This window comes from Sebastes fasciatus, chromosome 1 (assembly GCF_043250625.1).
Source record: "Sebastes fasciatus isolate fSebFas1 chromosome 1, fSebFas1.pri, whole genome shotgun sequence".
Classification (NCBI taxonomy): Eukaryota; Metazoa; Chordata; class Actinopteri; order Perciformes; family Sebastidae; genus Sebastes; species Sebastes fasciatus.
In genome coordinates this window covers 30399717-30450485 of record NC_133795.1, presented here as the reverse complement: position 1 = coordinate 30450485, position 50769 = coordinate 30399717, and the positions used below count along the sequence as shown (strand labels likewise).

At 40.0% G+C, this 50769-nt stretch overlaps 2 protein-coding genes and 2 long non-coding RNA genes across 7 annotated transcripts; 3 read left to right on the top strand and 1 right to left on the bottom strand.

The window, feature by feature from the left end:
• The first annotated feature begins 2380 nt into the window (after positions 1-2380).
• On the top strand, positions 2381-3503 carry LOC141777501 (uncharacterized). The gene is made up of 2 exons (XR_012595909.1): positions 2381-2563; positions 2653-3503. It is a non-coding gene; the product is annotated as an uncharacterized LOC141777501 (long non-coding RNA).
• A 19112-nt stretch (positions 3504-22615) lies between these two features.
• On the top strand, positions 22616-27542 carry LOC141771914 (uncharacterized). The gene is made up of 4 exons (XR_012594797.1): positions 22616-22942; positions 23025-23092; positions 26899-27092; positions 27247-27542. It is a non-coding gene; the product is annotated as an uncharacterized LOC141771914 (long non-coding RNA).
• On the bottom strand, positions 25991-32125 carry LOC141771878 (uncharacterized). Of its 3 annotated transcripts, XM_074642412.1 has the most exons (7): positions 31988-32111; positions 30324-31024; positions 29740-30238; positions 28149-28238; positions 27612-27701; positions 27217-27545; positions 25991-27076 (listed from the first exon to the last, which is right to left on the bottom strand). In XM_074642412.1, exons 3-7 carry the CDS (start codon positions 29746-29748, stop codon positions 26860-26862), a joined length of 735 nt encoding a protein of 244 aa, XP_074498513.1. In that variant the 5' UTR covers positions 29749-30238; positions 30324-31024; positions 31988-32111; the 3' UTR covers positions 25991-26859. The 3 variants fall into 3 exon arrangements, with proteins under 3 accessions (XP_074498513.1, XP_074498511.1, XP_074498512.1); XM_074642410.1 differs by having other exon boundaries at positions 27217-27701; XM_074642411.1 differs by lacking the exons at positions 29740-30238; positions 30324-31024 and having other exon boundaries at positions 27217-27701; positions 31988-32125.
• Positions 27570-41252, top strand: LOC141771852 (SH3 and cysteine-rich domain-containing protein 3-like). 2 transcript variants are annotated; one of them, XM_074642409.1, is made up of 13 exons: positions 27570-27710; positions 33380-33461; positions 34168-34246; positions 36033-36189; positions 36308-36405; positions 36513-36594; positions 36887-36984; positions 37809-37869; positions 38088-38137; positions 39291-39394; positions 39514-39565; positions 39954-40091; positions 41133-41252. In XM_074642409.1, exons 2-13 carry the CDS (start codon positions 33445-33447, stop codon positions 41229-41231), a joined length of 1035 nt encoding a protein of 344 aa, XP_074498510.1. In that variant the 5' UTR covers positions 27570-27710; positions 33380-33444; the 3' UTR covers positions 41232-41252. The 2 variants fall into 2 exon arrangements, with proteins under 2 accessions (XP_074498510.1, XP_074498509.1); XM_074642408.1 differs by lacking the exon at positions 27570-27710 and adding an exon at positions 32843-32987.
• Positions 41253-50769: the final 9517 nt, after the last annotated feature.

Here is a 50769-nt window from a genome sequence, read left to right as displayed (position 1 = left end):
AGTCCCTTGCTGATCCAACTATTATCTTGAAAATAACCTTGCCTTAATCTTGAATCTACACTGCTGAATAGCCACCAAAAACCATTGTGCGCTTATGTCTTAATGTTACTTCAACTGTTGAAGTGACATCCATAGAGGTGTAGAGGTGAAAAGGTTTAAGCTTTCAAGACAGCATTACGCTTCATGAATTAACTGGCAAAAAACATGTGTCCACACATTAACTTTATATGCATGTAGAAATTAAAATTAGCCTTGTCTTTGTGTGTGAAATTGTAGCTAGCTGCTAGCTAGCTGCTGAATCCTTCTATCATGACACACATTCAGTAATGCAAACAAACTACAAACATCACTGACGTGATGAGACTTTGCACCAACTTATGTTTGTTATACAAACTGTAGATACTGGACAGACCCCTCACACTCACTAAGTTTGGACCCACCGTCAGAAAAGACATCGTCGTCTACTATAGAGGCAGAGGGGAGGTTGCACAGTGGCCCCTCAGGGTCCAGCTCCTCCAGAGTGGGCCACTGTCGGCTGCTGTTGATCCAGGCTCGCCGCCTCACTGTGGACGACGGGCTCTCCATCGCCTCAGTTCACAGACAGCCAGGGAACAAGCTGCAGAGGGGCACAACAACAGGACAATATAACTAGTTTTTTCCTTTTGGTTTAAAAGGCTGAGACTGAAAACATTTTATATCCATGATATTCACTGTTTTGTGCCAGTATTCTTTATCAGTGAAGTTGAACTTATCAACAAGATGCTTCCTAATAAAACGTCTTATTTGGCACGTTGAACAAGCCTTTGAAACAGTAGACTATGGTCTGACACTACACTGTTAAGAATTTCCCAGTAAAATAACAGTAAAGAACTGGCAGCAGGGTTGCCTTTATGTAACTATAAAATGAACATTATTATACTGTCGCTGAAATTTACAGTTTTATACTATTAATGAAAAATACTGTTTGAACTGTTTTTTTTTTTATTCATTTCACAGTATTTTACAGTTAATTTACTGTTTAAAGATACATTATAAAGCTGTTTTTCACCTTTCTTTTACATTATCTTACTGATTTGTTTTAATGCACTATTTAGGTTGTATTTTTTACATACATTTTAATAAACATTATTTTTGCCTAGATGAATAGACTTAGTAGGTTACAGACATAGGAATAGTCACACTAAATACATTTAAAGGCACTTGTTAGGAAAAAGGCTTTAATAGACTTGTTGACACTTTTCCCAAAATGTCTGTCTATAGCTGGCTACAAGCACAGAATGCAAACCAGAACAACATGTGAGTGAAGAACAATAAAGCTAATTCACTGATTTTCCAATCATGTACAATGTACAAGCCTCACATGTGCAGATCAGGTCCCAGAATTAAAAAAAATACTGCATGAAACTGTTACTGATGATACTTTAGACAGTTGATCAGCAGTAAAGTGCTGTTTTTTAAGAATGCATTATAGTTCAGTTAAAAAAACGGCCTATGAGCGTAATTTAACAGGTTTTCTTTTGTATTAACAGTAAAGCACTGCTTTTAGCAATAACAGGTTAATACTGTTGAAATCCTGCTGTAAATTAACAGCAATTGTTTACAGTGATAACTGCCTTATTTCACATGGATTAGCAGACACCATTATGGGAGAGGAATTACCTCATTACTGCTTTTAAATGGTAAATGGACTTGCATTTATATAGCACTTCCACTCAAAGTGATTTACATTACATGTCAGCATTCACCCATTCACACACTGATGGCAGAGGCTGCCATGCAAGGTGCCAACTTTGCCCTTCAGGTTCTAATCTAAATACTCATTCATACACCGATGGCTATGCCTTCGGGAGCAGTTTGGGGTCAAGTGTCTTGCTCAAGGACACATCGACATGTGACCGGAGCAGCCGGAGATCGAACCACCGACCTTCCGATTGGTGGACGACCTGCTCTGCCCTCTGAGCCACAGTCACCCCAAATGATTAAATGGTTAAATGATTATTTTTCCATCGAAACACATTACTAAGCAATTAATCAAGTTTGTATTATTTCTTCAGGACAAAAACATAAAAGATCTGTATAGTGTATAGGTGCATGAAAACCCGAATGCTGATGTAAATCAATATCACTCTATGTAATAAAGAGTGACACCGCTGGTAGAATATCTGCGCTCCATTCGCCAGAGTTCGCTAGCTTGCTGGAATACCTGATACTTGAAGTCCAAACAGAGACAAAGAAGAATTCAACACTATGTAAAGGGATGCATTTTCTAAGTGCAGGACACTGGTAAGACACACCACGTGATACAGAATTCAATTCAGTTCAATTCAGTTTATTTTGATATAGCGTCAAATCATAACAGAAGTTATCTTAAGACGCTTTATATATAGAGCAGGTCTTAGACCGTACACAATAGTTTAGAGACCCAGCAAGACCCAGAAAGATCCACCAAGCACGCTGTGGCCAGGAAAAACTCCCTGTTTGGTGGGAAGAAACCCGGAGCAGAACCGGGCTCTGGGTGGGCGGCCGTCTGCCGAGACCGGCTGGGGGGGGGGGGCTGAGGGGGGTGGGGGAGAGAGAGAGAGAGAGAGAGAGAGAGAGAGAGAGAGAGAGAGAGAGAGAGAGAGAGAGAGAGAGAGAGAGAGAGAGAGAGAGAGAAGCAATCACAATAATAGCACAGCAGCTGTAATAACTAATACAAGTAGGATTAATAACAAAAATCAATAGTAGTGGATGTAAAAGAGTGATAATACAACTATCGGAATTGATATCATTGGGTCGTCCTCAGACGGGTTTCCAAGCGGAGCTTCCAGCTATCTCAGTCCACCATACATCTGGCTAACTCGCCAGCACTGTTCATCTCTCCTGAGTTGAGAGTCTCTTTCCATCACACTCCAGCAATACTGGCAGGCTCACACTACACTTGGCATACATAAAATTACACTATTAGAGTTATTGAGTGGGTGCCGGCTACGGCCATAACAAGCTGAAAATGAGACATGCACTTAATGCACACATTCAACAACATTGTTTGTTGAGTTTAGTATTTATACCAGGGGTCGGCATCTACATTTATCCAAGGGTCAGAATTTTTCCAAGCAGATACTTATACATTTATTTAGGCCTAATTAGCCTATCATTGTTTAATATTTTCACTTTCTTACACATTTTATTTTATTTTTAGTAGCTTATAGCAGTTTGAACAGGCTCATAAAAACATGGGAAATCCATAATGATGCACTATACTTTTGTCAGCATCTGACAGCAGAGGAAAACACAACCACAATTTTTTTTTTTTAAGTTTTATTTATTTAATATTTTTTGTTGTTTTATGTTATGATTGGAAATGTGGGAAGAAACCGGATCACCCGGAGTCCAACCCTGACCATCGCTGCGAGGGCACAGTATTCAACACTGAATACTGTGCCCTTGCTTTTATATTATGATTGGAAATGCGGGAAGAAACCGGATCACCCGGATTAACCCCATTAAATATCACATTTAGTCATCATAACATTGAGCCAGGCAGCACTTGAAGGGCCAACTAAAACATTTTTCCACACATGAAAAAAACTTGGCAACTGTGAACCTCTTTGGAGGTTGATTAGCGAGATGGAATTTCAGACTCATCACAAGAGTATCCTCAAACAATGTACCGCCTGATGCTGCTGCAGCCTCCAGTAGCTTGTCTGGAGAACTAAACTCCTTTTCAAGGTCTTTGCTCACGGCCTTGATGAGCTTTGCCAGTTTGTTTGTGGTTTTTCTGACAGCACCTTCAGGGATGTTGATTTCATCTTGCGCCTCTCTTCCAACAGACGTTTGATGACGTCTTTGAAATTTCCCTGCCCCTTGACCCTTCCGTTTTCATGAGGGACTTTTTTCAAGATCCTCAAGAGCAGAGCAGTGATGAGGATGTTGTTCATCGCTGCTTTTGAACGTGACTGACAAGGTGTTGTAGTCCGACTATTCTGTTAAGTGCATTACTGCCTCCTGTGGACGTTTAAGGTAGTGAGTGTTTTTTCTAAGGTTCACTTTCGATTCTCCATGTGGTTTTCAGTTGAACAAAGAGCAGTCCACAGTATGCATGCAAAAGCAGTTATCTCCCTTCATTTGAGCCTTGGAGTATATATGTCCGTAAGTAAAGATGTGAATCAGTGTTAGATTGACTGTTTTGATAAAGAAATAGTCCTGTGGAAGGAAAATGTTATTTGATTGATTGCTATGAATGTACTTTGGTCTACACATGTGGGTATGCTCACTTTTCAGATTGCTAGCTAACCAAAGGAGATTTCAATGGAGGTCTAAGCTAATAACTGTACAACTTGTAAACTAACCTAAGTTACCCTGGTGGATATGTATGTTAAGTTAAAACACTAACCTGCCATGTTATTACCTGAAAAGAGAGAGGGTTAAAATTCATGGTCATTTAAAAAGAAGTTTAATTCATGTTTATTACATTAAGTTAACAAGCATTTCATAAGCAGAACTATTTACATTGTAATTTCATTTCATATGCTTGTATCTGCTGTGTATGCAGAATATTAATGCATGCTTTGTATGTATTTATTTCAGTTTTACAGAAACGACCATCAGTAAAGCCACACCTTTTTCAAGACACGGTTTTATTGGAGTTTTTGTTCACTATCTGTCTAGCTTTGCTCTGACACGTAATTGTGAGGACAGAATACCGACTGTCAATGACTTCAGGGGACTCCTGCTTGATAATGTCTTTTTTTTCTGGGGGTGTGGTCAGCTGTGTCGAGGTTAGCTTTCGGGTGTCTCGGAGTGGGGTCGACTGTGTTGTGGTTAGATTTCGGATGTCTCGGGGTGGGGTCGGCGGTGGTGTGAATAACTTTTGGAGGTCAGTTAGTGCACCAGATACTTTGTCGCTGTCAATTGTTTTTGATGGCTCCTTCTGCAACCAGTATACTACCTGCTGCAAGAACTTTCTCACTGCGTCCTCTATCATGACATATCGAACTTCAGGAGAGAGGTGGGGCTCAGTGGCATCCGCCTCCCTCCTGTACTCAGAGATGACAGAGTTAGAGAGACTTGTTCCTGTTTGGACCATGGGAATCTGATATGTCGGGCCAGCCGTCAGATGGTCGTAAAATTTATCAATCAGTTCCTTTGAGAACTTCCTCATCTCATAAGTGGACATGAGGACATCCGGTGTTTTGCGGCCGTTTGTTGCAGGGTTCTCTTGCAGGTGTAATTGATCAAACAAGCTGTCGACATCAGTTTTGATGGAATCAAAATCAAATCCAGAAGACGACTGCTTTGTCACACTGATCAATGTCGGCTTACTGGTCAAACGTCTAGGTTCAAATCTGGGTGTGGGAGACTCTGGAACACTTCCTGGAAGAAGGACTTCAAAATCAGAGTCCTCTAGGCTACCCTGAGAGGACAATGAGTCCGATGTCAGACTCACAAGGAAGTCAGCCGTCAATGCGCTCTTTGGCTGTGCTTTCAATTTTTCAAATTGTCTTTGGGCAAAGTTCATAAAGCCCTTTTTACGAACTTTTTGGTTGTCGCTGGCTTTGTCTTTTGAAGGTGCGGACTGTGAGGTGAAAAAGTTTCTCAGGATGTTACATATTGACCTCGTGGCAAAATGAGGTCTCTTGCCACTTTGCATTATAGACCTGACAATTTCAGATGCTGCAGAATCTGCATTTTCTCTGGATTCTGGTGTGTCATTGGACCATTTGACCAGGATGTCTCTCACGGAGGTTACGCTCTGAGATGATTCACATTTCTTTGGTTCTGTGAGGATCGGTTCGGTAGTTTCAGAGGTTATTTGTGGGACAAACTTAGTGGTCTTTGGCAGCCCACACAGTTCGGAGCATGCATCCAGACATTTGGCAGCATGAGACACCATGTCTTGAAGAGACGTGTTGGAAATGCAGCTGTCACAAGGAGATACAGTTGTTTTAATCACTTGATCCAATATCGCATGTTTATTTATTATTATGGGTTTTATCATGTATTTCTTATATTGTTTTTATTGATGTGGTGTTGCATGTTTGCCGGTTTTATTATTGCATGTGTTTTATATTTCATATCTGGTTTTACTGTGTTTTTAACTGGATTGGACTTTAGATCAAGGTGATTAACAGATGAGAGACACCTGTGACTAGTTGACTGACACACCCCTGCCAGCCCCGGATTGGCACAGAGACACTGTGCCCCTTTTTAAATTGATTGTGGACAGGTGTGCAGGAGGGAGGAACAAAGGAAGGAACACAGGAAAGAACAAAGGTCGAGGGACCAGCAGGAACGAGGAAGCGGAGCCCCAAAAGCGAGTTTGGGGACCGCGGCAGCTTCACCGGTACGTTTGACCGCAGGAACACGGCCGACTGAGTGAAAGGACAGCCAGGACGCGGTAACAGACGAACCGCTGCAGGACGAGACAGACAGAGGCGGCTTCACCGGTACTGTCTGCTCCAGGAACACGGCCGACAGGGCGGCCAGGACGAGAGACCGGACGAACCGCTGCAGGGCCGGAGCCGAGGAGCCGACGGCCTCGGGACCCCACTGCCCCCCTTGACATCTTAAGCCTTAAATACTCCTCTTTCTTGAACTATTTATTGCCTGCTGTGTACTTGGACTTTGCACCCCCATTTTAAGGTTTCAATTGACACTGTTTTAACTGGTTTTATTTATCTGTTTTAATGGTGACAATTTTAGCAGTTTAAATAAAGCTTTTAAACTGATTATATCTTATCGGCTCTTTCTTAACAGTGGAAACACCTTTTAATTGCTGGTATCCAAAATAAGAACCTCACACTTTTGTGACACAGCCACCGACAAAAACGGCAGGCTCTGATGGCCAAACAGAGCTGTCTCTGTACGAGTCCCAGGTCTGTGCACCTATCATGCTCCACTGTACTGGAGAGATTCTCTGAAAATACTTCGCTGCTACGAGCAGAAGAGTCTCATTACAAGCGACACGGTGAGTGTTGTCCATCTTGGGTTTGGGTTGGTTTGTTTGTGGAGAATTCATCTTTCCAAAGGCTTTCCAAAGGTTCGTCTTACTTGCTTCTCTGGTTCTCTGTGGATCCTGAGTGTGGTCTATAGGTTAACTTATCAAGAGTGGGTCCTATAGGTTAACTTATCAAGTGAAAACTAACTACGTATTAAAGCCATAAAAGGAAAAACAAATATGACTCAACAAAGGAAAGAATAGAAATAGAACGAATCAAACAATGTTGCAAAGACGTTCTTTGTGTGTGCGCTGCGTTCCATCAAACTGGCGCATGCGCAGACACACATTTGGTCAACACTCAATTTGAATCCAAATGTTTTCTCATATACTGATTATATATATTCCACGTTAAATAAAGTGTTCATGTATTTTCTTGTATGATCAATAAATTGTGCTTCTGGGCCTTGCTGGGGATTCAAAGTTGAACTGGCTGTCACGTCAATATCAATTTCGTGAATGAAATGTGCTTTTAAATGCGCCTTAAGCACCGTTGTAGATGAGTGGAAGCCGGTAAAGTCGGACCACCTGTGTGCACCGGCATTATAATAAACTCACAAAGGAGCTCACCCGTTCAGAATTTCGGAATATAGACTATATGTCCAGTTTGATGCTTTATTTCGCCTGACGAAACATGTTCTAAAGGTTAACAGATGCGCCCTCGGTTTATCGTGCTGCCCAAATAACTGTCATTTTCCTTCAGTATTTCAGTGTATTTAGGGGTTGCTAATGAAAGAGCATGCAAAGAAAAAATCTACACATTTACATAAAATGTACTGAGCACAATACCGATCATGTGTATGCCTTAAGCTTGGATTTATCTTAATACATAGTAATTTATTAAAATATTCAAATTTAAATTGTTCTGAATTTAAAAAGAATTGTAAATAGCTCTATATTTTCGGTTGTCCAGGTCGGCCACACTATAGGCTACATTTTGCTTTATTGAGATGGAAAGGAGCATTAATAGCTTTGACAGGTTTGGGTAATTCAATAAAAGAACATGGCCTTCAATTTTACTAAGATAAAGAAGCACTTATTTTAGAGATCAGTCAAATTATATTCTATTATAGACGAGCCACTTGAGAAAAAGCATTAAAATTGCATGCATTTTGTGTATACAAACACACAACCACCGCTGCTGGGAACACTTATATTTATAAATACTTTTTCATCTGTCGGTGTTACTGCAATTTTTAAGATTTCAACAGCGTGTGTGTGGAGCCGCTGATGACAATAATGAATAAATAGCCTAATAGAATAATAGATGAGGCTACTTTCTGAACCGCTATAGATTATTGCTCTGTGTTTTAAACTTCCTCTTAATGAATGGCTGTGAAAGTTTGTTTTTTTATAAGCCCAAAACTGCTATCTGGTTAGAGAAAAAATGCAATTTCGATGAATAGAAAACATCATAAATCACTTATACTGATTATGACTCTAACGAGAATACACCTGTTTTTTTTTTTTTAAATATAGATGTATTACAGTTTGTGATGATTGTATCGGCCTAATGTCATCCAGGAATAAGAGTTTCTCCACACATTCAGTAATGCAAACAAACTACAAACATCACTGACGTGATGAGACTTTGCACCAACTTATGTTTGTTATACAAACTGTAGATACTGGACAGACCCCTCACACACACTAAGTTTGGACCTACCTTCAAAAAAGACATCGTCGTCTACTATAGAGGCAGAGGGGAGGTTGCACAGTGGCATTGATGTAGTATTTCATCGATTTCTAGTTGTGATAGTATTTTCCGGTTACGGATATTTGGAACACTGAGCTTACAACTGTTTCTTTGTTAGTCTGTAGGTCCCACATTCTCTGCATACATCCCCTCTCTCAGATATTTTTCTATGGACATTTTTTTTTTTTTACATCTTTCAGACTTTTTTTCTTCCGACAGCTTCTGCTGTGGGTGTATTATGGCCTTGCCTTTACTGTGCTATCAACATGTCATCAAGAAGACTCATGCCAATGTAATTAACACACACTTACACAAATTTGAAGAAGCAGTATATTACAGCAAAACAAATATTTTTCAGCACTTAAAGGGACTCTTCTACAGTGTGTAGTGTGCGCGCATGCACGTGAGTGGAAGGAAATAGCGAGAACGAGCGCGGTGTGAGTGAAGGCAAGCAGGCAGGCAGAGGAGCAGAGTACAGCAGAGACTCCAGCCCTGGCGACCAAAGCTACGGTCTCCGACCGCGGCCAACACTTTTTAACAGACGGGCTTCACTAGATATAACTTTGCGGTTTTGGTGCTTCCGTGTAGTTTGTGTTGGAGTCTGAACAGTGTAGCCACACGCGAGCGCACATGGGACACAGACCCGCAATGATTTATACGTCTAAGAAGTCACAAACAGTCCCTTGCTGATCCAACTATTATCTTGAAAATAACCTTGCCTTAATCTTGAATCTACACTGCTGAATAGACACCCAAAACCATTGTGCGCTTAAGTCTTAATGTTAGTTCAACTGTTGAAGTGACATCCATAGAGGTGTAGAGGTGAAAAGGTTTAAGCTTTCAAGATAGCATTACGCTTCATGAATTAACTGGCAAAAAAACATGTGTCCACACATTAACTTTATATGCATGTAGAAATTAAAATTAGCCTTGTCTTTGTGTGTGAAATTCTAGCTAGCTGCTAGCTAGCTGCTGAATCCTTCCATCATGACACACATTCAGTAATGCAAACAAACTACAAACATCACTGACGTGATGAGACTTTGCACCAACTTATGTTCGTTATACAAACTGTAGATACTGGACAGACCCCTCACACTCACTAAGTTTGGACCCACCGTCAGAAAAGACATCGTCGTCTACTATAGAGGCAGAGGGGAGGTTGCATGTTATGTTCTGGTTAAACAAAACGTGGCCCCAAAAACAGCACACACAAGACAGGTCTTATAGGTGTAACAATAAAGAATGTATTATTAATAATAAATCCAAAAATGGTGGACTGGACAAGTCTCTCCAAGTCTGTTGTGGATGGAGTCAAGACTGGAAGTCTTAAAGGGGAGCGAGGAGCATGGGGAATGTGGTTCCAGTGTTCCTCCAGATGGTAATCCCGATCCACTGTGATCCAAGAGGAAGCAATGAGGTTGGAGAGTGAGCAGGTAGGAGCAGCAGGAAGCGGAGGCAGCTGGCAGGTAGGTATACCACACTAGGCAAAAATACAAAAACAGGTATGAGCACAACAGGATCAAAAGCGTGCAAGGACAAAGTCAAAAAGGAATCTCACTAGCAATGTAAGTGAGCCTGAAAGCGTACTTCCACTGTGGCGACGAAAACGATCTGGCGATGAGTGGCAGGAAGACCAGGGTTGATATACTGCAGAGTGTGTCTTGATTAGTTGATTGTTGTCAGCTGCTCCAGCAACCACCGCCCAGGAGAGGGAGGAGGAGATGGCCACACCTCCTTCTCAACAGACAGACCAGACTAACAGGGTAAAACACACAGGAGACAAAAGGACAGGGAAACAGAGGAAACAGGGAAACTACTAGACTGCCCAGGACATAATATGACATTGCACAGTGGCCCCTCAGGGTCCAGCTCCTCCAGAGTGGGCCACTGTCGGCTGCTGTTGATCCAGGCTCGCCACCTCACTGTGGACGACGGGCTCTCCATCGCCTCAGTTCACAGACAGTCAGGGAACAAGCTACAGAGGAAAAACAACAGGACAATATATTTGAGTTTTTCCTTTTGGTTTAAAAGGCTGAGACTGAAAACATTTTATATCCATGATATTCACTGTTTTGTGCCAGTATTCTTTATCAGTAAAGTTGAACTTTGGTGTATTATGGCCTTTACTTTACTATGGCCTTTACTGTGCTATCAACATGTCATCAAGAAGACTCATGCCAATGTAATTAACACACACTTACCCAAATTTGAAGAAGCAGTATATTACAGCAAAACAAATATTTTTCAGCACTTAAAGGGATTCTTCTACAGTGTGTAGTGTGCGCACATGCACGTGAGTGGAAGGAAATAGCGAGAACGAGCGCGGTGTGTGAGTGAAGGCAAGCAGGCAGGCAGAGGAGCAGAGTACAGCAGAGACTCCAGCCCTGGCGACCAAAGCTACGGTCTCCGACCGCGGCCTCTGACCGCGGACAACACTTTTTAACAGACGGGCTTCACTAGATATAACTTTGCGGTTTTGGTGCTTCCGTGTAGTTTGTGTTGGAGTCTGAGTCTGAACAGTGTAGCCACACGCGAGCGCGCATGGGACACAGACCGGCAATGATTTATACGTCTAAGAAGTTACAAACAGTCCCTTGCTGATCCAACTATTATCTTGAAATAACCTTGCCTTAATCTTGAATCTACACTGCTGAATAGCCACCAAAAACCATTGTGCGCTTCAGTCTTAATGTTAGTTCAACTGTTGAAGTGACATCCATAGAGGTGTAGAGGTGAAACGGTTTAAGCTTTCAAGATAGCATTACGCTTCATGAATTAACTGGCAAAAAAACATGTGTCCACACATTAACTTTATATGCATGTAGAAATTAAAATTAGCCTTGTCTTTGTGTGTGAAATTCTAGCTAGCTGCTAGCTAGCTGCTGAATCCTTCTATCATGACACACATTCAGTAATGCAAACAAACTACAAACATCACTGACGTGATGAGACTTTGCACCAACTTATGTTTGTTATACAAACTAGATACTGGACAGACCCCTCACACTCACTAAGTTTGGACCTACCGTCAGAAAAGACATCGTCGTCTACTATAGAGGCAGAGGGGAGGTTGCCCAGTGGCCCCTCAGGGTCCAGCTCCTCCAGAGTGGGCCACTGTCGGCTGCTGTTGATCCAGGCTCGCCGCCTCAGTTCACAGACAGCCAGGGAACAAGCTGCAGAGGCACAACAACAGGACAATATATTTAAGTTTTTCCTTTTGGTTTAAAAGGCTGAGACTGAAAACATTTTATATCCATGATATTCACTGTTTTGTGCCAGTATTCTTTATCAGTGAAGTTGAACTTATCAACAAGATGCTTCCTAATAAAACGTCTTATTTGGCACGTTGGACAAGCCTTTGAAACAGTAGACTATGGTCTGACACTACACTGTTAAGAATTTCCCAGTAAAATAACAGTAAAGAACTGGCAGCAGGGTTGCCTTTATGTAACTATAAAATGAACATTATTATACTGTCGCTGAAATTTACAGTTTTATACTATTAATGAAAAATACAGTTTGAACTGTTTTTTTTTTTTATTCATTTCACAGTATTTTACAGTTAATTTACTGTTTAAAGATACATTATAAAGCTGGTTTTCACCTTTCTTTTACATTATCTTACTGATTTGTTTTAATGCACTATTTAGGTTGTATTTTTTACATACATTTTAATAAACATTATTTTTGCCTAGATGAATAGACTTAGCAGGTTACAGACATAGGAATAGTCACACTAAATACATTTAAAGGCACTTGTTAGGAAAAAGGCTTTAATAGACTTGTTGACACTTTTCCCAAAATGTCTGTCTATAGCTGGCTACAAGCACAGAATGCAAACCAGAACAACATGTGAGTGAAGAACAATAAAGCTATTTCACTGATTTTCCAATCATGTACAATGTACAAGCCTCACATGTGCAGATCAGGTCCCAGAATTAAAAAAAATACTGCATGAAACTGTTACTGATGATACTTTAGACAGTTGATCAGCAGTAAAGTGCTGTTTTTTAAGAATGCATTATAGTTCAGTTAAAAAACGGCCTATGAGCGTAATTTAACAGGTTTTCTTTTGTATTAACAGTAAAGCACTGCTTTTAGCAATAACAGGTTAATACTGTTGAAATCCTGCTGTAAATTAACAGCAAAGTTTACAGTGATAACTGCCTTATTTCACATGGATTAGCAGACACCATTATGGGAGAGGAATTACCTCATTACTGCTTTTAAATGGTAGATGGACTTGCATTTATATAGCACTTCCACTCAAAGTGATTTACATTACAAGTCAGCATTCATACATTCACACACTGATGGCAGAGGCTGCCATGCAAGGTGCCAACTTTGCCCTTCAGGTTCTAATCTAAATACTCATTCATACACCGATGGCTATGCCTTCGGGAGCAATTTGGGGTCAAGTGTCTTGCTCAAGGACACATCGACATGTGACCGGAGCAGCCGGAGATCGAACCACCGACCTTCCGATTGGTGGACGACCTGCTCTGCCCTCTGAGCCACAGTCACCCCAAATGATTAAATGGTTAAATGATTATTTTTCCATCGAAACACATTACTAAGCAATTAATCAAGTTTGTATTATTTCTTCAGGACAAAAACATAAAAGATTTGTATAGTGTATAGGTGCATGAAAACCCGAATGCTGATGTAAATCAATATCACTCTATGTAATAAAGAGTGACACCGCTGGTAGAATATCTGCGCTCCATTCGCCAGAGTTCGCTAGCTTGCTGGAATACCTGATACTTGAAGTCCAAACAGAGACAAAGAAGAATTCAACACTATGTAAAGGGATGCATTTTCTAAGTGCAGGACACTGGTAAGACACACCACGTGATACAGAATTCAATTCAGTTCAATTCAGTTTATTTTTATATAGCGTCAAATCATAACAGAAGTTATCTTGAGACACTTTATATATAGAGCAGGTCTTAGACCATACACAATAGTAGAAGAAACCCGGAGCAGAACCGGGCTCTGGGTGGGCGGCCGTCTGGGGGGGGGGGGCTGAGGGGGGGGGGAGAGAGAGAGAGAGAGAGAGAGAGAGAGAGAAAGAGAGAGAGAGAGAGAGAGAGAGAAGCAATCACAATAATAGCACAGCAGCTGTAATAACTAATACAAGTAGGATTAATAACAAAAATCAATAGTAGTGGATGTAAAAGAGTGATAATACAACTATCGGAATTGATATCATTGGGTCATCCTCAGACGGGTTTCCAAGCGGAGTTTCAGCTATCTCAGTCCACCATACATCTGGTTAACTCGCCAGCACTGTCCAGCATCTCTCCTGAGTTGAGAGTCTCTTCCCATCACACTCCAGCAATACTGGCAGGCTCACACTACACTTGGCATACATAAAACAACACTAATAGAGTTATTGAGTGGGTGCCGGCTACGGCCATAACAAGCTGAAAATGAGACATGCACTTAATGCATACATTCAACAACATTGTTTGTTGAGTTTAGTATTTATACCAGGGGTCGGCATCTACATTTATCCAAGGGTCAGAATTTTTCCAAGCAGATACTTATACATTTATTTAGGCCTAATTAGCCTATCATTGTTTAATATTTTCACTTTCTTACACATTTTATTTTATTTTTAGTAGCCTATAGCAGTTTGAACAGGCTCATAAAAACATGGGAAATCCATAATGATGAGCTATATTTTTGTCAGCATCTGACAGCAGAGGAAAACACAACCAACATTTTTTTTTTTTAAGTTTTATTTATTTATTTATTTAATATTTTTTGTTGTTTTATGTTATGATTGGAAATGTGGGAAGAAACCGGAGCACCCGGAGTCCAACCCTGAACATCGCTGCGAGGGCACAGTATTCAACACTGAATACTGTGCCCTTGCTTTTATGTTATGATTAGAAATGTGGGAAGAAACCGGATCACCCGGATTAACCCCATAAAATATCACATTTAGTCATCATAACATACGGCCAGGCAGCACTTGAAGGGCCAACTAAAACATTTTTTCAAACATTTTTCCACCCCTGAAAAAAACTTGGCAACAGTGAACCTCTTTGGAGGTTGATTAGTGAGATGGAATTTCAGACTCATCACAAGAGTATCCTCAAACAATGTACCGCCTGATGCTGCTGCAGCCTCCAGTAGCTTCTCTGGAGAACCAAACTCCTTTTCAAGATCTTTGCTCACGGCCTTGATGAGCTTTGCCAGTTTGTTTGTGGTTTTTCTGACAGCACCTTCAGGGATGTTGATTTCATCTTGCGCCTCCTCCAACAGACGTTTGATGACGTCTTTGAAATTTCCCTGCCCCTTGACCCTTCCGTTTTCCTGAGGGACTTTTTTCAAGATCCTCAAGAGCAGAGCAGTGGTGAGGATGTTGTTCATCGCTGCTGTTGAACGTGACTGAGAAGGTGTTGCAGTCCGACTGTCAGTGACTTCAGGGGACTCTTGCTTGATAATGTCCTTTTTGTCTGGGGTCGGGGTCGGGGTCAGCTGTGTCGAGGTTAGCTTTCGGGTGTCTCGGAGTGGGGACGACTGTGTCATGGTTAGCTTTTGGACATCTGGGAGTGGGGTCAGCTGTGTTGTGGTTAAATTTTGGATGTCTTGGGGTGGGGTTGGCGGTGGTATGAATAACTTTTGGAGGTCAGTTAGTGCACCAGATACTTTGTCGCTGTCAATTGTTTTTGATGGCTCCTTCTGCAACCAGTATACTACCTGCTGCAAGAACTTTCTCACTGCGTCCTCTATCATGACATATCGAACTTCAGGAGAGAGGTGGGGCTCAGTGGCATCCGCCTCCCTCCTGTACTCAGAGATGACAGAGTTAGAGAGAATTGTTCCTGTTTGAACCATGGGAATCTGATATGTCGGGCCAGCCATCAGATGGTCGTAAAATGTATCAATCAGTTCCTTTGAGAACTTCCTCATCTCATTAGTGGACATGAAGACATCCGGTGTTTTGCGGCCGTTTGTTGCAGGGTTCTCTTGCAGGTGTAATTGATCAAACAAGCTGTCGACATCAGTTTTGATGGAATCAAAATCAAATCCAGAAGACGACTGCTTTGTCACACTGATTAATGTCGGCTTCCTGGTCAAACGTCTAGGTTCAAATCTGGGTGTGGGAGACTCTGGAATACTTCCTGGAAGAAGGACTTCAAAATCAGAGTCCTCTAGGCTACCCTGAGAGGACAATGAGTCTGATGTCAGACTCACAAGGAAGTCAGCCGTCAATGCGCACTTCAGCTGTGCTTTCAATTTTTCAAATTGTCTTTGGGCGAAGTTCATAAAGCCCTTTTTACGAACTTTTTGGTTGTCGCTGGCTTTGTCTTTTGAAGGTGCGGACTGTGAGGTGAAAAAGTTTCTCAGGATGTTACATATTGACTTCGTGGCAAAATGAGGTCTCTTGCCACTTTGCATTATAGACCTGACAATTTCAGATGCTGCAGAATCTGCATTTTCTCTGGATTCTGGTGTGTCATTGGACCATTTGACCAGGATGTCTCTCACAGAGATTACGCTCTGAGATGATTCACATTTAGTTGGTTCTGTGAGGATCAGTTCGGTAGTTTCCGATATTATTTGTGAGACAAACTTAGTGCTCTTTGGCAGCCCACACAGTTCGTAGCACACATCCAGACATTTGGCAGCATGAGACACCATGTCTTGAAGAGACGTGTTGGAAATGCAGCCACCGACAAAAACGGCAGGCTCTGATGGCCAAACAGATCTGTTGATGGCCACAGATACAACGGAGTGTACCTTCTTTGCAACTTCCCTCTCGACCACTTCTGCCAGCCTTATAGCACTATCACATTTGTCTTGTGGGATATGAAAAGCCTCAGCAAAGCTACCAATAAGGGAGTCTTTTAGGCGAGTGAACTTGTCCACAGCTGTAGTTATGTCAGCCTTAGATGCCTTCTTGTCCTCAAACATCGGCGCAACGCTTTTGAGGATGTTTGTCGCGAGTCTCTGTACGATTTCAGTGCACATGTCAGCCACATTAGCTTGTGTGTCTGAGTCCCAGGTCTGTGCACCTATCATGCTCCACTGTACTGGAGAGATTCTCTGAAAATACTTCGCTGCTACGAGCAGAAGAGTCTCATTACAAGCGACACGGTGAGTGTTGTCCATCTTGGGTTTGGGTTGGTTTGTTTGTGGAGAATTCATCTTTCCAAAGGCTTTCCAAAGGTTCGTCTTACTTGCTTCTCTGGTTCTCTGTGGATCCTGAGTGTGGTCTATAGGTTAACTTATCAAGAGTGGGTCCTATAGGTTAACTTATCAAGTGAAAACTAACTACGTATTAAAGCCATAAAAGGAAAAACAAATATGACGCAACAAAGGAAAGAATCCAATAAAAATAGAACGAATCAAACAATGTTGCAAAGACATTCTTTGTGTGTGCGCTGCGTTCCATCAAACTGGCGCATGCGCAGACACACATTTGGTCAACTCGATTTGAATCCAAATGTTTTCTCATATACTGATTATATATATTCCACGTTAAATAAAGTGTTCGTGTATTTTCTTGTATGATCAATAAATTGTGCTTCTGGGCCTTGCTGGGGATTCAAAGTTGAACTGGCTGTCACGTCAATATCAATTTCGTGAATGAAATGTGCTTTTAAATGCGCCTTAAGCACCGTTGTAGATGAGTGGAAGCCGGTAAAGTCGGACCACCTGTGTGCACCGGCATTATAATAAACTCACAAAGGAGTTCACCCGTTCAGAATTTCGGAATATAGACTATATGTCCAGTTTGATGGTTTATTTCGCCTGACGAAACATGTTCTAAAGGATAACAGATGCGCCCTCGGTTTATCGTGCTGCCCAAATAACTGTCATTTTCCTTCAGTATTTCAGTGTATTTAGGGGTTGCTAATGAAAGAGCATGCAAAGAAAAAATCTACACATTTACATAAAATGTACTGAGCACAATACCGATCATGTGTATGCCTTAAGCTTGGATTTATCTTAATACATAGTAATTTATTAAAATATTAAAATTAAAATTGTTCTGAATTTAAAAAGAATTGTAAATAGCTCTATATTTTCGGTTGTCCAGGTCTGCCACACTATAGGCTACATTTTGCTTTATTGAGATGGAAAGGAGCATTAATAGCTTTGACAGGTTTGGGTACTTCAATAAAAGAACATAGCCTTCAATTTTACTAAGATAAAGAAGCACTTATTTTAGAGATCGGTCAAATTATATTCTATTATAGACGAGCCACTTGAGAAAAAGCATTAAAATTGCATGCATTTTGTGTATACAAACACACAACCACCGCTGCTGGGAGCACTTATATTTATATTTATAAATACTTTCTTTCATCTGTCGGTGTTACTGCAATTTTTAAGATTTCAACAGCGTGTGTGTGGAGCCGCTGATGACAATAATGAATAAATAGCCTAATAGAATAATAGATGAGAGATGAGCCGCTATAGATTATTGCTCTGTGTTTTAAACTTCCTCTTAATGAATGGCTGTGAAAGTTTGTTTTTTTATAAGCCCAAAACTGCTATCTGGTTAGAAAAAAAAATGCAATTTCGATGAATAGAAAACATCATAAATCACTTATACTGATTATGACTCTAACGAGGATACACCTGTTGTTGTTTTTAAATATAGATGTATTACAGTTTGTGATGATTGTATCGGCCTAATGTCATCCAGGAAATAAGAGTTTCTCCATAACCAACCAGCGATGAAAAGGTGTCCAGTTATTAGCTGAATTAAGTCGTTTTCCAAACTCCTTTACTAGACTATTTCAATCTAAACAGCAGAACAAAGTTGAGAGAAGAAAGAGCAGCTTTACCTTCATGGATGTAGCTTTCAGTTCTGTCAGTTCTGCGCTCTTTTCTCTCGTTTCCCGTTGACGCACGCTGAGTTATATCCGAAACTCATCTGCAATATTTTGGTTACTGCATCCAGTTTTTCAATTAATACTTTCCGATGGTGAGTTTCTGGTCTTCTGATTCGTGTCAGCTGGCGTGCATGTGTGGTTGAATTTGCACGGATCATTACAGGAGATGGAGTTTGAGCTGACAGGCTATCATAGGAAGTGATTTGCATCTCGTCATTTTTTATCAGCGTGGGACGCAGCTGTGCGCGCACATCCTGCAGAAGCACAAGTGCACCAACTCTCCAACTGCTTCTTTAGAATGTCAGAGGTAACGGTTGACTTTCCTACAACATAAGTGATTATAGGCAAGATAGGCACACTATATGAACAACATATAGGCTATTGCAGACCAACTCACACATGATTATTTTTTTGTAAAATGATGAATCCATATCCATTCAGGTCTAATTTGGGGTGGCCTGCATGTGTGAAAAGAACATCAGATCATCAGATCATGAAATGCCACATCAGCTGCCATTACTCCATCACACTAACTTTAACAGGAACTTTTCAGCACCATTTTCTAAGTTATTTAAAAAATAATAACTAATATCTTTATGATGGGTTAAATAAATATGTATGAATGCTTTATAGATTCGTTATAAGCTATTAAAACACCATCACATCCTGTTTGACCTCTTCAGGACCACATATGGACTACAATCTGTCCATTTAGCACCTGCACTTCTGGATACTGCAAGATCTTTCTATCAATGACTTCCTAAATGTTACTGATGGCTTATTAGAAAGTGACAAACTCGTCATCATCTATTAGTTTATCAAATGATTTATAAATATTCATAACTGCCTACTTGAAGGCATATACTAAAATAAACTATGGCCACGATGGCTTGTCAGAAAGTGAGAAACTCATGAAACCTTTACTAATGACTTGACTTTAATAATGACTCAAAAGGCAGACAGCTGTTTTTATTTATTTTTTTGTTAGACGTCAACATGTGAGACCTTTGTGTGTTTCATTTGTTAAGTTGATATAATGTGTTTGACATTACAGTCTATTGGCTTGCTTTCTTTGTTTTCTCTTGCCTCTGAAGGAAAGAAATTGGTATGCAAACAAAAGCCATTTACATTTTTTATTGAAAGCAAATAGAAAAAACATTTTGTTCTATAAAAGAGGTAAAACAAGAATGTATGCAGACTACTGACTTGCCCAAAGGAATTTACAGGAGAAAAGTAAAGGAAGTGCATTTACTCCAGTATTTTAGTACAATTTTGAAGCCTATACTTTTATCTACTTTACTTGATTTATTTCTACTTTATACTACTACTTATTAGACTTTTTACTCCACTAAATGTATTTCATAGTAAGGTTACTCTTTACTTTGAAAGAGATTTCAGTTTCCGGGTCCTGGTGTTGTGCATGCTGCTTCAATGTCACACTGTCATGACTTTCTGGATCACTTAAGGTCTATTATAGCCTTTTTCTGAACAAAAGAGCCTTTAATCGTATGTAGTGAGACTATTCCCGTGTGTATAATCTGTTAAGTCAGTATTAATTAAGGTATATATATGTATGTATGTATCTATATATGTATGTATGTATGTACGTATCTATATATGCTGTATGATGAATAGATACTGTTCATATATTTAATTTGGGATGTAAATAAATCTGGGATAGTTTATATATTATATTATATTATATTATCATTCTATGATATATGAGTTATTAGAGGAGAAGTGAGATAGGGGGTATGGAAATATAAGTTTTTACTTCTACCTACTCCTTTTCGGACACTATTACTCTTGTTTTGTTTGTTATTATTTTGTATCTGTTTTTTATTTATTTTTATGTTAAAAAATAAAGTCTTTCATTCATTCATTCAATTCAATTCAATTGAAATACCCCACACCTCACCTCCATACCATTATTGACACACAGTACACCTGAACTGAATGGCAATATGCTGCCTTCCACTGTGTAATTGTCTGAAATATATTAATTATTTCTTTTTTTAAATATTTTTGAGAGCTAAAAGTTCTTTTAACATGGTCATGGAGCATATACATATATATATATATATATATGTATATATATACATATATGTATATATATACTGTATATTTTTCAGATTTTGTTTTTCAGACTTTTTTTGTCCGACATTTTTTAGACCTTTTTTTCAGACTTTTTTTTCGGACATTTTTTCAGACGTTTTTCAGATCTTTTACCCTAACCCTAACCCCTAAACCTAGGACACTTTTCAGATCTTTCAGACTTTTTTCGTCCGACATTTTTCAGATTTTTTTTTTTAGACTTTTTTTTCGGACATGTTTTCAGACTTTTTTTTAGACATTTTTCAGATCTTTTTTTTCATAATATTTTTTTCAGACATTTTTTAGATCTTTTTTTTCAGACATATTTTTCAGATCTTTTTTCAGACATTTTGTCAGACCTTTTTTTCAGATCTTTTTTTTCAGATCTTTTTTTTCAGATCTTTTTTTTCGGACATTTTTCAGATCTTTTTTTTCGGACATGTTTTCAGACATTTTTCATATTTCTTTTCGGATATTTTTTTAGATCTTTTTTTTCGGACATTTTTTTCAGACTTTTTTGTCAGACATTTTTCTTTCGACAATTTTTTCCAGAATTTTTTCTGACTTTATTTCTTCCGACATTTTTTTGGATATCTTTCAGACTTTTTTGTCAGATATTTTTCAGACTTTTTTTCTATGTACAGTTTTTTCTATGGACTTTTTTTTCAGACTTTTTTCAGACTCTATTTCTTCCGACATTTTTTTTGACATTTTTCAGACTTTTTTTTCTATGGACTTTTTTTTTGACATTTTTCAGACTTTTTTTTCCAAGACATTTTTCAGACAGTTTTGTCAGAAATCTTTTCTTCCGACATTTTTTTTTTTTTTTACATCTTTCAGACTTTTTTCAGACATATTTTTCAGACTTTTTTTTTTTCATCTCTCAGACTTTTTTTGTCAGACATTTTTCAGACTTTTTTTTCAGACTTTTTTTCTATGTACATTTTTTTTTTTACATCTTTTAGACTTTTTTTCTTCCGACATTTTTTCCAACAATTCTATATTTTCTGCCCTCATCATGTATGTCTTGTTCCAGTAGCCCATTTTTCATCAGATTGCCCTAGTTCCCTAGCATCTGACGCGGACATACAGTATATATATACAGTATATATAAGAACAAAAAATATTTAACGCTCTTCTGTCTTACATATTGCACGAATATAAACACTTAGGCTGTATATACTGTACATGCATAAAAAGACGCACAGACAAAAAGGTAGAAGGAGCATAATCACAATCTCACTAGTAGACTTAAATATATTATACTATATGTACATACTGTATAGTATTTTCAATTCCCTAATAAGAAGCAAGCCATTTCATATTCTGGCAAAACTTGTGCTCATATATTGTTTACTTCAAGATTAGGCCTAAACATATATTTAATGTACCTACCCTGGTTCCAGATCTATGATAAATTCAAATGTATGTACATTAAGTAAATTATTACAGGGCCCTATCTTTCTAAATAAGTACCCATCTTATTTGCAAGCTAGCTGTATTCAATTCACCTCTTAAAAAAATTTTGTTTCCATTGTTCCAGAGTAGGTTTAAAGCAGTTAATAGTGATCATCTTATTGGTTTTTGGACTCAACTTACATTCAAGGGACAGAGCTGCTGCATATAAAACACTGAACAGTGTATGAGACGTGAACATAAACATTTTATGAATCAGACAGGTTGATGTAACTTAACATGTTATTCATATTTAGTTGAAAATGTGGTTGTTACAAGTGATTTCAGTTCAACTACTGCATCCAGATAAACTTGTGTCTTGGCGACAATAAGGTACACACAAATGTGACTAGTTACTGAGGAACGAATGAGGAACTAACTACTAGTGAACCATTTAATTTGAGTAACTCCAAATTAAATTTTATGAATTAGATTAGATTATTATTGTTTTTTCGACCAATAGGCTTGCACATTGATGGAGAGCCATCCTCCCACTCTACTGATTAACCCAATACAGGTGTGCAAGCTACTGCTGAATGCTGACAGTGACCCTGATGAAGACCCATGCCGGTTGCAACGCGTTGGTCATTTTAAACAATTATTGCCATGTAAAAATAAAGGCATTTTAATTTTGTTCAAACACTACAGTCTGCCTTGGATTATTTTTGAAGGAGACTTGCATTTTGTACTTTTTTGAGATCATATTCCACTCTTGCAATGAGCCCTTCACAAGACTGAATGAGTCCAATACACCCGAAAGATCCAAAGAGCACCTGTATGTGATTACCACAAAGACCCAGCAGCGCTTCTACTCCATTGTCTTCCTATTTATGCAATGCTTCCTATTTAGGACAAGTAAGTTTTGTGCTTTAATTTTCTTCCTGAACTTCAGGATGCTTCAGCACAGCAGGAAACTAATTGTCCAATGGCTCAGCAGAGACTAAAGCACATGAAGGGACAAGTGCTGGGAGGGAGACAGAGGAGGACACTGACCAAAACGCTGCGGTAAGTCTTGATGTCAAGTGATTAAATGCTGTATGATTTTTGTGTTTCCACAAATGTAATTGTTAGGGACAATAAAAGATGCAGTAGGTATGTTTAAAATGATAAAGCTTTTTGCAAAATATGGAATTGACAGTTCCTCTATTGACATAATGTAGGCATTTTCACCCTCTCTAAACAGTTAGTTAGTTAGTAAATATCAACAGTGCATAGTGTGTCAAGCAACCTGATTGGCTGATCCAACTCCTGTCAGGAGATGAGATCGAAACAGAGAAGCTGAGCTGTATGTTGCTAAACTGAAGTCAGTACAGAGAAAATGTGTATGACCAAGTGTAAAAAAAACAATTGTAAGAGGTATGTTGTCATTCAAGATGAACCTCGACATCTTGAATGTTTAATTCAACAGACACATTGGGTTGCACTGTAAAACTTTAACAGTTATAGAAAAAAAGGTATATTTGTTTGCTCAACTTTCGTAGTGTCAAGTCAGTTTAAGAACCTTTTTTTTCTTCAACTGTTACAGTTTTACAGTGTAAACCAATGTGTCTGTTGAGTTAAACATGCAAGATGTCGAGGTTCATCTTGAACAACAAAACTTTCATAGTATCAAGTCAGTTTAAGAAGTTCTACTGTTTGTTTAATCCAACTTCTATGTAATATTTATCAAACTTTCTAGTTCTGTCAGCTGATGATTATTGTTAAAATAACTTGGAAGTTTAATGTAGAAAAACTGGAAAATTCAGATGAGTCTACAACTCTTTCACACAATGCAACCTTTCTAAACAACTACATTTGAGTTCAGCGTATGATTGGTTGTTCATTTGGTCAACACATGCGTTGTATAAGTTCTGAAATGGTTCCACAACTAAGGAACAGAAGTTAACAAAACATTCTCACTTTTGTCCTGAGTCAAAGCTCAAAGTTTTATATCATGAAGACTGAAGTCTGAGGACTGGCTTGATTTGTTGCTATTTTTAACTTTAAATGCTGATAAGTTTAAACATATCCATCACGGTAGCTTCTTGATCACTTTTAGTGATTCCTCATTGAAACTAATATGAAGAATGATAGTAGATGAGAAAAATGTCTTATGAGAAAAAAAACTGATGTAATTTATTGAGTTTAAGAAGAGCAGCAGTTGGAGGTGAACATGGAGGATGAGGAGGAGGAATAATCATCTCTGATGCACAGCTCTTGTAGAAGGAATTATCTGTACGGCTGTTGATCAGCTCCTGGCAGATCTGGACGTCTGTGAAGTCCACCGGGGCCTGAAGAAATACCACAAAGAAAATGTGTTGTGTGAAAATATCATACAGCTCCAAACGTCCATTAAAACAGCCCATATTTAAACAAAAAAGCTGAAATTCTCTGTAAATGTTAAAGAGGGAATTTGTGCTTTAGTCATTAATAAAGATGCATGTCATGAATTTCTGCTCATCTTGCAAATGTTTAAAATGTGTGTCTTACCTCTGCGTCTTCGTGATGTTTTAAGGAATCTCTGGGTGACAGTCGGAGGCTGCAGGATAGTGGGAGAGGCTGTAGGTGGAGGTTCAAGCTGCAACCTTCTGCTATCTTAAAGTGTTGATGAAGACTGCACGCAAGATCTGGATCAGGTTTTTGGGTGAGTTGAAGGCTGTCGCTCAGAATATGCTGGTAGTGGCGGCGGCTGCAGGTTGCTGGCAGAGTCTGTAGGTGGAGGTTCGGGCTGCAGCCTTTTGTCAGAATCTTCAGGTAGAGGCGGCTGTGCAGGTTGCTGAAAAAGACTAGGTGGAGGTTTGAGTTGCAGCTGCCAGAATCTTCAAGCGGAGGTGGAGGGCAGTGGCCATAGGTGGAGATCCAGGTAGCACCTGTTTGCTTGTATTTGAAGTAGGAGATGTAGGCTGCAGGTCGCTGGCGAAGGCTCCAGACTGGAGCTGGAAGAGGCTGTAAATGGAATAAGTGTCTGGAGCTGTCTACCAGAATCAACAGGTGGAGGCCAGGGCTGTAGATTGCTGGGGAAGGCTGAAGGCAGGGGCAAAAGGAGGCTTCAGTTTGCTGGTAGAGGCTGTAGGTGGTGGTTTGGTCTGCAGCTATATGCCAGAATCTGCAGGTGGAGGCTGCAGGTTACTAGGCAGAGGCTGTAGATGGTGGTTTGGTCTGCAGCCGTCTGCCAGAATCTGCAGGTGGAGGTGGCTGCAGGTTGCTGACAGAATCTGCAGGTGGAGAAGAATCTGCAGGTGGAGGCTGCAGGTTACTGGCAGAGGCTGTAGGTGGAGGTTTGGTCTGCAGCTGTCTACCAGAATCTGCAGGTGGAGGCTGCATGTAGCTGACAGAGGCTGTAGGTGGATGTTTGGTCAGCAGCTATCTGCCATAATCTGCAGGTGGAGGCTGCAGGTTGCTGGCAGAGGCTGTAGGTGGAGGTTTTGCCGCAGCTGTCTGACAGAATCTGCAGGTGGAGAAGAATCTGCAGGTGGAGGCTGCAGGTTACTGGCAGAGGCTGTAGGTGGTGGTTTGGTCAGCAGCTGTCTGCCAGAATCTGCAGGTGGAGGCTGCAGGTTGCTGGCAGAGGCTGTAGGTGGAGGTTTTGCCGCAGCTGTCTGACAGAATCTGCAGGTGGAGAAGAATGGCTGAAACTGGCTGAAACTGGCTATTGGTGGAGGTTGTCAGTGGCTGTACACTTAAGGTGGATGTTTTGTTTGCAGGTTACTGGCAGAGGCTATAGGTGGAGGTTTGGCCTGCAGCTATCTGCCAGAATCTGCAGGTGGAGGCTGCAGGTTGCTGGCAGAGGCTGTAGGTGGTGGTTTGGTCTGCAGCTGTCTGCCAGAATCTGCAGGTGGAGGCGCCTGCAGGTTACTGGCAGAGGCTGTAGGTAGATGTTTGGTCAGCAGCTGTCTGCCAGAATCTGCAGGTGGAGGCGGGGCCTGCAGGTTACTGGCAGAGGCTGTAGGTGGTGGTTTGGTCTGCAGCTGTCTGCCAGAATCTGGTGGTGGAGGCTGCAGGTTACTGGCAGAGGCTGTAGGTGGTGGTTTGGTCTGCAGCTGTCTGCCAGAATCTGCAGGTGGAGGCTGCAGGTTACTAGGCAGAGGCTGTAGGTGGAGGTTTGGCTGCAGCTGTCTGCCAGAATCTGCAGGTGGAGGCTGCAGGTTACTAGGCAGAGCCTGTAGGTGGTGGATTGGTCTGCAGCTGTCTGCCAGAATCTGCAGGTGGAGGCTGCAGGTTACTGGCAGAGGCTGTAGGTGGTGGTTTGGTCTGCAGCTGTCTGCCAGAATCTGCAGGTGGAGGCAGGGCCTGCAGGTTACTGGCAGAGCCTGTAGGTGGTGGTTTGGTCTGCAGCTGTCTGCCAGAATCTGCAGGTGGAGGCAGGGCCTGCAGGTTACTGGCAGAGGCTGTAGGTGGTGGTTGAGAGATTTTGCAGATGAAACAGTTTGTTTTTTTTAGCTGTTTTTAGGCGGAGGAGACGGTGGAATGAGTTCAGAAGAGGTTTTAGTGGGAATATGCATCTGCTGTCCGCAGGTGTAGGCAAGGACAGCAGATAGCTGCTGAGTTTGGGTCTGTAGCTGGCTGAAACTGGCTATTGGTGGAGGTTGTCAGTGGCTGTACACTTAAGGTGGATGTTTTGTTTGCAGGTTACTGTCAGAGGCTGTAGGTGGAGGATGGAACATGGAACTAAAAAAAGAGTATTCTCATAAAGAAAACTTAAAATCACAATACTATTTACACATCACTTAAAATCAAAGTATTATTTACAGATTACGTCTCTCAACGATTATGAGAATTTGTCAAATCTTAGCTCATTTAGTCGGTGGCGTGCTTGGCTGTGGTTCCCCCAGAGTGTCGACATCATACATGGGAGGATAGACTCCAACCCCGTACGACGCCTCCACACGAACCAGCCCGTCCTCACCGACTGATGACGTGAACGTGGGACGATCCAGCCTCTCCCAGAGCTTCTGCTTTATGCGACGTCCAAGATCTAAGCTGTACGGACGGGGACGGCCATTCTTGAACCTGTGAGGTAACAGAGGTAACAGACATTTAATCATAATGATTCATGTGATTAAATGGAAAAAAAATTGTTTAGGTTGCAATTACTGAAGAATATAATAATGATCTGATTGAAAGAGTTGTGATATTTGACTCAAACATACCTCAGCATGTCATCTACCACCTCATGGTAGATCCGCTGGTACTCTTCCACCGTGCGGTTGTGGATCAGCAGAGGGCCGTCGTCGAGCAGTGGAGCAGAGAAGGGCTTGGGGTCGGGGGTCACCTTTGAGACCGCTGGCAGCTCAGAAGGTGGGATGGTGGCACAAGGTCTTGGGGCCAAACCCAACAACCCAGGCATGTCACCAGCTGGGCCGGAGGGCTGAGGAGTCACCACCTTCGGATGGTCAGCAGAGGACTCGGAAGGACGAGCCACGGAGGTCCGCTTCCTCTTCCTGGGAGAACTCGAAGGAGGAGCTGAGTGCTGGTGCACCTGAGGAAGGTAAGCAACACACGTGAGACTGTCACCAGCTGGGGTGGAGGGCTGAGGAGTCACTACCTTCGGATGTTCAGCAGAAGACTTGGAAGGACGAGCCACGGAGGTCCGCTTCCTCTTCCTGGGAAGACTTGAAGCTGAGTGCTGGTACACCTGGAGAAGGTAAGCAACACACGTGAGGATGTCAGTTAACTTTTTACTGAACAACGTCCTTTTATAAGCTCACAAGAGAAATATACATCAGATACACTGCAGAGGACCAATTTGTCAAATTAAGAGAACCATCACAGATTCTGTCTATTTTAGAAAAAAAAACTTTTTGGGGATTTTACACCTGGCTGTAAGAATAATTTAAATTAAAGCACTATAATGAAAAAAAAGAAGAGTAAAGCTGTAAATTGGTAAACTTTAATGAGAACTCAACAGGATAGTTACTGTCATGTAAAAGAGTCCAATAAGCAGTGCAATAGACCTGTACAGTACACCGTGTCCCCAAAACAGTTTACCATTTTTGTCTGATTCTCTAGTTCTCGAGGATTACATTGTGAACAATTAACGACATAAACATGTCATCCAAAATATGAAAATCAAATGTCATACCTGGTCGTCCCTGCAGCATGGCATTGTACACTGTCTGTGCGCCGCAGGCTTCCTGGCTCTCTTAACTCTGCAATGGTCGTGGTCGCCACACTGCAACAATACACACCAATGTTAGAATGACTTGTCACAAGTACAGTGAATACAACAAACAGCACTGCATTGGTGAATTGCATTCCACAGTTTTCTGCAAAAATTCATCTTCCTTCTAGACAATGGCATTACTGTCAGGGCACGGACTACAGGGGAGTTTATTGACTCCTCTTAATAACACATGAGCTCTCCTGAAAACAGGATTTGTGAAATTTCGGGGCGCCCCAAAAAATTAAATATGCTATTTTAACCATGTATTTCTATTTTTCTGTATCTTCATCATCATGGATCATGCGTAAAATGATTATATTATTGATGTATGATTCATGCACGAATGTGATTCATCACTAGTTAGTAAAGATACTGGCATGCATCTTTGCCATCACCATTGAAGCGTGGGGGCGCAATATCAAAAAGTCCACTCACTTTAATTCAAAGATCAGGAAAACAAAACTTTCTTAGTCCATTATTATTATAATTATTAATCCATTATTTATTATTTCCCTGTTTTGTAGCACACAGATATGTCAAATGTTATTTTGTTCCCTAAAATGTTCCCATAAAACGGTCATATTAACCCTCCGGGGGGCCCCATGCAGGACAAACATTTGCTGCTTGGCCACTACTAACCCACGTTCCTCACACACTCACACACAATTTGTCTGTGCTGAAATATTACCTGGCCCCAGATTTGCTGTGGTAACCTGAATAAATATTTTTAATTTAAGAATATGCCAAATGACAGCACAACATTGAAATAATGGTCTTTCTTTGACACATGGCCTTCAGGACTGGTTAGGTAATAAATCAGGAACCCACATTTAATATATTAGATTTTATGTTTTAGTGCTGCATATTCATGCAAACAAATCAATTAAATTACCACAAACCACTAAGTTGCCCTACTGTATGTAAATATAATGTCACATATGTGCTGTAAATTATTAAATTCAACTAGGCCTACTTCAGAGTTGTACTCATAGATACACTTAAAACCATAATAGCACCGTGTATCCCAGATATCAATATGTGATATAAATTATATTATTAAATACATAAAAAGATAACATTTTTATTATCGGTAGGCTAAGGAAGCTATTTTAATTTCATGCGCATTTTTGTCTTTTTTAAATTAATAAATGAATTTATCTAGCACAGGTTTCCCTATAATTTAGTAATAGGCTATTAATATAATAATAATTGATTTCCTTGTTAGTATATTTTGTGTAGGCCTACTTTGTGACCCCCAGGGTGTTGGGTCAGTGTTCATGGTAGAGTCTGATAACAATGTACGATGAGGGCTCTGAAAGCATTATGGGAGAAGTTTGTCTTCAAGGCTTTCTGCCAGAAATCTCCTAAAGTTTATAGGCAACAAACCCAATTAGTTATGTTTAGGAAAACTTCATGGTTTTGGGTTAAAATGAACTCTTTCTCCCAGAAAGCCCTGAAGGTAAACTTCTTTTTACGACGGTAAAATACATAGAAAGTGTTCAAATCTCACATTTTCCATGATGGAAGTCAGTAGAGTCTCTTTGGTCAGTCTCTGTGAGTCTCTGTGAGTCTCTAGTCTTTATCAGGAGGGATGAAATCCTCAGTTGAATCGTTAATGATAGAGAAATCGTGGAGTGCAACTTGTGAAGAAACTTTTCTCGCCGTTAGAGGTTTTTGTTTAAATGTTCGAATGATGCTGATCTATAAATGATGCACCTGGAGAGAAACCATGGCAACCATGATGAAATCCTTCACCTTCACTTAGTGCACACGAGATGTTACAGTCACGTCTCACCTGTGTGATCTAAAGTCTCATCCAGTCAGCTGCTAAAGGCCTGAGATCAAGTCCACATCTAACTACTGTACGAAAATCATAATATTACGAGAAAAAAAGGCGTAATATTATGAGAATAAAGTTATAATATTATATATGTATAGTAGTAGTAATTTTACGTGTTATTTTCTTTTTTTCCTCTTAAAGTTGTGACCTTATTCTCGTAATATTACGACTTTTTTTCTCGTAAAGTTATTACTTTATTCTGATAATATGACTTTTTTTCTCGTAAAGTTATTACTTTATTCTGATAATATGACTTTTTTTCTCGTAGTTATTACTTTATTCTGATAATATGACTTTTTTTCTCGTAAAGTTGTGACTTTATTTTTGAAATCTCAGATTTTTTTCCCTCAATGTGGCTGCAAATGTTTTGTGGCTCCAGACAGATTTTATTTTGTTGTTTTTTTTTTTGCCTAAAATGGCTCTTTTGATAGTAAAGGTTGCCAACCCCTGGTTTAACCTTTATCTCAGAGTGGCCAACATGGAGTTGAGTAATGTCGTTCTATTATAGATTAAAATGCTCGTCAAAATAAAGTTTTGAATGTGATTAAGTCTGTAATGGGTTAAATTAATGAGTTTTCAAGTAAGTGTTATCCTCAAACTAAGTCGTTTGTTCACGCTGACTGTTTGTATTTATTATTTATTCCTTTGGGTTTATTAAATACATGTAGTCATCACACAGCATATAGCTATAGATATAGGTGCGTCTCCACACTGAAAGAGGCGCATTTTACGCACGTTTTTACGCACGTGGCACAGCGACTGAAACTTCATTAATTAGGCCTATTTAAATCTCCTGACAGGACAACAGGATCAGTGAGGATCACACGGTAAATGACCTACAGACATTTCTACATATCTCTCAGTTTTGCTGTTTCACACAGATTCCAGGTTGATTTAGTAAAATCATTGTGAACATAGTAGGATGATCCTCAGGATGAGTCCAGCTCCATCAGAGCTGTAGAGACATTTTTTATCAGCCGATAACTAAACATCCAAACTGTATTTCATCTAGAGGGTCAAAATTATTTGCTTCTGACCAGTTGAGTTCATTATTACATTGAGTTTTGATGTTGTTTCTTAAATGCAGAGTATCACAATATTTGCAGCATTGCGTCATTGTGCGCACCCTCCATATTCAACCTCTTATCATAACGAAGGTCTTTCTTTGACACATGGCCTTCAGGACAGGTCAGGTAATAAAGCAGGAACCCATATTTAATATATTTAGTTTTATGTTTTAGTGCTGCATATTCATCCAAACAAATCAATTAAGTTACCACAAACCACTAAGTTGCCCTACTGTAATATATACTACCCTACTGGAAATATAATGTCACATATGTGCTGGGAATTACTAAATTCAAGTACTTCAGAGTTGTACTCATAGCTACTGTACACTTAAATCCACAATAGCACTGTGTGTCCCAGATATCAATATGGAATATAAATTGCATTATTAGATACATAAAAAGATATAATTTGTATTAGCGATTATCGATAGGCTAAGGAGGCCAGTTTAATTTCATGCGCATTTTTGTCTTTTTTAAATTATTAAATTAATTAATCTGGCACAGGTTTCCCTGTAATTTACTAAAAGGCTATTAATATAATAATAATAATTGATTTCCACGTTAGTATATTTTGTGTGGGCCTACTTTTTGACCCCCAGGGTGAGGTTAGTGTTCATGGTAGAGTCTGATAACAATGTATGATGAGGGCTCTGAAAGCATATTATGGGAGAAGTTTGTCTTCAGGGCTTTCTGACAGAACAACAAACCCACTACATTATGTTTAGGAAAAACGTCATTGTATGGGTTAAAATGAACTCTTTCTGCCAGAAAGCCCTGAAGGTAAACTTCTCTAATGTTCTCTCTGAGAGCCTCGACGGTAAAATACATAAAACGTGTTCAAATCTCACATTTTCCATGATGGAAGTCAGTAGAGTCTCTATGGTCAGTCTCTGTGAGTCTCTAGTCTTTATCAGGAGGGATGAAATCCTCAGTTGAATTGTTAATGTCCAAGAAATCGTCGAGTGCAACTTGTGAAGAAACTTCTCTCGCCGTTAGAGGTTTTGTTTATGTTTGAATAATGCTGCTCTATAAATGATGCACCTGGAGAGAAACCATGGCAACCATGATGAAATCCTTCACCTGCATTTTGTCATCTAGAGGGTCAAACATATTTCCTGAGGCCTGAGATCAAGTCCACATCTACCTACTGTTTATGAATAAATGTGATTGTGTCCTCAGTCATATTGTCTGCTAGAAGTTTGGTTCTATCATGAACAGCTATTGATGAGGATGACTAGAAGGCCTTTTGCAAATATTTGACATGCATATAGACTTAACTGCGACCTCATTAATATAGGATCTCCCAGTCTGTTCTCTAGGAACTCATCATAGTCCTCCATTATAGGAAATATTAGAGAAGTACTCATTAACAATTCATTGATTATCAAGTCGTTGATCTACTCAATCAAATTTGATTGGGAGTTACTCATTAAGTAGTGGTTCACTAGCCGTTAGATCCTCATTCGTTCCACCAGTAACATGCTCACATTTTGGTGTACTTTATTGTTAAGTGTTTCTGAGTGAGGAAACAGAAGCAGAGACGCTTTGTTTATTTGACCACTCAGCTGGGAGAGCTGCTTGCTTTTAAAGAGCTCAGCTGTCCCAAACAGTCACAACACCCACATAGAGACTCAGGGCTGGGCTGGGCTGGGCTGAGCCGGGTTGGCCTGCTGGCATTACTCATCCCAATCTCCCACCTGTTGGAGCCTCATTTGGAAAGTTGGGCATGTAACGGATTAAACAACAGGGCTGGTAGAAAAAGATAGAGAGAGTCCCATGAAGTTTCAAACTGCAGGGACCCATCCTGACTAAGAACTACCTCACTTTGAGAAGAATTCAAGTTTCACGGTCAGTTGCTTGAATGATCTACCCTCCCTTAGTCTTTTTTTTAACTCTTTACTAATACTAATACTTGTTAAGTGTTGGCTGAATGTTTTTTTTTTTTTAATTATTTGAATTGATTTGTTATTCTAACATGTAGAGAAATCTAACTTCAGCTTTTACTGCATCTTGATAATAGCACTTATAGATAATAATGCCAAACGTGGTGAGAATAATTAATATTAATTACATATGAGAAATTGTATCTTGTATCTATCTCTAAGGTTTCTGGTTGATCATTAATAGTAAGCCAAGCAGAAAGAAGTTGCTTTAATATTAGACACTGGCAGGGATTTTAGAGGATTTGGGGAATTCTTTCACAGTAACAGAAGTGATGCTGATGTGTTTTCTGTCTACAGCGACATCTGCTGGTCCAGACTCTGAATATCTGGAGGAACTAAACCTCGACTGACCAAACGACACAATGTCTCATTATGACATGTAAGTTCAGTCTGCAGACGGGGCCAGGAAAGGAATGAATATATTTGAACAAGTTGCTTAATGTAGATAACTGATGCATACATTGCAAATAATTATAAAGTTTAATTCTTTGAAGGCCAGGTTGACTTTGAATGATCATAATAACCCTTACCAAAAATAAGTTTGCTATTAGTATACTTAAAATAAGAGCGTATACTTTCAGTTTACCTTTTATGTACTTATCAGAGATATACTTAACAAAAGTATACTTAAGTTTACTTGGCTCATACTGACAAGTATACAGAAAAGTCGAAGTCTACTTGGCTTATAGGCCTACTTGTATATAATTGTTTGATTAAGATACACTTAAGAAAAGTATGATTAAGTATTCTTGCCTTCTAGGCCTACAGAAAGGTATACTTAACTTGTAGTTGTGCTTACTTTTTGATAGAGTGGCCTATTGAAGTGTGTGCCTTAAGGTAGGAATATGCACAGTCGGAAATAATGAAATACATACATTAGAAGAAATGCTACATAGAAGAAATATCATCATGTAATGTCATACGTTGGAATTACATAAATAATACTTATAGACCTAGAATGTGACGTCTGAGGCTGCAGGCGCTGATACTATGAGACCGACCTGAGAAATCTTAGTCTCACATATTTGTCTTTTGCCTTCCAACATTTGCTTCTCGATGTGACATTTGCTACCCGCTGATGACAGGTTGGATGACAAAGACTCTGTGGATATTCATGACAACCCCCCTCTCCCTGATAATGTGGTGAAAGAGGAGGACAACACGGTGAGACATCCAATATGCACAACACACCATGTGGCACACACACATCAATAGGCTGTTTACTGTTTATCAGTGCCAAGTTACTCTGAACAACAAGTGATACATGACATTAGGAATTATTCATGTCTAATTAACATTGGAGCTTATGTTTTATAGGAATCACTGGTTGAATACAATAAATGTTTTTCTCCTGTACCTCTAACGGTATCTAGTCATGCAGATAGCTAGAATGAAATGAATGAAGATTTTATATATTCAAAATAGGAAATTGGCTGAATGGAAATAAAAAGAAAACTTAACTGGAGCGGGAAAGAAAATCATACTATAAAGATAATTTAGTAACACATTAACAAGAACTCTTGTGAATTATACATATTGCTTCAGCTAACACATATAAAATCATCAATCATAACACTTAAGACCCCTCTGGAGTTCTCTTAAATTAGTTTAGTATTTTTACATCAAAAGCAATTTGATAAAAATAAATAAAAATGGATGGATTATGGATTTTTACTTTCATCTTTCAGTCCAAAATCTCACTTTTTTAGCAGTTTGATGAATGTGAACCCTGGACAACAAAACAACCTGAATAGTCAGATATCACAACGCCTGTTTTTTGCTGCTCTCTTGATTTGTGAAAGATAGCCAAAGTGGGTTTGACTAAGGGTGCTTTCACATCAGGGACCCGGGCCCAGATCCGAGTACACTTGACCCCAAAGTCCAGTTCGTTTGATTAGTGTGAACACTCTGTACCCTTCGTCGATATAGTCGACTCTAAACCGCCGAATGTACTGAGACGTTGTGGCGTGTGTGTTTAGGAATCCTGACAGCTAAATAGAGGTGCAGAGTGATGCTGCTGTAATGTGTGAACTCTCTCCGGTATTATCAGTTATTGTAATGTAAATCCACAGCCTGGCGGCCTCAGGACGCCTCTAATCCTGCCAGTGATGGAGAATCAGAGTCAGTTCAGTCTGTCAGGCGTCCCTCTGGGTGTGTGTGTGTGTGTGTGTGTGTGTGACATCCATATGGCTCTGATGGACTAGACTGTAGTATATTTAGGAGTAGCAATGTCAATGTGTAGCTTTGTTACATTCAGTTGGGAATTCTGTCGGTCTCCGTTGAAGGCTATTTCAAGATCTAAGCCCTTTCAGTCTATCCCGCCTGTGGATTACATGTGTGTGTGTGTGTGTGTGTGTGTATGAGCATACAAAAGCGTACAAAAAACTCCCAGCGTCATGCAGAATTACTTCCTAAACTCAATTTATGAATTTTAGCTAAATAAAAGTAAAACCAGACATACAGTAGTTTTGATATGTGTTTGTGTTTGTAATCATTCACATATCTGTCTCTGTCTGATATGATACAGTTTGTGTGAACAGACACACCAGACAGACACCGACTCAGACCGCAGGGTTGTTCAGTATTAATAGCATCGTTCTCATATACATCTGTCAGAGTGTTGCTGGTGCAGGATACTGGGACTGTTTGGGTTAAATAAAAGGGGCAAAGAGGAGAGAACACTTCAATGAAATACCAACACTGAATCATTAAAGGTTCTCTATACAATATTCAGAGCATTAATATAACAGTTAACAAGTATTTGCTATGTAAAGCTATAGAGAAGGCTTTATGATATACACCATCGTTGGCCTTTATCTGCTGTTACACCCAATCTAGGTCCATTGAGTTTCATGTTTTAACCTTCTAGCAGTTCAATACTTTACATGTGTGACCAATTTTTGTTTTTGCTCTGTTGTGATTTTGATCCTTCTTCCTCACCTGTCTACAGGTATATTTTATCTATGACGAGGAGGTAGAGGACGACGACAAAGAGGAACCACCTCCTGCAGAACCAGTCAAACCAGTCAACGACAAACCTCACAAGTTCAAAGACCACTATTGCAAGAAACCAAAGTTTTGTGATGTCTGCGCACGCATGATAGTGTGTACGTCCATCTTGTCTCTCTCTGTTTTCCTGCATGACAAAACACGCAAGTGCATCGTGATCTTTAAAAAAATGAGTCTTCCTGATGTCATTTTGCTTTATTTTGGTTTTCTCTCCAGTAAACAATAAGTTTTCTTTGCGATGTAAGAACTGCAAAACCAGCATCCACCACCAGTGTCAGTCCTACGTGGAGTTCCAGAGGTGTTTTGGCAAAATTGTGAGCTCTGTGTTACAGAATACTGTTTTTTAAATTAAAAAAATTAAATGTTTTAAAAGATATTTAGTGTACATGCTCCTCTCCTCTCCTCTCCTCTCCTCTTTTAGCCTCCAGGATTCAGAAGAGCCTACAGTTCTCCTCTCTACAGCAGCCAGCAGAATGCCACAGTCTCACAGCTGCTGCCATTCTGTGAGTCATGCCCTTCTCGCTCGTAGTGTGAAGACAGCATTAAAGTCAACATTCACTTATTTTGATCATGATGGTTTTGTTTTACTAAACCTAACCAAGTAGTTTTGTTGCATTTTTTGTTTTGTTTCAATTTACATTAATCATGTGTTTAAAACTGTTTAAAACTACAACCGTAATCCGAGAGAAAATATGTTTCCTTCAAAACTAATTCGAATGCAGTTTAGTTGAATGGGAACATAAAGACAGTATTCATGTTTTCTCTGTTTATTGATTGATGACGTTTGATTGGCAGCACAGTCAAACCGCACCGACCCTGTGTTTGAGACACTGCGTATTGGTGTGATCATGGCCAACAAGGAGCGTAAAAAAGGGTCAGAGGACAAGAAGAATGTGAGTGTGAATGCATTAATAACACTTCATACAACATGGTGGACAACACATGGTGCAATCACTTAATGTTTTAAAGCATTGTCAGTTCCTGCAACAGCCTGTTATGTTGTACTATTCAGCTCGTTCTCATTCCCAGGGCGTCATATACCAACGGCGTCGGCGTTCAATACTGATGCACAAGGCAGACCTTGAGCGTCGGTAGGAGACGCACCGGGCTTTCCATTAACTACGATGTAAACCCATCCACTTCAATATTTAATGCTCAGGGAAAGTGATGTGGTTTAAAGAGACAAAGAGACATACAGGGCGAGCAAATGGGTCCAACAAACACAAGGCTTTCATCCAGGAGACCACTGTTCGTGTCCTGTGCATCACGTTACAATCAGCTGTTCGTTCATGTCCCGTGTTCACCACTATCAGTGTCATTTTCACTGTACAAATGTAGTTTTAAGCTCAACCATGTTGTTTTTTCCTAAACCTAACTAAGTGGTTTTGTTTCCTGAACCTAAGCAAGTGAATTTGTTTAATTCACAACATTAAGTATGTGTGTACTGCAACCAAAAAGTGATGCCAAGGACTCTGAAAAAGCATCAGTATGTGACGAGTTGGGATGAGAACGTATTGAACTATTTCACTAGACTTTGATGTACCGGTAACCCTAGCCCTGGCTTTAGGTCACCAGGTTTTCTTCCTTTTGTCTTCTTCAAATGTATTTTTATATTTGTTTAATCTGATTCTTAAAGGACATTCAGTTATAAACGGTGTTACAGTAAGTTCTTTATACATGCATTATGTATTGTTTATGTTAAATTGTTCAGATGATGATGATGATGATGGAGGATGATGAGTCCCAGCCCAAACAGGAGGATGAAGGGGGTGAAAGAGGTAAATATCTGTTGAACAGCATTTTGCATTACAATATGCAGACCTTTTGTCAGACTTTTGCGTCCAGTTTTTTTTTTTTCAACAAGCACCTAAAGAAGATTTTTTTTTGGATGCACACTATCTAACAACAGCAACAATAACATCAAATATCCTTTACAATAATGGAGATGTAGAGTAACATGTTTGTTTGTCTCGTTTTTATTATTGTTGTCTGCCAGCAAACACAGAAGGAGACAAAAGAGGGGACAAGGCTCCTACTGATGACAAGGTCAGAAAATGATGATGTCAATGAAAACTGATAAAGATACTTTCTTAATGAATGGTGATATTAAAGGTAGGGTTGGTAAAGGTTTTAGAAACATTTATTGTTATAAGTTGAAATTTTCATTACATCCGGACAGCAGTCAATACATAAAAAGAAAGGAAAAAATCTGTATCTGCCTACCTGCGCACACTCTGCCCACAAGCTGCTAGCGTGACAGCTGTGAATACTAACAATAGCCATGTTTGCCATTCATGTTCATTATGACCAGTGGTGGGCAACCTCTGGGGTCTGAGAAGTGAACCAAATGCAGAGGTACCTAAACTTGCGTTCTTTCTAATAGCCAGCAGGGGGCGACTCCTCTGGTTGCAAAAAGAAGTCTGATTGTATAGAAGTCAATGAGAAAATGAGCCTACTTCTCACTTGATTTATTACCTCAGTAAACATTGTAAACATGAGTTAATAGTCTCAATCACTAGTGTCAAGTCTTCTTCAATACAGCATGATGTTCATTTAGTAAATTATGGTTCCATTTAGAGTCAAATAGACCTTAAAGCGGGGTATGCTTTAGGGCGTGGCTACCTTGTGATTGACAGGTCGCTACCATGGCGTTGTCCGGTCTGGGAGTTGTCCATGTTTTTGTCTTTGAACTTTAACCCTTTCACAGTGTGTTTTCAGTTCGTCTAAAAATGTCTTATTCAGCGTTCGGTTGTGCTTAGCGCCACCCTCTCGTGTCACTTCTGGTTGCAAAAAAAACATGGGGACGGCCAAAAAACAAGATGGCGATGGCGAAAAAACACTTGAGGCATCAAAACCGTAGTCCACAAACCAATGGGCGACGTCACGGTGACTATTTCCACTATACAGTCTATGATTACAGTATGTTTATGTTTGTAATGATAATAGTGGGGGAGTGGCTTTAAAGGGAGGCCTGAAGCGACGGACTGTCAGTGTTGCCGACTTGGCGACTTTCTCGCTAGATTTAGGGACCTTGCAGCTAGTGCACTGCTAGCTACTTTCATTGGAAAAGAGTTGGCATCACTGGGCTCGGTTTTTCGGTGGGATCATTTTAAAAATCTAGTTTATTCTTGCTAGTTTCTCAAGATCCTCGACCCTGCCTTTCAGTCAGCACTGTGCTTTGTATGTTTGTGTTCAACAGAGTAAAAAGCTTCAGACAGGGAAGATCGGCGTGTTCAGCCAGTCTCACTACTATCTGGCTCTGTACCGCTTCAAAGCCATAGAGAAAGATGATCTGGATGTTCAGTAAGGCCCTCGCCACACCTCACCTAATCTCTCTATGTGTCTCTAAATCTCTCTTTCATACTTTTTGTGTCATTATTTCAAATTTGAATACAGTATGTAATGTCCTGTTCGTTTCCAAGTGCTGGTGACCGCATCACAGTGATAGACGACTCCAATGAGGAATGGTGGCGGGTGAGTCCTAGATGTTTTTCTTACTTACGGGGAGGTCAAGGTGATGTTTTCATTCCTGTCTGCTCTCCAAAAGTTAGGACATTTTACACACAACCATCCGGATGACTTGAGGATCAATTAAGTCGATTTTGCTCATACCCTAGGATTTTGTTTTTGGAGATTATGGTGTGTTGATCAAGTCAGCTTCTTTAGAACATTGAGTTTAATATTTATGTAGTTGTAAAATCAATCGACAATCAAAGGACAAAATAAATACTCAGAGCTGTTGAGGGCTGTTCTTGGAGGGCTGTTCTTCAGTGTTGAGCTTCTAGTTCACAATGATACTTTTTCCACGAGCTGAGTTCCAGGTCAAGAACGTAACTCACAGTTAAAGCTTTCTCTCCGCCAGGGGAAGATCGGACAGAGAACGGGCTTCATTCCTGCCAACTACATCATCCGAGTGCGAGGAGGAGAGAGGGTCTACAAGGTGACACGCTCCTTCGTTGGCAACAAAGAGATGGGCCAAATCACTCTGAAGAAAGATCAGGTTAACATACAAACACACAAAGACACACACTCCTATGCAGACGCATGATTATATAACCAAACCATAAATGTTCCCACTATACATAAACCTAATCCCAGTCTTATCTCTTAAACTGAACACACAAAATAAAGCATTGACAAATTGAAATATGTTGATGTGTATCTTTCTATGGCTTTTAATACAGTTTATCTTCGTACTTACAGAAACACAAACACACACACACACACTCTATACTTTACACACAAATGCACAGAAGTAACGTCCACACCAGCATGCAGCCTAAAGCACTGTCTGGCCAGTTCTCAAATCAATTCTCTATAGATCGTTTGCTTAATTAAACTTAATCCGTTGATTTACATTCACTTGAGACTGTTGATGTTTCACACACCTTAATAATTATTAGACACTGATCCAGAGGAGGAAGACCAAAATAAACAAACACAGTAATTATGCAGTTCTTTACACCCGGGGTTTCAAAAAGTGAAGTGTAAGAAAACACATGGTGCTTTCCAGTTCAATGAATTAAACATGGCTTAGTTAATCATGTAAATACAGCCATCATGTGTGTTGACATGACACCTATAAAAGACACAAACGCACACACATACAAGCATGTGTCATGTTGACATGAAGAGACAGATGTTGCAGTTTCACTGATTTACATTCGGTCACTATCATCTAACCTCACAGCTGTTTAAATTTAACCCTCGCCGTAAATTAAACACTAACTTTAAATTATTGTTCCTCTTGTGAAGACATGGAAACTGTTCATCAACATGCATTGCTATCTATTGTGGTGCCAAAGTTGGACATTTTCCACTTCTACACATATAGTAATGGCTTCAACAAATCTGCAAACCAATATTTAAGAGATTTCAGGGACAAATCCACGATTTTAAATAGCTAAATCTGGATTTTGTGCACACTTTGTACAAATCTGTTCTCACATTTTCTCCAACTGTATTTATTTTTGGAGATTTGCGCACTTATGTGCAGGCGAGCATCAAGGAAAACAAGTGTGTTTGTTGTGTGTGTCCTCAGATCGTAGTGAAGAAGGGTGAGGAGGTAAACGGCTACCTGAAGGTCAGTACCGGACGGAAGCTCGGCTTCTTCCCCGCCGACCTGCTGCAGGAGATCTGAGGAGGAGCGGCAGATGTCGCATCAAAACCACTGGCCAGCTCCCTTCTCAGTTTCATCACCTGCTGTGGCTGACACGCTTGTTCTTGGTCCAAAGTGACAAAAACACTTTACACCTGACTTTTGATTTCAACACACATTGGTATTTTTAATTCTGTAAACGTCACACATGACCTTACAAAGCCTGCATGCAGAACATGTTGAGATTAATTTACTCAGTGTGGAGAGGCATGTGTTAAATAGGCAGAAAAACAAATATAAAGGTTTGGTCAACAAATGCTCAGCCAAGACTGTATAGCACAAAGGTTTTAGGCATGTTTTTTTTGTTTTTGTATCTCTGATGTATTCTGACTACATCACTGAAAGTCACTTTTAATATTGCAGGACTTGCTTTAGTTTTTAGGACCTCTTGTTTTTAAGTTTGCATATTTGAATGGCATTGCATCGGTGCATGTATTTTTGATTACAGTTAATTTAAAGTTTATCACTATTGCCTGTTTTACCAGTAAACTGGAGTTAGATATGATCAAACTTGTCAGCACACATGTACGTTTTTCCATCCGTTATCCTCCTGTGTGTGTGTAGAAGAAATGTCAAAGAAACTGAAAAATCTGTGCTGAATTTGTTAGCAGTTAGTTATTTGAGTCATTCATAGTGAAACGAAGAATGCTTTCATTTCCTCACATGTCGGGGAACAAAATTATACCATTCAAATGAGACAGAGGCATTTCCACAACTTCAAAAGGATGCAGAGCTATTTTTCTGTAGCTACCCTGAGTGCAGTGTAATTATCCATAGGAAACACTGTGGGGATTGTTTGCTATGTAAAGTGACAGCTCAGAGGTCAGGTATGCAGGGAATGGCATCTGTAGGTCCGAAGAGACGTTCCACTAGTGACTATAGGCCTGAATAACACGACAGGCAGACAGACAGACAGACAGACAGACAGACAGGCAGACACAGACAGACAGAGGTTCACTCTGGTTTCCTTTTCCATACATCTCTTATTCACTGATTGTTAATACAATAAATCCTTTAATGCTTATACTTCCACTATTCTAGATAAGATTTCTGTTTCCTCCCCCTGGTCTCCTCTCTCTCACACTCTCAACGACCACGTTTGGATGCAGATGATGAGTTGCCTGGTCACGCCTCCTTCCTCCTCTGTTGTCTGTCAGAGGAAAAGGGAGCAGCGTGGCCCGAGCAGGTAGCGCTGCCAGGCTTCAGCAGTCCTCTGATTGGACAACAGAGCACCCCTTCAGACACGGGTCACTTCCTCCTGGCAAACAGCCTCTGCTTCATGCCGCTCTGGACCGAGGGACCGCGTTGGATAGATATCACAGCTGCCATGTTGTCATCCCCGACCCCCCGACCCTGCCACTCCAGACAGGCAGGATGGAGGAGGGTTGCCAAAATGTTTGTGGATTTGAGTGGGTGGATGATTTTATATATATATGTGTGTGTGTGTGTCTGTGTGTATTTATATATATGTGAGTGCACTGGTGAGAGGGCGAGGGCATGGAAGGGGTCGACGGCATGATGCTGTGGCAATGAATCTGTTCAAGTCATGAGAATTTCATTTTTATCAACACATCAAGAGCCAAACTTAGAGTCCAACTGCAGGTAAACTTTGATTTTATTTATTCGCTCAGGTTGAAAATCAAACAAAGGACACAAAAATAACATTGAAAAGTAAAAAAAAAAAAAAATGGCTCATTTATAACCTCTATGTAAATAATAGAGAACAATATTTACATTTGACATGTCACATGGTCCTCAAGAGCAAATTGAGTTTGCTTCAGATGTTTGAACCCTTACATGATTCTGAACACCACTGCATCTTCTCATCTCAAAGTTGAGCTTATCAGCTTCATTTTCCCACTGGGAGACAGTTTGAAAGTTTACACATGCACATTTCCATGGCAACCGCCACAACTGGATTATATCTACTGCTGTTTCCAATGTCACAAATGACCTGTTAAGATTAGTTCTCACAATGCAAAAGATGCATTAAGAAAAATATGGAAGATGTCTGTAAACTCTGTAAGTTAGGATCACTACGTTGCATAGAAAGATTTTTGGCCTGATAAGATTTTACATTTTCATTTTTAATACTAAGTGCTTAAAAAAAGGCTTTCAGAGGCAATTAGTAATATTTCAGGACATTCAGGTTATCAGAAAATGCATTAATAGTTTCACTAAATACGTACTTTAAAACCAGCAAGGTGCAATAAAAACTAGTGAAAAGAAAATAGTAAAATCAATATTCTAAATCAAAATTGAAGATGAAAGCAAAATTGTCATGTGTAAAATCAACACATATTGCAACAAATATATTACATACTGAAGTACCAATGTGTTGTACTGAGACACAGTTAACATGCAATGATGATTTTACCCAACAGAGGTCCCTGTTGCATTGGATATAGAGCTTAAATTCTCACTGAATCAATTTCACACACCACGGGGACCCAGTGTGTGTTTATTGGCAATAACAGTTGTGAAGCTGATGTGCAGTCTGTCCAGGCCAAACGATCACAGGCTTGCAAGAATGAAGAAATTATTTTTATATAATGATGAGGTTTTAAATAACTGAGCAGAGCTGCTGGGATGATTCAGTTAGTCTCTAGAAATCTTAATAGATCCCATATTTCTATGGTGTTTAAGTGTCCATACAATCAAATGCAGACATTTAATAGGCTGTCGTCAGTATCAATGGTTTGCATTATGTTTAGTGCTCAGATTACACTTAAAAGCTCCATAATCCTCCTCTCCTTAATCTGTGATACTGAATTGTTAAGTATCACACCCATGGGTGCAGTTTGAGGCACACAGCTTGTTACTTTCCACGCGTATCAGAAATCTTCCTGAATGTATAACATGTAATTTATTGCACATGTTCTCACTGCGTTGAAAAGTGATACAACTTTGTGAGGTGTCAAACTGCACATATGGATGTGCAGGAAAAAGTGGCGCATCCCTTTTTAAGAGTGCAGGCTCTGCATCATCTCATTGACCCACCACATTCAGAATCACATTTAGCATCCAGTCGAAGAGAAAATCCATCTTCCCCTCCCGCCAGCCGCTGAGAAATGTAGCAATGTGTGAGGAAAAATAATAACATAAAACTATATTAGAGATCCTCTTTGCCTAGCAGGGAAGGTATTGATTTTTAGAGAAATGTTTCTTACTTCCATGGGCCAATGTTAAAGCTGCTTCTTCTCAGTCCTCGAAGCAACAAAACAATATTTTAGGCCTTTCACAAAGCTTACGGAGCAGATTTATTTTTATTTTTTGTTTTACTCTCTTGCTCTCTCTGTTTTTGGGACACAAAGATGTGTGTAAATGTGCATGGATGTGTATCAAATCTCATATTTCCTGACAGAACCTCTGAAGCGTTAGATTAAATCCTTGTCATGATTCTTTTAATGATTTTTGCAGAATAACACCCCTTTTATTTCCATCCATTTTTCATTGAGGCGCCAAAATTCAATCATCTAATCTGATTTGTAAGATTATTAATCTCCATAACTCATACATTCAAACTGACTTTGCAGTGTTGTGTGTTACAAAACTGTCTTTTTTTTTTTTTTAAAGTGGACAAGGGGTCAGATTTATGGACTAGACAGACAAGTAAAGAGATGGAAACAGTTTCCTGTCTGGCATCATTAAACATTTCAAGGTGTTTATATGCACCGGCTGCCAAAATGACAGCGCAGGGGGAAGACGGTGGCAAGATATTGGCAGCCTGTTACCACAGTACAGTGCATAGATGTCTGCGTGTGTGTGTTTTCAGTCTGTCCGTCCATCTGTATGTGCAGAGGGAGAACAGGAGCGCTGGTGTATACGTGTGATTTCAAGCTTGTGCAAGAATAAATTAAAGATGGTGATGACACACACACACACACACAAGAGAAAGACAAGTTTACCGAGTGTGTCCCGAGGCCCAGAGAGAGAGAGAGAGAGAAAGGGAGGGAAGGAGGGAGAAAAGGCTGGAGAGAAGACTGCAGGGTTGGAACCAATTAGGACAGGAGAGGATCCCTCCACCTGCACTGTGAGGCCCCTGGGGAAGAGCCCCAGTGACAAGATGAGGGATCATCATCATTACCATTATTTATTTGCTAAGCACTGGGGCCAATCCTAATAGGATTCGCGAATTACAATGAGTGTCTTGTTTTTTGGGGCACGGAGGATGCTTGAGGAGGAGGGGAGGGTTAATGCATGGATAAAAGCAAGCATACATTCGGAGACATCAGCAGCAAATATGCTTAAATAAAATGCCTTTTAATCAATTATGCACACCTATTTTAGGCTCCCAAACTATCATCAATAATACATGCGGTGTCCCTGTATAGTTCAGTATGTTCTGTGAAGAAGTCAGGTCAAACTGACCCGCTGAAATCAATTCTGTTTATTCAAGTGTATCCTATTGAATTCATAGCAAGACCAGGCATGCTGTCATTGATATCCAGAGTATTTAGTCATACTCTTTGTGTGCACGTTGTTGAAAATGTCAGCCTTTTCTGTGTGAAAACTGATTTGTTCTTTGTTGCTTACATCTATTATTGTCGGTGTTGCATTTCTATTAACTTTATTTTCTTCTCGCAATTTCCCTCCCACAAGTCAGTCCCTACAGTCTTCTTAGAGAGTTGGGGCCCATATGCATAGAGACATTACATGGGATATTGGGCTATTCAAATAAACCTGAACTGACTACTTGAGTAGTTGTTACACATAATAACAAAAAAAGAAGTGTTTTATTCTTCGAAGTTTTTGACAAAGCGCTGCACACATTCAAGAGGAAATACAATTGCATTTTCCTTGAAAACTTCAGTTATAATGTAATATATGAAAAGCATTTATAGAAAGAGAACCACAGTAACTTTTTTTTGGGGTTAATATTATTCTACTTAAGTGGGATGTACTCTCCCACTCCTGATAATTTCACAGGCTGAGTGTTCCCAGAGGTGCTTGTGGTCTCATATGTACGGTGAATATTTAATGTAGATAGCCTACATTTATGCTTAGTTACAGTAAAATTAGCCCAGCAAAAAAAAGGAAACAAAAAGCAATGTGCGTCGTCTAAACGAACCAACAAAACAGGAAAACAGCAATATAAAGTGAATTAAGCATCGTATAAAATAAAGTTAAATAATAATCACATGTAAAGTTATTTGGAACAAACAAACAAACAAACAAACCCTAACCCTAGACAGGGCTGTCGGGGGGAACGGAACTTTAGCTCGGGTGATTGTTTTCCCCCACACAGGTGTTACCAACATAACCGGAAGTGTCTGCTTAACGGAGTTATGGCGAACTAAGATGCTGTAGAAGTTAGTTAACTAACATATTTTTCTCATGACCCAGCTGCTACACCCAGTAGTCGGGACGCCAGATAATGCAGCACCTGAAAGAGACAGTTTGTGTCGAGGTGAGAGCCACAAGTGAGGAGAATTAGTCGAGTTCGTTGATAGAGATCAGTGTTGCTAAGCTAACAGCTAACATCTAACAGAGCACTTCAACGGCTAACAGCAGTTTATCAACTCTGACAGACTGCCTCTGTTGTTGCCCCGGGGCCGTTACCCTGGGTAATAGGGCGTCCTGTTTATACAAGCTACACGGTTAACATTATGTGACTCCATATAACAGCGATACAAACTGTTAGGAACTCAACGTTATAGCCTAGTGTCAAGGGAGATGATGAAAACATTTTCTCCTGCCACTGTCTACCATGCCTCGAGACAAAACTCTGGTATTTTTTTGACAACAGCCGCTGCCGCCATTTCGGACTGACCGCGCATATGCGAGCGCGCATGGGACACTGACCCGGATGATTTATAGGCCTATGTGTAAGAAGTTACAAACAGGCCCTTTAAGGGCGGGCTTTGGGGCCCAGGCCTGTCCAAAAAGGTCACTGTGAAACTAAAACTAAACTAAACTGAAATACTTTTACAGCTATAAGTAAAATTAAGTTATACAGTTTGGTAATGGAAACAATTTCTTATTGTACTAGCCTGTAAAACACCCCCCTCCCTAGCCAATTAAAAACAACTACCATATCCAGCATTGTGTGACCAGCCAATAGGCACGATCTCACTCGAAAATTGCGAAATGAATGGAAAGAAGTTGTGTTGAAGAGATTCTGCACTCACAGTCTGAGACTCCAGCTGTTCATAAATCCACTCATGCATCTTGATAAAATGTCTCTCCTGCTTTGTAGTAGGCTAAACTGTGAGTGGTATTCTCTGGTTTTGTGGACATATAACATGTGTGGGAGTGTGTGCGCGCTTGTGCACATTAGTGACAGTATGTTTACGCCTTTTTGTCATAGTTTAGTTTAGTGGTCGCTATCATTCCAAAATGGTGGAAGCGTAACTTTGCTGCTGGGCGCTGACGTTGCAATGGAACAAACAATTGACTTTCACTTCTTGGCAATATACGTTCTTTGACCAAATGTTAGCTAGTCATCATTCCCTGACTTTCGGTGCCCTCAGGGCCACATGTTAAAACTTGTTATCCCAGGGGAGGTAGAAGTATTTAGATCCTTTACATAGCTTAGTTATTAGCTAGTATAGTAGTGTTATCAGCAAAATATTAGTGTAAGGCAAGAAACTCTCTCTCTCTCTCTCTCTCTCTCTCTCTATGAAAAGAAAGGCAATTACTCAAATACCACAGTTAAAAACAAAACAGTTAACGTTGTAGCAAGCGCTCGAGAGTGAGCTGTACCCAGCATGCCATTCGGTGGTGTTAGGCCCTGATCAGACAGTGCGCATTCTGCAGGTGGAAAACGTTTTTGGTTGCCCGATCAGACCGAGCGTTTTTGGCATCTTTTTATGTTATATGTTGCTAGGCAACCACCAAATGAGTGCTAACATTACCTTGTTACAAACCATGAAATGTACGTGACCCAAATAGTTAATAGTACAGTTTAAATGAATGAAAACAACTTACCTGAAATCTCAAGTAGAGCACTGATTTGCCTCTGGCTGTTTTCTGTTCAGCCTTCGCCCCAATGTCGTTTGGGATCGGCTCCTGCTCCCTTGTGACCCCAAATGGGATAAGCAGTTACAGATAATGGATGAATGGATGGATGGATGTTTTCTGTTCAAATCATGGTAACTCTGGTTGGTAAACTCCTAAACAGTAGCTCCAGGTATCCAGCAACAGCCTACAGGCCTGCTATTTTATGTTCAGATCATGGTAACTATGGTTGGTAAAGTCATAAAGCTCCGGGTATCCAGCAAAAATCACCAAAATGAGAAAAAACGCTAATGATGTTGAATGCTTTTCCGTTCTGAGTGGAACTTTTTTCAACTCAAGGTTTTCAGGGCGCTCCTGTAAGAACACAAGGCGCACATAGCGAATAAACGCGAGGCGCTCAGCAACGCAAAAGCAGCACGCAAAACGCTTCAGTCGCATTTAAAACAATTCCAAAAAGCCGCCCCAAGCTGCTAAAACGCACTCTGTCAGATCGGGTCTTAACCATTGATATAGAAAGCTGCAGGGATGACGTATTTTTGTCGGCCAACCAGGAAGTTAGCATTGCACTGGTTCCCTCGACAAAAACCCAATGGGATTTTTCCATTGGGTTTTGGATTATTGCAGAAAATAAGCTCTGTGGCAAACAAACATTAAAGATACTTGCACGTTTTGAAGCGTAGATGCAATGACATATACTGTAGTGATATCCGTATACTCTGGCTCAAATAAATATGGGCAGCCATCAAATTTACAGTAAAGTATAAAGTACAATATTTCCCTCTGAAATTAAGTTGTGTAGAAGTACAGAATAAAGTAGCATAAAAATGGAAAGTAAAGTGCCTTCAAATTGTACTTCAGTACAGTTCTTGAGTAAATGTACTTGCAGTATTGTAAGTTACTTAGGACCACTGTCAATGTTTTCACATTGTAGATTATTTTCACTCAACATGGATGAACCAATGCCTTGCACGTGAACGGCCTGGTTGCTGCTGCTGAGCTTCAAGAGAAACTTTACCTTCAATAAAGGTTCACTAATGACTGAAAGGATATTATCCTAAGATGGTTCAGTACCAACTTGTCGTTTTCTCCAGTTTTAATGGTGAGTAAAGCTTCATTTTTATACCACTGGCATTATTGTGAGTCTGTTGTCTTGTAGATTAATTTGTACACCGCACACATCTGTAGCTGATCATGGTGTTGAATCATGGATGTAATGTTAGACAAGAATGTGTGATATACGTTTTATTGCAATAGAAATGAGAAAAAGAAATGTCAGAGGTCACTGCTGGATGCGACTTTATCTGGATGCAAATGAGCAAAAACACAAGAAGTTATAAAATGACATCTTTAAATCAGAAGAAATTAAGTTATGTTGACAGTGAGCGTCCGATCATCTGTGTGTGCGCGTGTGTATGTGTGTGTCAGCGATTGTAAGTATGATCAATGCGTGTGTCCTTGTATTTGCACTCAAGGGTTGGTTTGCATTGGGGAAAGCAGTTTCTCTGTGTTTGTGTGTGTGTGTGTGGATACTGTGTCTGCCTGTGATTCAGGTGTTGTGGAAGAGTGACTATAGTTAGTCCATAACTCATGATGCTCTCCATTCAGAAGACACCTTAGGGCCTGCATTACACCCAGTGAGACTCAATCACAGCCTACGCTAAATCGATAATCCTGGAGATAGTTGGTGGGAGGGAGAAAGATGGAGAGAAAGTGGCTGTGGGAGAGAGAGAAGGGGTGGACGGGGGGAAAGAGGAGGAGGAGGAGAAAAGGAGACAGAAAGTCCTGAGGAGAAGGGGGGAGAGAGACGGGAGAGGGGAAGAACAGGGCCAGGATGGGAAGATGAAAGATGAGGGCTGGTTTTCCCACAAACTCCCAAAGGCTGCTTTGCTGACTGTGTTTTTATCTGAGGATGAGAAGACATTGTTGAGGTGAGGGGGGGAGAAAAAAGAAAGAAGATGAAGAGGAGATTGAATGAAACAGAGAAATCATGGGGAAGACATGGAGAGCAAGTAGAGATGCTCTGAAAAACAAGATCATCTTCTGCACAAAAGAACACCTCCGTTGGAGATTTTGCTTAATCTTATTTCACACAGTCTTGACTCAGCTTGCAAAGAAATGCAGAGTCATGTTATAGCCGGTCCTGTGGTTTTAGTTTTTTTCTCCAGATTTAGAAGAGAGGATGATGCCATTGTATATTTTCTCTTTTTGACAACCAAACCCATGAAAACCAACAATGTGTCCAAAGCCCATTCATTCCTATTCAAAATGTAAATTCTTTTAAAAAGGGGTCACAGATGTATAGCTTCATTTATTTAAAAAGGGATACGTAGTTACCTGGGCACTGTAGTTTTCAGCAAATGTTACTCAGGAGTAAATCGTTCATTTGTTGCGGACTATTTTCAATCATGTGTGTGGGATTGACTCAAAATAAACTACAGTGCCAGAATTTATCATTGATTTTGGTCTTTTCGTGGTATTTTTTGCCAGTAAGAATAATATAGATTATCATTAGTAGTCATCCTTTATCTATATCCTTCAAAGATCCTACACACCTGTAATA

Coding starts and splice junctions, on each gene's coding strand:
- LOC141771878 (XM_074642411.1), bottom strand. Junction 27,702..28,148: donor CATGCTGCAGGGACGACCAG/GTATGACATTTG, acceptor TACCTTCTCCAG/GTGTACCAGCACTCAGCTTC. Junction 27,077..27,216: donor GTGGTAGATGACATGCTGAG/GTATGTTTGAGT, acceptor GTTACCTCACAG/GTTCAAGAATGGCCGTCCCC.
- LOC141771852 (XM_074642409.1), top strand. Junction 34,247..36,032: donor TGAAAGAGGAGGACAACACG/GTGAGACATCCA, acceptor ACCTGTCTACAG/GTATATTTTATCTATGACGA. Junction 38,138..39,290: donor AGGCTCCTACTGATGACAAG/GTCAGAAAATGA, acceptor TGTGTTCAACAG/AGTAAAAAGCTTCAGACAGG.